The following is a 72,089-nucleotide window of genomic DNA, read 5'->3' as shown; positions in this document are numbered from 1 at the left end:
GTGTTATGATGTCTCGAGCAATCTTCACACTTCGTCTCATCCTGATGTTTCCACCATTGGTTGGGGTGTGACAGATTGGTATCAGAGCCATAACTATAGGGAATTAGGGAAAGTAGGAATGCTTTACCCTAGTCTATAGTTTTAGAGCTTTATTCTTATGTTTTACTTGAAACTACTTGCATGCTACCTTATTTGTTCTTATTTATTCTCTTTTGATCTTCTAAGCATATATGTCGCTTATGTGTTAACACTTGGCATGCTATATTTGCTTTATTATGTTCTAATACACGTTTTATTGTCCCATTCATTATGTGCTATTCTTATTATGCTTCATTGTGCATTTAAATTTGTTTGTTTATTCCTTTAACATACTCTTTCCCTCATGCATTTTGCTCGACTATTCTAAATCCGTAAACACTCGCATTATACAAATGAGACGAATTCACCAAAATAGGCGTGAAACCCACAATTTGGTGAACGACTCTCAATCTATCTATTCTTCTTTTTACACGAGATATCGCCATTAAGCTAGGAGTGAAATCCACATCTTAATGGTTAATCTCAAATTTCAAATTCTAGTGGACCCTTGTCAACATGTCGAAACTAAATTTTGACACGACGAGTACCAACCACACTTAGGATACGAAATCGTCAAGTTAGGGGTGAAACCCGCACCTTGGCGACTAGTTCCACTCCTTGATATTTTTTTTTAAAATCCCGCCAAGTCTCGAAATTTCGATTGATTTGGGACATGTAGTAACCGGAAGGGTAAATACCGTTAACCGACTTGTCGGCGAGAGTATTTTACCTATTAGGCCAAAGCATGCTCCTCAAATTCAAAAGACTTTTCGACCACTTTGGTTAGTCAAAGTTCTGTTTTGGAACCATCCAAATTTTGATCAAACATGTGTTTCTATTATTTATTTATACGATGCAATCTTTCAAACTCGAGTTTACTTTCGATTTCTCTTTTCACACACACAACATATCGAACCTTTTCCATACATTTATATATATGCATGATTTCATATAATTTAAATTCATATTCCTTGTAACGACGAGTGGAGACATATCATTAAGATTGGAGTGATTTCCTTACCTTGACGATTAACTCCACTCCCCTTTTCTTAAAAAAAACGACATCACCAACGAGTTAGGGGTGATTCCCTTACCTAGGTGATCGTTACCAAAACGCCTCTTCAAAATATCTTATTATGCAAACTCGATCATATTTTATACCCAAATTGTTTATCATTATTCAAAATACCCACTCATACCGATTTCAAAATACATTGTTTTATCAAACGTACTTCTTATTCTACAATCTATTTTCACTCAACTCATATACACGAGATTCTTAATCATGTCTTAAAACGTTTTATTACTCGAACTCTAAAACCTTACGAAATGCTACCTATCAATTAAATCGGTCCAACGAAACTCTTGCCCATGAACTTCATATTCGACTTAATCACTAAAACTTGCTCACATTATATCGTCATACTAGAGACTTCCATTCTTAATTGAAACCAAACCAACCTTTCTCAATTACTTATAGGATCTTATAGATATTATGAGATCGTTTTACCAAAGAATGTTTCCAACATCAACGAACCATTTGTCAAAACCCTTTAAAATGAACACTAAGACCTTTGATAAATCCCTTTTCCAAGGATCAACGTATTCACAAAAACTCCAAAATTTCTTGTTTTGATGAAATGAACTTACTTTTTCGAAGACCTTTTCCTACACCTATTTTCCAAAACACGTGGGCAAGAAGACTTCATGGGGACCGACCATCTTCGGATTTCGTAAACTCTTTTAAAACAAAGGTAGCATTTTCATTCATTACAAAATACGATATGCATGACCAATAAGTACTTTATATCCTCTTACATATGCAAACTATATTCTACCTTTTAAACCAAGCTCAATCTAAATTTGATTCAATAAACTCAACGTTTCGTTTAAACAACTATACATGCATATCATCATACACGTTTTTGTCGCTTCATCGCGACAATTTCACTTATATCGTTCGTATTTACATGCTCAACCTTTTGAGCACTCTTACATACGTAACTTTGTTATGTTTCAATTAATACTATATACGTAATCATTAGTATTTGTACTCACACTCTCACTCATATTCATAACAACGCATTTTATGCTTATACTTATAATCGTATTCATACTTGTACTCATGCGTTTTAGGCTTATAATTATATTTATACGTTTCATGCTTACACGTATACTCATACTACTCGTACGTTTGATACCCATACTTACGTGTATATTCATACTTAAACTTATACTTATGCTCATAATTTTGCTTATACTCATGATTCATACATTCGTACCTATACGCGAGCGTAATCCGAGGGATTCCCTTGCATGGGTCCCATACATACTTAAGTATGGAATTGCTTACATACTACATTCTTACACGTACACATTCTTAATTTTAAAATTATGTATACCCTAATTCATACACAACTAGTACAAGCTATGCGGATCAGGCGACGATCAATATAATCGCGGGTGCACACGGGATTATAGTGATAAGCGCATGAGAACCCTAGAGTGTACTATTGTGTATGGTAGAACACGGAACGTAACATGACACGAATAACGAAACGGACGTAACATGGCCAAAACATGGTGGATACGCCGCTGGTACTTCCTATATATAAGTGTTTCCACCATGTTACCAAACTTTCGTAAAACGTGCCATGAGAAATTCACTGTTTTGCAGACCCACTTAGACCTAATACGTAAACTTTAACAACTCACAAACGCATTATATCCGATTATCCACGACGAGACCTCATTCTTAACGCACTACTTTTGTCTATCCGATACGTATGCCATTCCTATACTTGTAATCGTTTATTAGATCAATCGTTCACCCTTATACCTCCATTATCCTCCGTTGCCCTTCTTACAAGCCTCAATTTTAAACAATCCTCTTCTGGTTGCCAAAACTCTTTCAAGCCTTCCTTCTGAACAAATTCGGGACGAAATTTCCTAAAGGAGGGGAGACTGTAACGCTCCGCGTTTTCATGACTTTCCTAATTTAGAAATCGCGTCTTAAAGATCTATTTTTAGTAGCTTGCCTCTTTCAAAATTATAATCCGTCGTATCGTCGGAGATCTTTACCTCTATTTTAATTCGTTATATATGTGGTTAACTTTTCATTGTTTAATTAATTAAATTAATCAATTTTACAATTTAAAAAGTTTTTTTTTTAATAATAAACTAAGTTAGTCTCGTTAAAATTTTAACGTTAGTAAACTAACCTAGTTAGTTTAATGATGAAGTTGGTTCTTTGAAATTATAACATAAATTTGGGTTAATTAAACCACAGGGACTATTGGTGCCAATTTCTAAACTACTAGTTCTATTACAACGAAGTAAATAGGTTTGCCCTAATATTTTTTGAACAGCCGCATCTCATGACTCATAAACCCACATCTTCTTCATAACCCAAAAACCCTAGCCCATTCTTAATCACCCCCACTGCCATCCTCTCCCGTTCATACTCCGGTGACCGGAGTTCGGTTCCGGCCGACCACACGCGCACCCGAGGCCCTTCTTCAGCCGCACCCACAACACCCCTCACCACCTTACACCAGTTGTGCAGCCCCCCTTCTTCCTCGTTTAACAGGGCGGCCACCACCATTGGGTGGTGGTGAGCAATGGCTGATGACGGCACACGGCAGGGAGGCAAGAGGAGTGAGAGAGGGAACCGGAGAGTGAGAGATGAGAGAGAGGGATCAGAGACGCAACGGGGTCTCAACGGTTCGACGACGGCAGTAGGGTCTCGACGGTCAGACGACGGCAGCGGCTGGGTTCTGGCAGTTCGGGTTCTGATTCAGATTACGTGTCGAACTCAGGTCAGAACCTGATTTGGGTTTTTGTTATTTAAGTTCGATTCATGTTCATTTCAGTTTTCGTTTTGTTTCAGTTCAGTTCGGTTCAGTTTCGGTTCAGTCCCGGGTGTGTCGGGCTGTTCGTGGTGTCTTGGCTCGGGTTCAGTCGAACCAAGTCAACAGTAGCTTCGGTCAGTTTTGTTTCGGGTTTTGCATCACAGTCGGCTCTGGTTAGAATCTGGTTCCATTCGATTCAAGTTTCGTTCGTTTGATTTTTCGGTTCGATGTTTTAATTTCAAGGACTTTGGTTCAGGTTCGGTTTCGTTTCAGATTTGGTCGGGTTTTGTCGGGTCAAGGCTGATTAAACAGCCAACACTGATCAGCTTTGTTGTCGAGTCAACGACTCCGGTTCAGTCAACAATAGTCAACAGTCCAGCGGATTCGGGTTGGTCAACCACGGTCAACATCACCACACGGTAGCGATTCTTTTTACTCACTTTCGTCTCGATCAATGTCTTTTGTTTGTTTCGTTTATCTTTGGTAAACTATGAAACACACATTAATTTTGCACAATAAAAGATATTGTTAATGCCAACATTTTCGTTTCAAATAATATATATATTTGTGATTATTCACGACAAAAATACGACACATATTACTTATATTGCTATTGAATAGATTGAGTTTTTGACAAACATAAAGACAACTTGGTTGTCGGGATCGTCCAAAAACAGAGGAAACTCTGCCCGTTTTTCGTAAAATTCCGTAAAACAATATGTGTTTATTTATAAAACAAAAGTTATCGAAGTTCAAGTATTTTATAAAATAATTGTAAATGTATTTTTATTTTGCCAATAATTCTCCAATATTTCCGGTAAACTTAATTTATAACCTTTGCATAAACTATATAAAGTATATGTATAGGTATATGTTTATATGCATATATATCTGCGAGTTATACTCTATATTCCCCTTCATGTCCGCCGTCATATTTCCGTTTACTCATACACCTTCGTTGCCCATCTAGGGTGACCTCGTTGTTCTATCCTTCTAATTTCATACCCTCGTCAACTTGGATAATCGGAAGACTTAGCAATTATGTGAGTATACTCGTATTTCCCCCTTTTTACTTTTACCACTTTTGGGGTGTAACATGTTTACTTATCAAAAACTTACACATGAACATTTTGCTTAAACACATGAACATTCCTATAACATGCTTGTATACGTGATGGCTTGATACTTTAAACTTGGGTGATTCTTATGTGTTGAACTTATCATTAACTTCGTACGAGCCTAACCGTGACATATGTAGCGCTATAGGATTGACGACCCGCCCGTAGACTTGAGGTTATGTCATGAGCATGTTGCGTCTCTTTTGGGTTGATATGTTAGACACATGCCATATTTAAATGTTTATCTTGAATCACATGCTTGCTATGAGGAATTGTTTAAAACTTATCTTTTGTTATGTACGTACCAAACTTGTATACTCGCCTTTGCTTTTGCATTGAATTGTATTTTAAACATGGTACAGGTTGATGGTGACGATGCTATGAAAAGAAGTAGCGTTGATGCCTAGATACACATATAGACGTTTAGGTTTAATATGTCGTATCAATTTTGCTTATGTTATCATGTATTTCCTTTGAAGTTGTTGTTACTTGAGTTTATGTAATGTTGACAATTGAAAGTTATGAAATGAAATGGGAATTATTTAATTATCGTCACAAATAGTGTTATGATGTCTCGAGCAATCTTCACACTTCGTCTCATCTCGATGTTTCCGCCATTGGTCGGGGTGTGACACTTGGTTTCATTGCAACTCATCCCTTGGCACACCACCTATCTCACACTTCATCCACCACCCACCACCACCATAACACCATCATCCACCACCATCATCCATTGTCCATCATAGAGTGTGTGATTCGTCTCGGGATTCAAGATTGATCGTAAGAGTTCTTGACAATCAAGGCCATGTTTGCCTAAGTCTCTTACATCACTTGGTGAAGACAAGTGTTTAGTATAATACTTTTTATTTTCAATCATTTGCACTTTTTATTTGGTTTTGTATTAATGACTTTAATAACTAGTTGCTTATGTTGTAGGTGATCTTTCCTTATCGTTTGTCCGTGGTGTCTTGGCATTATTTTACTGTCTATATAAAATAAAAGATTTTCACCATTCATATCTCCACGGTTTATATGGAGGTATGTTGGCTACCTGGTCGGGGGTTAAGGGAACGATTTGGTAAGTGTCTTGCCCTTGTTCAGCGTTTAGAGGTCCTGCAAGGGACCTGGGTCAATTTTAGTAGGATCTCCTTCAATGCCCATAGGTATTGGATGGCGGGGATCCAAACTCTTTGACCCCCTCATAAGTTAACTACTATTAATACTATAACCCGGCTATTTAGGACTGCATCCCTGCTGACTCAGACTACTTAGTCGAGGGTAACGTCACCGCCAAAAGCGGGGCCTACCATAATTTGCATTAATAACTTAATTCATTATCTTCCAATAATCCAACCCTTTAGGATTGTATCCTTGCTGACTCAAACTACTGGGTTGAGGGTAACGTCGCCTTCAAAAGAGGGGCCTACTACAATAACTAAGATAATCTCTTAAACAAGTGCAAAAGTGCGAAAATAATCAAAGGTTATACTAATACACGAGTCGGGTCCAAGTGATTCGTCTTGTCTATCTGTTTTTATTTTTATTTTATTTTTCAGCATTTAGTTAGTTTTTATTTCTCCTAGTTTTAAAAAAAAAATCTTTTCTAACATTTTGATTTGATTAGACGTTGAGGATAAACCGGTACTAAAAGCTCTTGTGTCCTTGGACGACCTCGGTATCTTACCAACACTATATTACGTCCACTATGGGTGCACTTGCCCATATGTGTGTTTAGTGTTAGTAAATATCGTGTTTTATAAATTTAAAACTTGGCTAAAAGTGTAAAAAGGGCTTAAAATATACATAAAAAATATATTACACTACACACGCATCAGTATCGTCTTGAGATGAATCAATGAAATCCATCTTAAGTTCTTTTAACCAATTAAGAATTAGATCTTCTAATTGAAATAGTTCATCAAGAAGCATTTCTCCTAGAAGGTCCGGTTGAGCGCATTCGAGGGAGAGATAGGGATTATTTTTACTTTCGCCCCTCTTAAGGCTACAGGAAAACAATGAGTCTATCTAATGGGGCTTATCGTTTAGAAAATAGCATGCTAATTCTTTATGAGAGCCACCACATATTTGACACCACGTACCATAAGAGTGCCGAAAGTAAAAAGTATCAGTATCACTCATGTTTGTGTCAGAAATTACCAACCGTCGGGATCTTACGGTTCTGTTTTCAGTAACTGAATCTTGGGCACGGGGCGTGTTGAGTGGGCACGGCCCCGTGTTCAGCTTACTGTCTGACTTAAAATAGGATTGCCAGTTCCAAAGATTGGGCACGGGGCGTGTTCAGCAGGCACGACCCGTGCTAAGTTCTGCAGTAGCTGAAAAATTAAGAAAAATCCTAAAAAACAGAAAATTTAGAAAAACGATTAGGCCGTTGATTCCTAACTTTCTTAAAATCCTTGTGTCCCCGGCAACGGCGCCAAAAACTTGATGTGTGCGTGGTGCTATATATTTTAGGTGTATATTTTAAGCCCTTTTACACTTTTTAGCCAAGTTTTAAATTTATAAAACACGATATTTACTAACACTAAACACACATATGGGCAAGTGCACCCATCGTGGACGTAGTATTGTTTTGGTAAGATACCGAGGTCGTCCAAGGACACAAGAGCTTTTAGTACCGGTTTATCCTCAACGTCTAATCAAATCAAAAATTAGAAAAAAAGGGTTTTTAAACTAGAAAAATAAAACTAACTAAAATGCAGAAAAATAAAATAAAAGTAAAAACAGATAGACAAGATGAATCACTTGGATCCGACTCGTGTGTAGTGTAACCTTTCATTATTTCCGCACTTTTGCACTGTTTAAGAGATTATCTTAGTTATTGTAGTAGGCCCCTCTTTTGAAGGTGACGTTACCCTCAACCCAGTAGTTTGAGTGAGCAAGGATACAATCCTAAAGGGTCGGATTATTGAAAGATAATTAATTAAGTTATTAATGCATAATGTGGTAGGCCCCTCTTTTGAAGGTGACGTTACCCTCGGCTAAGTAGTCTGAGTCAGCAGGGATACAGTCCTAAGTAGCCGGGTTAAAGTTTTAATAGTAGTTTAACTTATGAGGGGATCAAAGAGTTTGGACCCCCACCATCTGTCACACCCCAACCGATGGCGGAAACATCGGGATGAGACGAAGTGTGTATAGATTGCTAGAGACGTCATAACACTATGTGACAATATTTAATTAAATTCAAATTTCATTGCAATACTAAATGTCATACAAATTCAAAAGGAGATAACAACATTGTTTCAACAAAAATCATAACAACAAAAGATAGATAAATTTAGGTGTGTATCTAGTCCACCCTAAACTTGTTTCATCAATCATCCATACTTCAATAATCAACCTGCAACATGTATTAAAATAGAGTTTCAATGCAAAAGCAAAGAGCGAGTATACAAGTTTGTTTACATAGCATAATAGAATAAAAACTCATATCCAACATGAACATATTAAAATAGTTTCAACCATGCTAGTTTACGCAGTCCAGGTGATAGCCCAAGTTTCCAATGCGTTAAAGTACCTAACCCAAAGTTTCACGGGAGGTTAATATGTCTCCTCCTAACAATACCCCAAAGACTAACGGGGAGGTGCATTACCCCTATAGCGCTACCATTGTTAAGGCAGAACTACACACAAAGATTAAACGTTCACATAGCACAAAATAGTCTCAAGTATCACAAATTTCGTGTTTTATGTTTAAAAGGATAGAGCATGTTTCAAATAAGTTTCAAGTGTCACGTGCGTTTAATATAGAATACATGTTGCGCCCAAAGTGTTTAAAAGTAAAAATGGGTTCGAGTATACTCACGGTTTACAAGTCTTGACTTGAAGTTCCGAGAGCAAGTTTGGTGGATGAATTAGTTTGGAGCACCTTGTCCTTCTACACGAGGAAACGTAGGTGTGTGAGTTTGGCGTATAACGGAAGATTATAAATTTGGAGTTTAATATAACATAAAGTACGATATCAAAATAATCATCTTTAACTTACACCCTTGTATGACACTACGTAACCACTAGGGTTATATTGTATTTCATGGGTAGTAAGCCCATTAGAATCATACTTGGAGTGTTAAGTCTTAGATGTCATTCTACTACCTTAACATATAAACACAAGTTTATTATTGAAGGTTCGAATGTGTGTATATATATTTTAGTATTACATATTATTAAGTTCAATATTTCAAGTAGGAGGTAGAAGATTAAGATCTTCGTTTAGGCACCTCGAGTCATTCATGAATGTCATGTATGGGGTAGGAAGAACATGCTTCCATTTAGGGACCCCTTGAATGTTCACCACTTCACTTGATGTAAAGACAACCAAGGAGGGTCACGAACTAGGATTAGTACAATAATACAAACAACCTAACTAAAGAGAAATCATCAAATCATGTGAGGATTTTATGTTAGAACAACCCAAGTTGTTCCATAATCACTTCTCATCAAGAACCAAGCTTGAACATGACTTGTGGGTGAAATACCCTAATAAAACAGAAAGCATTTGAGGTTTTAACCTCTGATTTATAGTGTCTCAACCTTGTTTTTAAGCTTAACCAACCATAAGAGAGGTTGTAAGCATTAGGACATAGGCTTGAGATGTGTTAGACACAAGTTGGATGAGTTTAAACAAACTTTTGAAGAACTTGAAACAAAACAGAAAGTTTGTGGACAATTTCGGAGCAATTCCAGGTCTGATTTCTCCAAGGAGAAGTCAAGGAATCAAACCCCATGATTATCCAAGCAAGTAGGAAGAAGAATCGAGTGATTTCGTTAAGAAATGAGCAAGTTATACTCACTTTTGTGCAAGAGTATGAATCTGTCCGAAAATGCAGATTTACAGCTGAATTGAGAGTGAATTTGGAGTGATTTGTGAGTGTTGAAAGTGTAGAAATGCTTGGAGAAGGTGTATATTTATAGTGGAAGAGTTTGAGCATGATTGGAGGTGTTTAGAGGTGGATTAGAGGTGATTGGGGAGTGTTAGAACTTAGGATTTCGTGCAAAATCGCGTCAAAACGCAGCTGAATGTGTTTTCTGCGAATCTGAAGCCCATGTGGGCCGCGTAAGGAGATGGGGCAAGTTTACGCGGGCCGCGAGCCCTTTGTGGTTCCGGATTTAAGTTTTGTTTATTACAATTTGGCCCCTATAGTTGTGTAGTTGATGTTTTTAGGTGTTTTAAGGACCATTCTTGCCACAAACGCATATTTTAAGGTAAACCCAAGTACGAGGAGTATAAGCTAAGTATAATTACGCGTGTAAGTATCAAATCAAGTGTCGTTCACGTTCAAAATACGTTCCATGCATGAGTTTAGATTAATTACAAGTTTCGCACATAGTTTCCAAGAATCACGATTAAACATATATTGATTCACCAAATCGAACATACGAGTATACATAGAATGCGTTTAACATAGATGTAACAAAATATAAGCTTCATTAATGATCCAAGTCTCGGTTTGACAATGATTACAAAGAAGGGAACGATTACAAGAATACAAAGTTTCCAAAAATAGAAATACGAACAAAACCTTCTATAAATGGAAAGTACAAAAGAGTCGGGCGTTACACCATCCAATATCGGTGGGTATTGAAGGAGGGCCTATTAAATTTGACCCAGGTCCTTTGCAGGATCTATACACTGAACAATGGCAAGACTCTTACCAAACCATTCCCTTAACCCCCGACCAGGTAGCCAACATATCTCTATATAGACCGTGAAGATATGAATGGTGAAAATCTTTTATTTTATATAGACAGTAAAATAATGCCAAGACACCACGGACAAACGATAACGAATAATCACCTTCAACATAAGAAACTAGTTATTAAAGTCATTAATACATAACCAAATCAAAAGTGCAAAAAGATTAAAAATAAAAAGTATTACACTAAACACTTGTCTTCACCAAGTGATGTAAGAGACTTAGGCAAACATGACCTTTGATTGTCAAGAACTCTTACGATCAATCTTGGATCCCGAGACGACTCACACACTCTATGATGGACAATGGATGATGGTGGTGGATGATGGTGTTGTGATGGTGGTGGGTGGTGGGTGGTGGGTGAAGTGTGAGAGAGGTGGTGTGCCAAGGGATGAATTGCAAGTGATCCAAGCACTCCTATTTATAGGCTGAACAGAAGCTCGGGCACGGCCCCGTGTCCATCCTCTTCTCTTTATTCATTAAATGCAGTTTGTCTGCATTAGTTGACCACGCCCCCGTGTCCGCTGGGCACGACCCCATGTGCAGAAGCGTATCTGTACTATCAAGATTTCCCTAGATCCTGCGAATCTTAGAGTTGACCACGGCCCCGTGCCCGCTGAGCACGACCCCGTGGTGGGCGATAGAAGCTTCTACAGCTTTGTCTTTTCTGCTGACACTTGGGCACGCCCCCGTGCTCACTGAGCACGGGGCGTTTTCATCCTTCTGTTCTCTTATTTTGCTTGGGAAGATGCTGTCGGGGAGGCCGAGCATGCCACGTTTGTTCCTTTTCTTGTATTTATGTTAGATTTAGCTGTCTTTTTGCTTCTTTTGTTTATTTGAGCTCATTTAATCCTGAAAATACAATAGGAAGACAAAAGCACACTTTTTCCAACATTAGTACTAAAAAAGGGTTGATTTTATGCCACAGTTGATGTAATTTATATGTTGCATTTTGTGCACATCAGTCAGATATGGCGGGAGGGGCCGACCGACCCCCCGAATTTTTCGCTCAGTAGTGGAGAGTATATAGTTTTCGTATAGAATTTTTTGGGTATATACGTTTTCGACCCCCCGATTTTTATAAAAATTTTTGGGCATTTACGTTATCGCCCCTTTTGTCAGAAATCTCAAACTCCGCCACTAGTAAAAACTATAAGCTTCGGAAAATTAATACGCATTTCCTACACATTTTCTAGTAATTATTATTGTTAGAGTTAACTATATTATGATTGTTTTTTATTGTTTTTTTTGGAAAAAAAAAAAAAAAAACTTTTGATATTTAGGTTTTTCTTATTCTATGGCATATTTGCGACCAAATGTAGTTTTTATTTATTTGTATTTTCTTACTTTGTGACACATTTTCCACGAAAAGTCATTTTTAGTTATCAACTGGTTGATGCCCTGCCCGCGTTGCGGGGCGATGGCTAAATAATTCTCAACCAATTAAAAAAATAGTACTATATTTTATTTTGAATTGGGGGTAAAATCATAATTTTGAACCGATAGTAAAATCGTAATTTTGAACCAGGGGAAAACCATATTTTTATTTTGAACTGGGGGAGAAGACGTATTTTTGAAATGAGGGTAAAATTGTAATTTTGAGCGGGGGGTAAAAGCATATGTTTATTTTTAAGTGGGGGCAAAAACTTAATTTTAAACTGGAGGCGAAAAACGTAATTTTAAAGTGGGTGTAAAATAATAAACCTGGTGTAAAATCGTAATTTTTAGCTAGGGGAAAAACCGTAATTTTGGCTGAGGGTCAAATCGTATTTTTTTTACCTAGGGCAAAATCGTAATTTTGAGCTGTGGGCAAAAGGGTAAATATATTTTTAACTGGGGCAAAAAACGTAATTTTGAACCGACGGCAAAATCGTAATTTTAAAGCGGAGATAAAATCATAAATTAACTGGGCCAATAAGAAAGTGTCAGGCAGGTGCCTGGCACTATTCCCCTTGCCGCCCCTTTCCTCCAATCAATGGGAGACACTATTCCCGCCGACCATTGGTTTTGTTGTATTTAGGAAATATTTGTTTTGTTTACTTGCTTCACATTTTCGAAAAAAGGTCCTTTTTTTTCTTAGTTTGCCACACATTTCCTAATAAAGTATTTTAATTTTAAAAAAAAAATCCATATTTTTTTCTGCTGATAAAATGCGGAAAAAAACCAAATATAGTCATAGAGTGTTCTAGAGTGAACACCGGTGTATTCGTGAACTGAGTGAATAAATCATGGCCATTGGTTTACACACATGTATGGCTAGGATTTCGTCATCAAATTGTAAAATACACTAGTGTATTTCATCATCAAATCCTGACCATTGATTTACATACGTGTATGACCAGGATTAGTTCACTTAGTTTACAAGATACACTAGTATTCACTCTTGAACCTAATCCTATAGTAATATTCATATAAACTTATAAATACAAATACATATCAAACAAAATTATAAAATTTCACAAATACAAAATTACATCAATAAATAGGATGTAAAAATAGAATGGGTCAATTTGACCAAACACTTTAATATATATTTGTACACATGTACAAATATATAATTTGTATAATATATGCATGGATTCTGGATTTTGTACAAGAAAAATAATTGATACGAAAGGTAGGCGACAAGTGAAGCCATTGATCTCTAAAGCTAGGCAATGACATTTTTGTAAATCTCATATTCAAACAATTGAAAAAACAAATAGCATAAGGGTATTTTTATCATTTCTCACTTAAACTCCTTCCTCTCTTGATTTTCAAACGGCTATAACTTTTTTCATATGTTAAAATTTTTTAAAATAATTACACCGTATCAACGAGCATTTCATTTCTTTAATTCGAGCAGGCTATTGCTACAATTTTCATAAAAATATTACATGATTTTGAATACCCATGACTACGTGATTTTGAATACCCATTACGTGATTACGTGATTTCATTATAGTATGTGAAACCATAGTAAGTGATTATGTAATTACGTACCAATAGTTGACTACGTATTATTACGTGACCACGTAATTTTGAATATCCATTTCGTGATTACTTGATTTCGTTATAGTATTTTATGTGAAACCACACTGAGTGATTACGTAAAAACAAAAAACATGTAATAGATGATATTTCATATGGAATGCCTAATATTTCAGGCCTAATCATGTATTAAGGAAAAATTATATACAAAACATTAGCCAAATCAACATATAATACCACATAATACCATATATTAGAAATTTAATCACTTAATAAAGCATAAACAATCAAGTTCTTATTATTGAATGTATAATCACGTAATAAGAATAATTGTAATTGCATCAATTATAACAAATTATATTGAACGTGTAATCAAGTAATGAGTTTATATTGAATATGTAATCACGTAATGGTTTATGTTACATGTGTAATCACGTAATATATATTCAGAATCACATAGTAATGTGTTGGGTATTCGAACTCATGTAATCACATAATGGACTAATGTGTATTCAAAATCCTGTATTTTTTAAGAAAACTATAGCAATAAGCCGTTCGAATTAAAGATAATGAATTGCTCATTGATACAGTGTAATTTTGTTAAAATATTAATGTATGAAAAAGTTATAGCCGTTTGAAAATCAAAGGGAGAAGTTTGTTCAAGTGAAAAATGACTAAATTACCCTTCAAGCCAATGACATTTGTCCTCCTCTCCTAATCACGTATGCTTACGAAGTTTCTCTCTTGTAGAGAATCCAACCTCTATGTGCATGTGTCCTGCAACTTCTGCCCACCTTTTGATTACCCATTAAATCGTTTAATACTAAAAGAGCCTGTAGCACCACATGAAGGAAACAAATTGAAAATGATTACACGAACGAGCACACAAACACGACCTTGGTTGAAGTCCATATCATACAAATACATACTGACAATCTAAACTAATCATCTGTAGAACTTCTTCATCGGGTTTCCATAATATAAATTGTTATTAGAAACATAAAGATATTTAGATATGTTAAAATTTATAACTATACAATTAGTATTGGTATGTACTTAGACTTCATCAAACAAAACAACTTATAGTGAGGCCTAATATTGATACATTTGCAGCATCTTTAAACATCTTTGATATATAAGCATCTGTGTAAGTGATCAAAGCCGAGTAATATCAAAAGAGATTTTTTATTTACAAGTTAAAATATGAAATTGTTATTTGTATTAAAAAAAATGAAAATAACGTGGCAGCGGAAATCGCAATGGAGAGTGGAATCACACCCCCGAAATATGCATATCAATGGAAACTTGGTGAAATCTAGGGATGGGCAGTTCGGTACCATATTTCCTTATCGAATTTTTTTGGTACCCACTTGTTTGCGTTTTCAGTACGGTATTTTCGGTTCGGTTCGGTACTGATAAAATACCAAATTTTTACCTTCAAATACCGGTACCGTACCAAACATTTTCGGTACTGGTTCCCAATTTTAGCGATTTTCAGTATCAGTTCAGTAAAGTACCAATACCACGCTCGTCCCTATTGAAATCTGATGTGGCGCTGATGTGACATTTTCCATGTCTATGGTTTGTGGATCCCGACCCGTTCAACATGGGTCCGCCCTTGTTTGGGTTTTCTAATAGAGACTCAAGTTTAATTCCCACTTGTGTTATTGGAGTGGATATAGGCAATGAAGGATTTAGACTAGGCCTTGTGTGAGGTTGTCAGTTCGATTCCCGAGCCCAACCGGGTTTTCGTCCCACCGTGTGTTACGCCAGAGAGTTCTGCTCTTGTGGTGACACAACGACTGTCAAGTGGCAGCCGACGGTATGGTTTCCCGATGGAACGCCCAAAAAAACCAAACTTTGAATGGGCCATGTTAAGACAACATAGTCTAGCCAGAGTGGGGCAATATGAGGTTCTCCAATTTTAAGAGAGTATGGTAACCTTATACATGAAGTTTACCATTAAAAAAAAACGTTTGCGTAACAATTCACTTGAGGAATAATTATATTTCTATATTTATACATAGTCTTTACTTCTTAGACACGTTTAAAAGTTTTAAACCGTGTGAATGATTTAAAAGCTCACAAAGAACACAAAAGAAAAACGTTGTTTGACGACAAAGAAATGGTGAAGACCCACACCATCATCATTCACCGCCCCTTGCCCCTCTTTCTTTTAGCCTGTTTTCCCTTTTCATTTCAAGACAAGACAGACAGCATAACACTAATAAGTGTTAATAAACTTTTTTTAACGGAATCCTGCAAATGAGCTACTGGCAAATTCACCACATCAGGATACACCTGCCTCCGAATCGGGAAAAACCCTCACCTAGGGCTAAAGCCCGTGAACACTCGCCCAAAGACACGACAGTGCGGTGAGGTAAAACCCGCTCAGTTCATGGATCGAACCAGCGATCTCCGCCTATTCGTCTAGTCGTAATCTCCCATCATCACCAGGTGCCGCATAAAATAATAAGGAAAGCAGGAATTGAACTCGTGTCCTTAGAATACTGTCTCTCCCGTACCACTCCACCACCAAATCATTGGTTTTATAAGTGCTAATAATAATAATAATCAAACTGACTACCACAACAGACAACACACGAACTTTCAACTCTCTCTCTCTCTCTCTCACACATTTTTGCTGCTGCTTACCTGTGTTACAACCTGCAAAACATTACCAACACAAAGCCCTAAATCAAGAAAACCAATTACACAATTTAAAGTGTGAAAAAGCCCAGGTAATCATCCAATTTGTGATCTTTTTAAATTTCCCAATCTGGGTTTGTTGATGGCAGCTTAAAGATTCAGGGCATGTTTGGGTAAGCTTATTGAAATAACTTATTGACTTATTGGCTTTTTGGAAAAGTCAGGATTTTGTGACTTATTGACTTATTGGCTTTTCCCCCTCACATACACCCTCTTTGCCAAACATCATTTTAGAGCTTATGACTTTTCAAAAAGCCAATAAGTCAATAAGTTGTTTCCAAAAGCTTACCCAAACATGCCCTCAATCTTTTTCTCTGATTGTTAGTTATTTCATTCTTCTTGATCAAAAGAAGCCCTTTTTTGTATGATCTAATCGTCAAGATTGAATCTTTTTGTTGATCTGCCTTTTGGGTTTTCTTGTTTGATTGTTTTTCCATCTGGGATTCTTTGATTTATGTGTTTTAATCTGATTTTGTGGAATATCACATTGTAGAAGAAAGTTAAGAACTTAAGGGTTAAGAGTTAAGATCCAATTTTAGATTTTTGTAATGGTAGTCATGTGGATCACATTGTTTGTGTATAGAACTATAGATCATAGATGACAGCATGTGTTAGCAGAATTAAGTGGTCAAGAGATGTTAGACAGGAGCCTTTTTCTTTTAATCTGATTATTTAGAGGTTAAGTAATTATGTTATCTTGGTTTTAAAAGGCGCGAGGCGTGCCAAGGTGTGAGGCGAGCGCTTAGGGCATTGCTTTATGTACAACCGAATAATTAGGGGTCTATTTGTAAATCCTTAAAGCAACTTGTTAATTGATGATCACAACTTCAAACAGTTCAATCACATCCAAACACTATCTTGTGCAACCCATTCTGTTTCAACTAATTAGCGGATTCTGATTATTCCATACGGCTTTTAAAACTCAATGCCAAACACCTGTAGAACGATTTTACAGACAAGCAACTTTCAGGATACTTCTTAAACAGTTCTAAAACGGCATCTTGGATTGTTAATTTGACGTGTGCCACATCGGCATGTTTATGATCTTTGCACTTTTTGTTGTGGTTTTGCAGGCGCATGTGCCTAAAACGGTTTACCTTTTGAAATAATAAGATGCTTAGGTGGTGTTGTTGTACTTGTGAAGTCCAAGAGTCTAACCCGTCAAACGAGAATGAACCCATAAAGGATTCCACGGATTACTTAGATGGTACGTCCTTATAACTACATTTTTTATTTGTTTTATTAGTTTTCTTAGAGTTAAATGCCATTTTTGTCCCTGAGGTTTGGCCACTTTTATGACTTTCATCCAAAGGTTTGTTTTTCTGCATCTGGGTCCTCAAGGTTTTGGCAATTTATTGCAACTTTCGTCCCTCTGGGACGAAAATGATAAGATTTTGAAAACGAAAATGACAAGATTTTGAAACCTCGAAGACCCAGATGCAGAAAAACAAACCTTTGGATGAAAGTCGCAAAAGTGGCCAAACCTCAGGGACGAAAATGGCATTTTACTCTTCTTCTAATAAAGATGATAACTAAAATAATTCATGCGGATTGTGATTATGATTTTTGTAACACTTTCTATGTTCATGTAATATAGGGCACCAACAGGATCTGAAAGGACCGCCTATCAAAGCTGGAGCGCCAAAGGCGGTGCCGCCAATACAAGTGCCGGCACTTTCATTGGAAGAACTGAAAGAGAAAACCGATGATTTCGGATCAACGGCGCTAATCGGTGAAGGTTCATACGGAAGAGTCTATTTTGCAACCTTAAATAATGGAAAAAGCGTAGCTGTGAAAAAACTTGATGTTTCTACTGAGGTTGAATCAAATGACGAGTTCTTGACTCAGGTATGCTAACAACACTATAAAAATACATATTATAAGAACGGAAAATTGCTTAAAAAGGTAACCAACTTTGGTCCAATTTCTAATTTGGGTAACATACTTCGCTTGAACTCATAGAAATGCTCATAGTTTCAAAAAAAAAAGAGTAAAGTACACGGATGGTCCCTGTGGTTTACCAAAATTTTGGATTTGGTCCCTAGCTTTCCAAAAGTACACGGATGATCCCTGTTGTTTGCACTTTGTAACGCATTTAGTTTACACGTTTAAATTTACATGTGTTCGTAAATATTGAAAATCTACTCACGTGTAAAAATTTCAATAAGAGTGATTTTGAGAGGAGAAACGAATTACATTGAGGTTCGTATTTAAAAAAATGGTTTTGATTGGTTTTTTCTTTCGTTTTCACGGTTCTCGCGATATTTAGCGTTCTCAAGATAACCCTCCCCTATATATATTATTAGAGTAGTTCGTCAAGTTAACTGGATTCAATATGCCACATCAGCACCAGGTCAGTTCCACGCTAGAAAAAAGTCAACAGGGTCAAAATTACTGACCTATTAGCTGGTGCTGCCACATCATTTTGACAAAGTCGGTTACGTTTTATGCAATTACCTCTCGAAAGACTCCAAGAATAATTTTGACAGAATTTTTTATTACATTAATTAAATTAAATTAACCTTGCTATTTTTATTTCAACCAAGGTCTCCATGTTCTCGAATCTGAAGCACGAAAACCTTATCGAGTTGCTTGGTTACTATGTTGAAGGAGACGTTCGTGTTCTAGCTTATGAATTTGCAACCATGGGATCTCTACATGACATTTTGCATGGTACATAACAACTCTTGTTTCTAAAAAAACGTGTCAAATACGGAAAACATTATGAAAGTATATGTGCACGTATGCAGGTAGGAAAGGTGTGCAAGGAGCACAACCGGGGCCCGTGCTCGATTGGACGCAACGGGTGAAGATTGCTGTTGATGCAGCAAGGGGGTTGGAATACTTGCATGAGAAGGTTCAACCGTCTATAATACATAGAGATATAAGGTCTAGCAATGTGCTATTGTTTGAAGACTTAAAAGCCAAGATCGCAGATTTTAATCTTTCGAATCAGTCACCGGACATGGCTGCTCGTTTGCATTCTACTCGTGTTCTTGGCACCTTTGGCTATCATGCACCAGAGTAACACCTCTAAATCTTCTTTCTTTTTTTGTTATTTTTAGCGTATGGTATTTAAATCTTTTGAATGGGGCGCATGTGTAGATATGCAATGACGGGACAGTTAACACAGAAGAGTGATGTTTATAGCTTTGGCGTTGTTCTTCTTGAGCTTTTAACCGGCAGGAAGCCTGTTGATCACACAATGCCACGTGGACAACAAAGTCTCGTCACTTGGGTAAGATTTGACTAGCTTTATTTCATCATCGAGTGTTTGGAAATTTCTTAAATTGATCTCGATCAGTTTTACTATGCGTCTATGCCCAAACACTAGAAAATGGTTATCTGCGACTTGAATATGTATGTAACAATACTTTCGAACCGCAATGCCAAACACCCATCTCTCCTCATAAATGGCTTACACAAACTGAACCTCGCGATTTGTGATCTATGTTGCATTTCCTTACGTAGGCTACTCCAAGGCTAAGTGAAGACAAGGTTAAACAATGTGTAGATCCAAAGCTCAAGGGAGAGTATCCTCCAAAAGCGGTTGCAAAGGTCTCTCTCTCTCTCTCTTTCTCTTTATATATATAAATATATATATATATATGTGTGTGTGTGTGTTCAATATCTATTTTTCTCCCTCCATCTCTCATTTTCTGCGACAACTGTAAATTTTCTAAAAATTATATGATATGTCTAACAACTTTGTTTTGGTATGCAGTTGGCAGCTGTGGCGGCATTATGTGTGCAGTACGAGTCCGAGTTTAGGCCTAACATGAGCATTGTGGTGAAGGCCCTTCAACCACTTCTGAAGACTTCTGCACCGCCACCACCACCACCGGAAGAGGAGTAGGCGGCAATAAATTGGTCTTGGTGATCGGGTAATTGTCACGTGAAATTCTGTACTTCCACCAGCAAACAGCATGGTTGTGTTCATATGTAGATTCTGCCTCCAGCCACCTCTATACAACGCTTGCGTACGTCCACACACACATAGTGTTTTATCCATTTGATTCTTGCATTTGAGAAATACTTTTTTGCAGCTGTCTGTTTTGTTTGTTCGGTTTTTAAGAATGTGGATATGGTGGAATTTGGTTGTGGTGATTTGTTGTTATATTGCATGAGGTTTTCTGCTTCTTTTCAAGATCTTGATATTTGTAATGGTTTTGTTCATTTTTATGAAATAATTTGTGTATTCATGCTACCCTCAGGTTTCTTCATAAGGCACAAATTGTGTTCTAGATTTTCAAGTTTTATAGATTCTCTAAACAAGATGATATACTAATGAAATAATGTCTAGTTTGAATCATCATCATCATACTCAGTAAATCCCACCAATAGCAAAGCTAAGGTAGGGTCTGAGTAGGGTAAGATGTAGACAGCCTTACCTCTACCCGTTAGGAATAGAGACCCCTGACTCAATAGTAATTTTGCATCAAACTTTGGACACAAGGCACATAATACTCGGCAATTAAGACAAATGCCAGTTACTGCATGTACTCCCTTGTCTTTCGGCTATCAACACCACCACATGATGCATGATTAATCATCCCCCTCTTTTAATATTATTTTAACGAAATTAGTAAAATAACGTTAAAAATGGAATTATCAAAATAATAGAGTTTGATGACTTAAAAGTTAAAACTTTATCGGGGTAACATGTGATGCATTTAGTTAAAAGAAGAACGTGTTTGGTTTGTAAAATTTGTTAAAGAAGCTTAATTGCATTGGTAGCTGTGGAGTTGGCGTGGCAACGATGGTGATGGTGTCGACAAGTGTGATGATGGTGGTAAAGGAGGAAAGATTCCAAACCTTTGATGAGATTCTTAGGAGCGTTTGGCTCACTAATATACACTCGAGTGAAAGAATATAACTAAAGAAATTACTATCTCCACTTCCTCACCATCGTTACAACCAGCACCCTATTCGTCACCGCCACACTTTTTACAATTTAACTAAAGAAATTACAGTCTCCCACTTCCTTACCATCGTTACCACCACCACCACCAAACCTGATGATTTTTCAGTGGCGGTCTCCTCACACATTACCTAACGTTTTACTTTCAAAATCAAGATTGCTATAATCGTCTCTCATGACCGCCATTGTCACTACCACCACCACTAATATAACCACCGAAACCACAACTACCCTTGGCCACCGCAAGGGTGGGGCTACATGTACAAGTGGGGGGCGGAGCGGAACCCCTTAAAAAAGTTTAGTGTAATTTGCAAGCAAAAGTCCTGATCGGCCCCCATAAAAATTCGGTTAAACCCCGGACCCCTCATAAAATAAATCTTGGATCTGTCACTTGGCCACCGTCACCTTTGACATATTATAAAAGACAAAAATCTTGACCGCCCCCCATAAAAATTCGGTTAAACCTCCGACCCCTCATAAAATAAATCCTGGATCTGTCACTTGGCGACCGCCACCTTTGACATGTTATAAAAGAACCAAACGCTCCCTTTATTGCTAAATTCTATTTAAAGGAAATTAGGTGTTTCATTTCAAATCCAACTATTTTTTGGTTACTAGCAAATAGTTGTAGTAATTTTTTGATTACTAACATAGTCCTCATTTGTTAACTTTTGTGTAGTAGTAGGTTTGTTCAATCAAACAATGTCGTTCGTAATTTTGGTATTTGCCAAAAGATGCCATACCAAGGTATAGATGACAAACTTATTGTAAGTTGTCGAGAAATGAATTGTCATTTTGACTAACAATTTCATTATTTTAGAATTCATAAAATAATGAAATTGTTAGTTTAAATGACAATTCATTTCTCGACAACTTACAATAAGTTTGTCATCTATACCTTGGTATGGCATCTTTTGGCAAATACCAAAATTATGAACGGCATTGTTTGATTGAACAAACCTACTACTACACAAAAGTCAACAAATGAGGACTATGACAATTGTCGACACAATTCGTCGATGAATTGAATTGGAAAATGAATATTATATCCATTTTAGTAGTCATTTGTTGACTAGATTTTTTTATTACAAAAATCATTTGTTTGCGATAGTATAAATCATTTGATTTCGATATTGGCGACCGCCACCTTTAAAAATTCGGTTAAACCTCCAACCCCCTCATAAAATAAATCCTGAGTTAAACTTGGTAAATACGTAATTGTATTGTATTGAATATTGTGTGTAATCAAAGAGAATACAAGAGATATAAATAGAGTACACATTTACATAATAAACCCTCTAATATAAACTAAATATATATTTGTCTAATATTCCCCCGCAAGCTAAGGCCGAGGTTCGACCTGTAGCATGGATCTCAAAAGAAGAAATCGTTGTGACGGTAAGGCCTTAGTAAACACATCAGCGATCTGATCATGTGTGGAGATAAATTGGACATGCAGTTTTCGTTGAGCCACCTTTTCCCGAACAAAATGAAAGTCAACTTCAACATGTTTCGTTCTTGCATGGAAGACCGGATTAGCCGACAAGTAGGTAGCCCCCAAGTTATCACACCACAATGTTGGAGCAATCTTAACAGGAAAACATAATTCTCTCAAAAGCGTCTCAAGCCAAGTCAGTTCAGCAACAGTGTCTGCAAGAGCTTTGTATTCGGATTCTGTAGATGACCGAGAGACAGTTTTCTGTTTACGGGCAGCCCAAGAGACAAGATTCCTGCCTAGATATATAGCAAATCCGCCGGTGGATCGACGGTCATCCGGGCAACCAGCCCAATCTGCGTCAGAGAAGGCAGTGAGTTGAGCATCCGTATAAGCATGAAGTAACGAACCCGAATCATGACGGAGGAGAAGACCATGATTGATTGTGCCCTGAAGATACCGTAATATTCGTTTAACCGCTGACCAGTGATTAGTTGTAGGAGCCTGCATGAATTGGCAGACTTTGTTGACTGCAAAGGCAAGGTCGAGTCTAGACAATGTAACATACTGTAGTGCCCCAACCATTTGGCGATATTGAACTGGGTTGTCATGGGGAGGACTGTCACTGAGAGACAGATTAGACGAGGTGGTCATGGGAGATGGAACCGGTTTAGCAAGAGACATGTTGGCCCGGTGAAGCAAGTCTAGTATATATTTCTTTTGAGACAAAAAAATATCCCTGTCACGGTAAACAATCTCAATACCCAAAAAGGAGGACAATTTTCCCAAATCTTGTAGAGCAAAGATATGACTTAGACGACGTACGATAGTGTCAATAGCAGCCGAGTCATTTCCCGTGAGTATGATATCATCGACATAAACCAACATGTATAGCAGCGTTTTACCTGACGAGTAGATAAACAAGGAAGGATCCGTTTTGGAGCCCCTAAAACCGAGGCTGCGTAGGACAGAAGAGAGTCGATGAAACCATGCCCGGGGTGCTTGTTTGAGGCCATAGAGAGACTTGTGAAGGAGGCACACGTGATCCGGTCTCATGGGATCAACAAACCCTGGCGGTTGTTGTAGGTAAACGGTTTCCTTGAGATCCCCATGTAAAAATGCATTTTGAACGTCTAATTGGCGGAGGGGCCAACCTTTTGTAACAGCAATAGAAAGGACCGTACGGATAGTAGTAGCCTTAATGACTGGGCTAAAAGTGTCATGATAGTCAACACCCGGTTGTTGTCGAAAACCCTTAGCAACCAAACGCGCTTTGTAACGCGTGATAGCCCCAGTTTGGTCTTGTTTCATTTTGTACACCCATTTACAATCCACAACATTAGTGTTCGGACTACGTGGAACCAATGACCATGTGCCATTCCGAACTAGAGCTGAATATTCATCAGCCATGGCCTGTCGCCAGTGAGGATCTTTGTTGGCAACGCTAAAGGAGGTAGGTTCGGTAGGTGGGGAGATATAGGAGGTATTTGCGGAAGGATTATAACGGTTGGTTTTCTTTGGATTAGGTTGAGGGTCAGAGGCGGGCTGTTGGTCACGGCTGTTGGTAACGGCTGTGAAGGCTTGGGTAGGGGGGATGGATTCGGGTTTTCTAACCAGAAAATCATGGTCAGCTAAGAGTGCATATAATTCACTGAACGCTGGAGGAGATTGTCGAGCAACTATATTACCTTTGAGACCACGATATTCTTCCCGTAGTCCAGCAACAGCAAGCATAACCAAATCTTTGTCTTTGACAGGTTCACCAATATTGGCAAGTGCATCAGCATATTCTTGTGCTCGTTCAAGATAGGACGACGGTGACTCGTCGCTTTTCATGGCAATCTTCAATAGTTGTTGTTTGAGTGTAAACTCACGTGAGATAGTGTTTGGAGCATACGCTCGTTCAAGGGCTAACCACAGGTCACGTGATGTTGTGGTGTGTTGAACATGACCAAAAGCAGATTCAGATATTGTTGACAAGAGAAGCATGCGAATATGCGCATCATTGGACAGCCAAGTTGCATGGTTCGGATTATCTTGAGGTTTGGGGGCAGGCTGTTCGGTGGAAGGGGAGGCTGCTGCTGGGATGGTGGCTGCTGGACAGGGGATTGATCCATCCACATATCCATAAAGGTTGTTTGTAACCAAAAAGGGGTGTAGAATGGCTTTCCAGTAGCCATAATTCGTGGGAGACAGTTTGAATGCAAACTTGTGGGAATTGTGAGTGGTTTTGGCGGCATCAGAAAAGGATTGAAGGAGTGCCATCGGAGATGAAGGCTGATCGACTGATAGGCTGATCGGAAAATAGAGTAATTATGGCTGATCGGAAAACAGAGGAATTATGGTGGCAGCAGAATTAGGGTTCCAGAGTCAAGGCTCTGATACCAAGTTAAACTTGGTAAATACGTAATTGTATTGTATTGAATATTGTGTGTAATCAAAGAGAATACAAGAGATATAAATAGAGTACACATTTACATAATAAACCCTCTAATATAAACTAAATATATATTTGTCTAATATCCTGGATCTGTCACTTTGCGACCGCCACCTTTGACATGTTATAAAAGAACCAAACGCTCCCTTTATTGCTAAATTCTATTTAAAGGAATTTAGGTGTTTCATTTCAAATCCAACTTTTTTCATTGTACAAGCAAACATATCATGCCTCTAATTTCAAACCCCAATGAATTATGCAAACCAAACAAATATGGAATTATATCAATCCATAGAATTCCAACAAACCTTGATGTTTTGAGGTACTAAATATATATTACTGAAAATATAGACCCATTAGTATGTAATATGGATGCATGCAGTTCATAAAACACCAAAATTTACAAACTACAAACACACAAAACACCTTATTTGACAAATCCAATTTTGAATCTATAAACACAAGATCGATAACGAAATCATACGACTCAAACTTACATAAGTAGCTTCATCGTATTACAGCTTCGAGTTATACGTCTCACAGCAACACCTTTTATAATCATCATGATGGTGTTTTTTCACACACTTACCTTGAAGATGCTTGGGTCGGAGCTGACGGATTAAAGGGTTTCTGCTCAGCACACGTCAGCACCTCATGGGGCCCGCCCTCTTCACGCCCAACGCCCATCAAGTCAAGATAATACAAGTAGTGGCTAACAATGGTGTTCATGTCATCTACGTCGCCTTTTCCACATACACGATCACCGTAAAGGATGTTCATGGTGGTGCCAAAACCCGGGAATCTTTTGGCTAATGTGTCGTTCTTGGTTGGTTTCCAGGTACCCACGAACGCCTCGTGAGCTGAGGGTTGACCCTTCTTCTGTGGGGTTAACCATGTGTGGATTGCAGCCTGAAAGGCTAATGTGGCGTTTTGTTCGATGTATTCAGGGTGGTTCAATAGGTCTACTTTCAGGGCGTCGCCGATTTTCCCATAGTTGTATTGCCTGAAACAACACAAAGATGTTAAAGACAACTTTTGCCGGTTTCAACGACCTGACCACTTTCTTTTTTAGCTAATTTAGTATTCAAACTTGAATGACCCGTTTTAAAAGTATTATAACTTGGATGACCCGTTTCATAAGTATTCAAACTTGGATGACATGTTTAAAATGTATTAAACCTTGAATGACCCGTTTTAAAAGTATAGAAACTTGGATGACCCGTTTCATAAGTATTCAAACTTGGATGACCCGTTTCAAAAGTAGTAAACCTTGAATCACTCGTTTCAAAAGTAGTGAACCTTGAATGACCCGTTTCAAAAATATTCAGCCTTGGATGATTTGTTTCAAAAGTATTCAAACTTGGATGATCCGTTTCAAAAGTATTCAAACTTTAATGATCCGTTTAAAAGTACTAAACCTTGGATGACCCGTTTCAAAAGTATTAAACTTTGGATGACCCGTTTCAAAAGTATTAAGCTTTGAATGACCCGTTTCAAAAAAATTCAACCCTGAATGACCCGTTTCAAACATATATTAATTTGAACGACCCGTTTCACGCATACTCAACCTTGAACGACCCGTATTCACATCAACCGAATGATAAAAACAGACAATATCAACCAAGGGAAATGTGAATAATACCAATATATGGGCAAAGCACCACGACCATAGTATTCGGCTCCAGGGGCACAGGGGTAAGTGTACTTGTAATACTCGTCACAATACTCTTGGGTCGGGCTCAATTCTTTGTTGTAGCATAATCCCCATGCTGTCGGGCCTCCGGTCGCCACTCCATAACCACCTAACCAATTTTCATTAACCAACCATAAATGATCCAAACACTACCAAACAACATAACTAAATCATTAAACCAACAACTCACAAGAAGTTTGACTGCCAACATGACCAAGAAAAGCAGCAATCTCCTTCATCTGAGTAGTCTTATTGCCAGTAGTCCCAAATCCAAGCGGCTGGTACAACGCGGATGCGGTGATAAACGATTTATAATCCCAGAACCCGACCGCGTGCGCCACCGGAGTGTTTCTTTTCGCGAAAAGCTCCTCAAACTGATACGTATCAAAGTAGTCGGTAATCGTAAGGTTACAGCAATACTCGGACCACCCTTTACATTCCCAACCCTTGTCACACACTTTCTTCCCCTTCACTTTCTTCACCAACACTTGCGCCGACGAATCAGCGTTCGCTATTGAAACAATTACAAACAGTACACCAAGTAGCAACCAGCATAGCTTTTTCCCCTCCATTTTCATCACCTGCTACAGAAGAACATGAATTCAGTCACAAATGAAACAACAAATTAAAACAGAGTAAATTACTTTTTAACTCCCAGTGTTTCAGTGGTTTTAACCACTTGAATCCAAAATCAAAGAGTTTAACGCCGTGAGTCCCTAACCGCTCTTTTTGTAACGTTTTGAGTCCCTGTGTTTTAGTGGTTTTAACCACCAAAATCAAAAGTACAGGCGTTAAAAAACGTTATAACATGAGTGGTTAGGGACTCAGGGCGTTAAAACTTTTTTATTTTGGACTCAAGTGGTGAAAACCGCTAAAACAATGGGACTCAAAAAGTAATTTACTCATTAAAACCAGATAATAAATAATTGAGCTATATTTGGGGTTTTGCATCAAAACAGTCAGCAATTGAGGCAAAGGCCAACTACTGAATGTAGCCCTGTCTTTCTTTCGGCTATCATCGTCACCACACATGATGCATGATTAACCTTCCCCTTATTTTAACATTATTTCCCTTATTTTAACATTATTTTCACGAAATTAGTAAAATAACGTTAAAATTCGTGCGCTTTCACTTATACGCTCGAGCCCACATATACATTATACGCCCATACCGCGGGCATAGATTATGTGAAAACCGAAAAAACCAAAACATGACAGTTTCAGAACCCAAAAACCGATTTTTTTTGTTTAGCACAAAACCGACCCATACACACCACTACCAAATAACAGATACCCAGATACTAAAATGCACAAAGTTGAAATTTTTCTAGAACAAATTCAAGAATGTGAGACACCCAGATAGTAAAATCAGCAGAATACCCAGAAAAGATTATCTTTTCAATATTCTCAAGAAATTCAAAGAAGACTAGACGATGGTAAGAAGAGAGGAATTGTGTGAAATATAAAGAAGAAAACAAATATCAACTTACTGTGATCGATTGTCGGTTGGTTGATGGATCACTGGAGTTTTTGAGAAGTTTTAAGTGGCGAATTTTGGTTTGCAAGGAACGTAATAAAAGAGTGTCTATGTGTTTGGTGGTGACATCAACTGATGAGGGAATCGACGGTGGAGATTGATGGATCGGGGTTGAGGTGGGTTGGGTGTAGGAATCATGGAAGGTGCTAGATCTTTATGTGGGTCCGACTGGATTAATCATAAAGCAAACGTTTTGGTTTGCTTTGAAGAGGGTGATGACCCACCGTCACAGACTCAATGTGAAACACATCTGGTTACCGACACCTCAACAGGAATGTTTTTAGACAACAAGAAAAGTATTAGAGTAAACTGCGAAAATGCGTCCCGGTTTTGCTCACTTTTGCAACTTTAATCTAAAACTTAAACCTTTTGAATATGGATACATGTGGTTTCAATTTTATTGTCATTTTCATCCAAAAGTAAAGCATGATCAGATTTTTCAGTTAACATCCAGCTTATTTTTAACAGGTTCTGAGCATTCTCAATATGGTGTTGGTCACTGGCAAAGGTTTTGATCATTTTCAACATGTTTTGGTTACTGAAAAATCTGGATGTTAACTGACAAATCTAACTAGATTTTGCTTTTGAATGAAAATGACAACAAAATTGAAACCACAGGGACTCAGATTCAAAAGGTTTAAATTTTGGACTAAAGTGACAAAAGTGACCAAAACTCGGCGACCATTTTGAGAGTTTACTCAAAAGTATTATTTTTTGGGGGTATTTTATATGAAATGTATACATGTGTGATAAAAGTGATATTATACAACTTTTTATTCGTGTATCATCAACAAACGTATTTTAAGTGAATATAATTTAGTACATACGTAACATGGACTCACGTAAATGTGTTATATTTAGTGGTTTAAATTTAATCGGCCCCTTTTTTATGATTTTGTAACTGCATCATACGAGTGGTGGGTTGGTAAGATTAAAAATTGTCAATGATCTCTAGATCAAATGGTTGAAGACTTACATTTCTCTTGCGATATGCAAGTTCGACTCTTACTTGGTGCAGAGTAAGACACTGGTGGGCAATGATAGAAGACCGAGAGAAAATTGGGTTTGATCCTTGAGCCAAACGACTAATAATAACAATATAACCCAGACCAGGAATTGGTGGTGGACTCGAGTTACTCTCGAAGTACTCCGTTTGGTCCAGTGGATGCCCCGAGAGTGCTCGGAATTGATTCTGTTGGTCGTTCCAAAAAAAAATAAAGCGACTAATAATAACAATATAACGCGTCTACATTATTATTTGAAGTTAATGTTTATCTTGATACGGGGAAAAGAATAAATACTCATTTTAGTGAGTTTACTCTGTTAAAAGTAGGACGGTACAAACCTAGTTAAGTTTCCCTCAAAAGCCTCTTTTTCTTCTGGTAAAAGATACGATACATGCAAGCCCTTTTATGCTAGCCAAGTTGCATTATTTTGTTGAAAGCGGTCCATAAATTATTAGGCGAGAACAACTTAAGTAAAAACAAGGATACTTGACGGTGTTTCCAACGTACGGCTTAGAATGGAAGTTATTGTTGGTCCTAGATTTCCAAATGGTTCGGGCAAGATCAAAAGCACATTTATATATTCCAACTTCTAATTTTGACCAAATTCTTCAGAAAATGTGAGATCTTGTACAAATGTTCCTGAGCTTGACTACAGCATTTTGACCAAATTCATCAGCAGCAACTAAGATTGTAATGCTTTACTTTGGGATTCACTAGCAGTTCAATACAACTTCTACGAAAAACGATAATCACGAGCTAAATATATTCGTAATGTCGAAACACAATCAACGCTCTTGATCGTCTTCATGCAGACTCAGCATGTTTTCTTGCTCATCACCAACACTTGCAGCTGACATTTCCTGCAATGGTCCAATGCTACAAGATTAGGGCTTCTGTCCTTTGTTTTTACCAAACATTTTTTGTGGAAATTATGTGTTAGGTTGCATTTATTCTAGAAGAGGGTAAATAAGCATACCAAGCCTAAAGCTTCAACAAGACTTCTGCGGTTCTCTTCGGTAGACACCCCGACTAGCATTTTCAGCAAATTTACTCTTTGTTCCAGTTTCAAATGTTTCTCTAGCCCGCGAGCTACCATCTCCATTTCAGGCTGCACAAATTTAGAAGAAAGAAAATTAATTATTAACAAAGAGAATAAATCCCCAATAACTTGTTATTGACTAGAAGCGTAAACGAGCCAAGCTTCCAATGGGCCACTCGAGATCGGCTTTCTAAAACCTCGAATCAAGCCGAGCTTAAACAAGCTCGAGCTGGAGTCCAAGCCTGTATTGGAGCTCCTTTAAAAATCGAGCTCAAGCCCAAGCTTCACATATAGAGCTTGACTTGGCTCGCATGACTAAACAAGGCTATTATTTATATAATTTTATATAATATAACATGATATTAATATACATAAAAATTAGATCATGTGAGAAGCACTAAGGTAATTGAGAAACGCAAGAAACATTCTGGGCCATACATTTTTCCTTAGCAAAAATGCAAAAAAAATGCAATTTTTTTTGGAAAAATCGGAGTTTTTTCTGTCAGTTTTTTTGGATATATACATATGTGTATATTGTAAATCTTTAACTATACATATATTTATATACGTGTTTAAAAATTAAAACATCAGTATTGTACATCTATGTTTGATAATGTACATATGCGTATAAATGATTGTATATAAAGGAAGATTATGATTCTTAATATGAATTTTCTAGCGTACATATGTGTAAAATGTGCGTTGAAAGTTGAAAATAAGTATCATACATATATGTTTCATAATATACACATATGTATAGTTTAAAAATTGACAATATACATATACGTATAATTCAAAATGCACAACTCAGCTTGTTTACACCCCTATTTGTGACCAAAGAACTTACTGAGCCTTCTTCTGGTGGAAATATCCTGTGAACCAGACATAACTTTGACAATTCATCCACTGCTTCAATATGCTTACCTTGCATCTCCAGAGCCTGAAAAATAAAATGGCATCTAGAAACAATGTCAATGAATTCAAGTGGCCAAAATTAGAAAAGTTGTTCTTGTTTTCGAATATGTATTACAATTTTGTTTTGGATCATATGTAAGAAAAACAGAAAAAAAAAAAAAAAAAAAAAAGAGGTCAAGCATACTATAACTCACCCAAGCCTGTAAGAGCCATGAGCGGGTACGTGCAGCAACAGCTGCAGCCACGATTCTAGCAGCACGAGGGCGTTCAAGACCGATGTTATCAGCAAGCCCAGCAATGAATTCTCGTGTATCTTCACCGTCAATCTGAACAAATGTAGAATGGCTTGGTACCCTGCAAACAATCAGTTCTTACAAGAATGAATACATAAACAGCAAATGACAAAATTGTTGAAGTGAAGTCAACAGATGCATAGTAAAAATTATATACCTGCCACAAGTGTTTAAAGTAAAGTCAACAGATGCACGATAGATTGAATCTCGTGAATTACTGGTGTCTATGTGTACATTCACTCCGGACATCCTGCATATTCTACGCAGCTGCCATTCATCATCGTACAATCAGAACATAAATCAAATGGGTTTCAAACCAGAAACTTAGAAAAGCAGACATGAAAACATAATGATTCAGTTTCTGATAAAGATGTTTCAATGTAGGTATGTATGCAGATTCAAAGAATGAACTTACTAAGATGATGTCATCCTCTTGTATATCTTTTCCACTGGTTCTATAGTCCATGATTGCTGGAAATCAAGTTGAGGAAGATGTTACCTATGACAAATGCAATTCTATAATAAATTACAGTAACATAACCCATGCTACCAATTTACCAACAAGAAACAATTACGCATTCATCTTATATATTTATCTAGAGTTAATAGCCAAAATGGTCCCTGAGGTTTGCTCACTTTTGCCACTTTAGTCCAAAATTCAAAATTTTTAAATCTGGGTCCCTGAGGTTTGCATTTTGTTGCCATTTTAGTCCAAATTTCAAAAACCCTATTTTTTGACTGTTGCAACCAGCCTATTTTGTCCTTTTGTGCAGGGGTATTCTGGGTTCTTGATCTGAGTTTGTTATAATAACTCATAAAAATGACCAAAATATCCCTGCACAAAAGGACAAAATAGGCTGGTTGCAACAGTAAAAAAAGGGAGTTTTTGAAATTTGGACTAAAATGGCAACAAAATGCAAACCTCAGGGACCTAGATTTAAAAATTTTGGATTTTGGACTAAAGTGGCAAAAGTAAGCAAACCTCAGGGACCATTTTGGCTATTAACTCATTTATCTAACTATGATATGATCTTCTCCGTTACCATGTAAATCACGTGATGAAAGGCCAGCCAGAACATGATCAAAAAATCATATAAACATGCCAACTACATCATTTCCCTTCCATTTTGGATCAAATAACTAGAAAGTGTTCAATTAGCAAGAAAGATACATCAAGAACATCAAATGAAAGCATAGTATCATAATCAACAAGAACAAAATCATGTACTAATAAATCATGATGTATAAACAAGTCAATTACATCATTTCACAGTTTTCACTTCAACTTTCGATCACAAATTCTTATAAAGTTTTCAATTGACAACAAAGATACATCAAGAACACCAAATAAAAGCATAATATCATAACCAACAACAAAAAAATCATATGCTAATATAACATGACAACTACATCATTTCTCTCGACATTCACGACTTTTTAAAAATTAACAATTACCAGGAAATATACATCATAATCAACAAGAATAAAATCATATAACTTATAACCTTATATCAATAGCATTCTCATGTTTTTCACATTTCAAAAACCAACCTCTAATCAACCAATTCGCCTTCCGCTGATTCTCTTCCTTATCAATCCCCTCTAACGGAGCAGGCCGAGACTCCGGCCACCAATCCGGAAGCTTCTTCTTCGACTTCGCCCAATTCTTCACCATCGACCCCGAAAACCTCATCACCAAATCCTCATCAGACGACAACGGATTCACCGACTCTCCGAACTCTCTCTTAGGTTCCTTCTTAGTACTAACCACCACCTCTCTGCCACCAAGACTCCTATCTCTCCTAGTAACCACCACCTCACCATCATGCCCCCTACGCCTAAACAAATTCCGAAACCCTAACCCTAATTTCACCAAAACCTTGAAAGTGAACACCGTAACGAAACTTAATACAATCAATTGACCGAAGAAATAGACCGTTGACTTCCGGCAGGACACGACGACTCTCCGATCTCCGGCGACGGTTATCATCGTCCGGAGATCCTCAACGGCGTCGTTTCCGGACTCAACAAACTGATTAAACTTCAATTCGGCAGTTTTTAACAACCTATTTAACGATATAGATGCTCTATCCGGTATGTATTGTTCGAGATCGATTACCATATGAAGTTTGGAATCTGAATGAGTTGAGGAAGAGTCGGTGTCGTTGGTAGGGATGTAGGTGTTGTTACCGTCGGTACGGCGGCGGCGGAGGTGGCGGCGACGGCGGAGAGCGGAGAAGGTTGTAGAGCGGTGGCGGTAGGGTTTGGGATTTGGTAGGTAGAGGTGGTGGAAACGGTTACTGGAGGTGGTGAGGATGTGGTTGAGTGGTGGATGAGTGTGGTGGAGTGAGTTTAGTGATGAGTTCATTGCGTTGACCGCCGGTGGGGGTGAGGGTTTTTTGTTCACCGGCGGAGTTTGGGTTGTTGGTGGTGGTTGTTGAAGTGGCGACGGAGTAGATACGGGGAGTGCACTGCCCGGATTGTTGGTTTTTGTATTGCTTTTTTCACCATGTCTCTTTCGGATAATTAAATTTACTATATTTAACTTTTTTTAAAATTTTATTATAGTTACTTGTATATTTTTGTTTTTTTATCTTATTGTCCTTTGTTCTATATATTAATTATTAATTAATTAATTATTAATTAATTACTAATTATTATTATTATTAATAATTCAACGAAATGAAGAGTAACTAAATATAAGTTTTTATTTATTTATTTAATATTCAGAATTCATATAGAGTAAACTGTAATTTTACACCCTGTGGTTAGAGGTGATTGGCACCCTTACCCTCCCCCTAAGAAAATAATTGCAATTTTACCCCCTACTGTTTGTTGTTATGTTGCAACCTTACCCCCGGCCTCAAATTTGTTGACTAATCTGTTGACTATAACTTGAAATGACTATAATGCCCTTTCATATTACCCCCTATGTTTTGTGCACTCTGTGATATTACCCCCTGCCACCACTGCCACAGCCATTCACCACCACTGCCACCTCCAGCCACCACCACAACTTAATATCCCTTTCATATATAACGCCACCACTACTTCCGTTACCGGAAACCTGCAACTCCGGTCATGTAACGCCCTGCGTTTTCAAACATCCTACATTTAGAAACCTTACGTGAAATTCTATCTTTGGAAATCTTGTGTTCTTATAACCATTCTTTCATCGTAATCGTTGTAAAATACGGAACTTGCTTCGTAAATAAAACTTGTACATTACACTTTTTACCTAGTTAAATCATGTTTTATTTCATATTTCACCTTGTTACAAGTTAGGGGAAACATTGTTGCATATTATTACACAACTTAATTAACAAAATTACTCATTATAATGTTTTAAAAAATAAAAAAAATAAAGAAATATGGCAGCCCAATTCAACAAAATTCAGCCCCATATAGTTGGGTTTTGTGGGCTAGTTTCAAGGTGTAACCCCTTCTAAACACTTCCAAAGCCCAACCCATTGAAACCCTAATCCTTCCCCCTATAAATACCACTTATAACCAGCCTCCCTACCACTTTTGCAACCCTAAAAACTCACAAAACATCCACCAAACCGTAGCTGAAAGCAAGGGTTCGAGTAGATTGACACCCCTTCACGAAAATGAGCATAACTCACTCAATTCTTATCCGATTCACTCGATTCTTTTTCCTACTTGCTTGTATAATCATGGGGTTCGATTCCTAGACTTCTCCTTGGAGAAATCAGACCTGGAAATGCCCCGAAATAGTCCATAAACTTTCTGTTTGTTTTTATGTTCATCAAAAACTTGTTTAAACCTATGCAACTTGTGTCTAACACATCTCATACCTATGTCCTAATGCTTACAACTTATCCCATGGTTGGTTAAGCTTAAAAACAAGGTTGAGACATTTAAAATCAGAGGATTAAACCTCATAAACTTGGTGTTTTGTTTAGGGTTTTTAACCCACAAGTCATGTCAAACTTTGTCTTTGATACATGAGTGATTATGGAACAACTTGGGTTGTCCAAACATACAATCCTCACATGATTTGATGATTTCTCTTAGTTAGTGTGTATATTTCTTATTCTTTATTGTATGTTCATGACCCTCCTTGGTTGTTTTTTTACATCAAGTGTAGTGGTGAACACATAGAGGTGCCTAAATGGAAGACTTGATCTTCCTACCTCCTACATGACTTCTATGACATTTAGAGGTACCAAAATGAAGATTTTAATCTTCTACCTCATGCTTGAACTATTGGACATATATTATATAACCTAAATATATTATTCGAATAATCGAATCTTTGATGATGAACTAGTGTTCATATGTCGGGGTACTAGATTACATCATCCTAGACTATGATAACTTGTCACGATTCTAATGGAACCTTGTTCCATGAAAACATCTAAACTCCTTCGAGTTTCCTAGTGTCAAGAACAAGCATCATATGTACTAAATGATTATTTTCCATGTTATTCTCATATCTTATTTTTATGTTGTTTTAAACACCGAATCTCGACTCTAAACATACTTGAACCTTAACCCTTATACATTCGGACTCTAAATCTCTACTCGTCAACAATTGGAAAATCGGAAAACATATGCAAACTTTGTGAGTATACTCGTACTTTTCCCCTTTTTACTTTTACTACTTTTGGGGTGTAACATGTTTACCTATTGAAACTTACACATGAACTTTTGTCTAAACACATGAACATTCCTATAACATGCTTGTATATGTGATGGCTTGATACTTTAAATTTGGGTGATTCTTATGTGTTGAACTTATCATTAACTTCGTACGAGCCAAACCTTGACATATGTAGCGCTATAGGATTAACGACCCGCCTCTACTGAAACTTTGGTTATGTCATGAGCAAGTTGCGTTTTCTTGGTTTGATATGTTAGACACATGCCATGTTTAAATGTTTATCTTGAATCACATGCTTGCTATGAGGAATTGTTCAAACTTATCTTTTGCTATGTACGTATCAAACTTGTATACTCGCCTTTGCTTTTGCATTGAACTTTATTTTAAACATGTTACAGGTTGATGAGGACGATGCTAAGAAAAGAAGTAGCGTTGATGCCTAGATACACATATAGACGTTAGGGTTTAATATGTTGTATCAAATTTTGTTATGTTATCATGTTGTTATGTTAAACTTGTTGTATTTGAATTTCTTGTAATGTTGACTATTTGAAGTTATGAAATGAAATGAAATTTGGATTTTCTAAATATTGTCACAAATAGCGTTATGATGTCTCATAAACTTGGTGTTTTGTTTAGGGTTTTTAACCCACAAGTCATGTCAAACTTTGTCTTTGATACATGAGTGATTATGGAACAACTTGGGTTGTCCAAACATACAATCCTCACATGATTTGATGATTTCTCTTAGTTAGTGTGTATATTTCTTATTCTTTATTGTATGTTCATGACCCTCCTTGGTTGTTTTTTTACATCAAGTGTAGTGGTGAACACATAGAGGTGCCTAAATGGAAGACTTGATCTTCCTACCTCCTACATGACTTCTATGACATTTAGAGGTACCAAAATGAAGATTTTAATCTTCTACCTCATGCTTGAACTATTGGACAAATATTATATAACCTAAATATATTATTCGAATAATCGAATCTTTGATGATGAACTAGTGTTCATATGTCGGGGTACTAGATTACATCATCCTAGACTATGATAACTTGTCACGATTCTAATGGAACCTTGTTCCATGAAAACATCTAAACTCCTTCGAGTTTCCTAGTGTCAAGAACAAGCATCATATGTACTAAATGATTATTTTCCATGTTATTCTCATATCTTATTTTTATGTTGTTTTAAACACCGAATCTCGACTCTAAACATACTTGAACCTTAACCCTTATACATTCGGACTCTAAATATCTACTCGTCAACAATTGGAAAATCGGAAAACATATGCAAACTTTGTGAGTATACTCGTACTTTTCCCCTTTTTACTTTTACTACTTTTGGGGTGTAACATGTTTACCTATTGAAACTTACACATGAACTTTTGTCTAAACACATGAACATTCCTATAACATGCTTGTATATGTGATGGCTTGATACTTTAAATTTGGGTGATTCTTATGTGTTGAACTTATCATTAACTTCGTACGAGCCAAACCTTGACATATGTAGCGCTATAGGATTAACGACCCGCCTCTACTGAAACTTTGGTTATGTCATGAGCAAGTTGCGTTTTCTTGGTTTGATATGTTAGACACATGCCATGTTTAAATGTTTATCTTGAATCACATGCTTGCTATGAGGAATTGTTCAAACTTATCTTTTGCTATGTACGTATCAAACTTGTATACTCGCCTTTGCTTTTGCATTGAACTTTATTTTAAACATGTTACAGGTTGATGAGGACGATGCTAAGAAAAGAAGTAGCGTTGATGCCTAGATACACATATAGACGTTAGGGTTTAATATGTTGTATCAAATTTTGTTATGTTATCATGTTGTTATGTTAAACTTGTTGTATTTGAATTTCTTGTAATGTTGACTATTTGAAGTTATGAAATGAAATGAAATTTGGATTTTCTAAATATTGTCACAAATAGCGTTATGATGTCTCTAGCAATCTTCACACTTCGTCTCATCCCGATGTTTCCGCCATTGGTTGGGGTGTGACAGATTGGTATCAGAGCCATAACTATAGGGAATTAGGAAAAGTAGGAATGCTTTAGCCTAGTCTATAGTTTTAGAACCTTATTCGTATGCTTTGCTTGGACTACTACATGATACTTTATTTGTTACTTATTTATGCTCTTTTAAACATGTATGTTACTCATGTGTAATATTCGACATGTTATTCTTACGCATTAATGCTTGTTTTATTATGTGTTAACACTTGTTTCGTTGTTCGATTCTTTATGTGTTATTCTTGACATATTTCTCTATGTGTTAATACTTGTTTTATTTCATTATTTAAGTATCATCCTTGATATGCTTTCTTATGTGTTTATACTTGTTTGTGTATCTCCTTCGACATACACTTCCCTCATGCATTTTACTCGATTATTCTAAATCCGACAACACTCATATTGTACAAATGAGACGAATTCACCAAAATAGGCGTGAAACCCACAATTTGGTGAACGACTCTCAATCTACCTATTCTTTTTTTTACACGAGATATCGCGATTAAGCTAGGAGTGAAATCCACATCTTAATGGTAAATCTCAAATTTCAAGTTCTAGTGGACCCTCGTCAACACGTCGAAATTAAATTTTGACCCGACGAGTACCAACCACACTTAGGATACGAAATCGTCAAGTTAGGGGTGAAACCCGCACCTTGTCGACTAGTTCCACTCCTTGGCATTTTTTTCATAAATCCCGCCAAGTCTCGAAATTTCGATTGATTTGGGACATGTAGTAACCGGAAGGGTAAATACCGTTAACCGACTTGTCGGCGAGAGTATTTTACCTATTAGGCCAAAACATGCTCCTCAAATTCAAAAGATTTTTCGACCACTTTGGTTAGTCAAAGTTCCGTTTTGGAACACTCCAAACTTTGGTCAAACATGTGTTTCTATTGTTCATTTTATTCGATGCAATCTTTCAACCTCGAGTTTACCTTTGATTTCTCTTTTCACACGCACAACATATCGAACCTTTTCGATACACTTATATACGCATGATTTTCATATAATTTAAATTCATATTCCTTGTAACAACTAGTGGAGATGTATCATCGAGATTGGAGTGACTTCCTTACCTTGACGATTGACTCCACCCCTCTTCCCTTAAAACGACTTCACCAACGAGTTAGGGGTGATTCCCTTACTTAGGTGACCGTTACCCAAAACTTATCTTTCAAAATATTTTATTATGCAAACCCGATCATGTTTTATACCTAAATCATTTATCATTATTCAAAATACCTACTTATACCGATTTCAAAATACATTGTTTATCAAACGTACTTCTTATTCTACCATCCATTTTCACTCAAATCATTTACACGAGATTCTTAATCATGTCTTTACCGTTTTACTACACGAATTTCCAAACCTTACGAAATGCTACCTATCAATTTAATCGGTCTAACGAATCTCTTGCCCATGAACTTCACATCTGATTTATTAACTGAAACACGTTCACATTATATCATCATACTAGAGACTTCCACTCTTAATCGAAATCAAACTAACCTTTCTCAATTACTTATAAGACCTCATAGATGTTATATGACCGTTTACCAAATACTCTTTCCAACATCAATAAATCCTTTGTTAAAATTATTTTTAAACAATCACTAAGTTCTTTTACTAAACTTCTTTTCTTTTCTAAGGGTCGACGTTTTCACAAGAACTTTCAAAGTCCAAAATTTTCATGTTTTGATGCAAATGAAACAAACCCGTTATTTAAAAAAAAAAAAAAAAAAAAAAAAAAAAACCTTCTCTACAACGCTTAACTCGTCATCCAAATTTCAAAACACGTGGGCTAGAAGACTTCATGGGGACCGACAATTTTCAACATACGTGAACTCCTTTTTTTTAAACAAAAGTAGCATTTCAATCATTACAAAATACGTTAAGCATGACCAATGAGTACTTTATGTTCCTTTGCATATACAAACTATATTCTACCTTTCAAACCAAGCTCAATCTAATTTTGATTCGACAAACTCAACGTTTTGTTTAAACAACTATACATGCACATCATCATACACATTTTAGTCGATATCTCGCGATAACATCATTTATATCGTTCGTATCTACATACTTAACCTTTTTTTTTCTCTACAATGTCTCAACGTACACCATATACGCAATATTTATTTTTCATACCTACCCCTATGTTCATACGTTTTATGCTTGTACTCATACACATACTACTTATACGTTTTACGCTTCTGCTTATACACATACTACTTACACGTTTTATGTTTATGCTCATACATACATGCGTATTCATACTTAAACTTATGCTCATACTTTCATCCTTACTCATGATTCGTACATTCGTACCTATACGCGAGCGTAATCCGAGGGATTCGCTTACGTGGGTCCCATACATGCTTAAACATAAACATGCTTACATTCGACATTCTTCTACGTACACATTCTTATTTTCAAATTCATGTATACCTTGATTCATACATAACTAGTACAAGCTATGTGGATCATGCGACAATCAGTATAATCGCGGGTGCACACGGGATTATAGTGATAGGCGTATGAGAACCATAAAGTGTACTACTGTGTATGGTAAGACACGGAACGTAACATGACCCCAAGTAACGAAACGGACGTAATGTGGTTAAAACATGGTGGATACGCCGCTGGTACTTCCTATATATAAGTGTTTTCACCATGTTACCAAACTTTCGTAAAACGTGCCATGAGAAATTCAGTGTGTTGCAGACCTTTTGGACCTAATACAACTTCACGCAACTCACAAACGCATTATATCCGATTATTCATGGCGAGACTTCATCCTTAACACACTACGTTCATCTATCCAACACTTATGCTATTCACATACTTGTACTCTTTAAGAGTCATTCGTTCATTCTATACTCGTATTATTTTATACAAAACTCGTTCGCAATCCAGCTTGTTTAAACATTTGAGTCCTAACTTACCTCGTTACCTATAAAATAGCCTCCCTATTCTTGATTCTTGTGAAACTATACTTAGTATACCTCTATTGCTTTATTTAAAGTAACAAACCTTTTCGTTCCTCTCAATAAACAGGTTTTACGAAAGTATGATTTTTTTATACTATCCTTAAGAACTTCCCCTTGCAAATCTACCTTGACGTTCTCCAAAATTTGGTACTTTTCAAAACTTTCAAACTTCCCAAGTTTCAATTCTTAATGATCACCTTTATGCCAAAAACTCTTTCAAGCCTTCCTCTTGAATAAATTTCGGGACGAAATTTCCTAAAGGAGGGGAGACTGTAACGCCCTGCGTTTTCAAACATCCTACATTTAGAAACCTTACGTGAAATTCTATCTTTGGAAATCTTGTGTTCTTATAACCATTCTTTCATCGTAATCGTTGTAAAATACGGAACTTGCTTCGTAAATAAAACTTGTACATTACACTTTTTACCTAGTTAAATCATGTTTTATTTCATATTTCACCTTGTTACAAGTTAGGGGAAACATTGTTGCATATTATTACACAACTTAATTAACAAAATTACTCATTATAATGTTTTAAAAAATAAAAAAAATAAAGAAATATGGCAGCCCAATTCAACAAAATTCAGCCCCATATAGTTGGGTTTTGTGGGCTAGTTTCAAGGTGTAACCCCTTCTAAACACTTCCAAAGCCCAACCCATTGAAACCCTAATCCTTCCCCCTATAAATACCACTTATAACCAGCCTCCCTACCACTTTTGCAACCCTAAAAACTCACAAAACATCCACCAAACCGTAGCTGAAAGCAAGGGTTCGAGTAGATTGACACCCCTTCACGAAAATGAGCATAACTCACTCAATTCTTATCCGATTCACTCGATTCTTTTTCCTACTTGCTTGTATAATCATGGGGTTTGATTCCTAGACTTCTCCTTGGAGAAATCAGACCTGGAAATGCCCCGAAATAGTCCATAAACTTTCTGTTTGTTTTTATGTTCATCAAAAACTTGTTTAAACCTATGCAACTTGTGTCTAACACATCTCATACCTATGTCCTAATGCTTACAACTTATCCCATGGTTGGTTAAGCTTAAAAACAAGGTTGAGACATTTAAAATCAGAGGATTAAACCTCATAAACTTGGTGTTTTGTTTAGGGTTTTTAACCCACAAGTCATGTCAAACTTTGTCTTTGATACATGAGTGATTATGGAACAACTTGGGTTGTCCAAACATACAATCCTCACATGATTTGATGATTTCTCTTAGTTAGTGTGTATATTTCTTATTCTTTATTGTATGTTCATGACCCTCCTTGGTTGTTTTTTTACATCAAGTGTAGTGGTGAACACATAGAGGTGCCTAAATGGAAGACTTGATCTTCCTACCTCCTACATGACTTCTATGACATTTAGAGGTACCAAAATGAAGATTTTAATCTTCTACCTCATGCTTGAACTATTGGACATATATTATATAACCTAAATATATTATTCGAATAATCGAATCTTTGATGATGACCTAGTGTTCATATGTCGGGGTACTAGATTACATCATCCTAGACTATGATAACTTGTCACGATTCTAATGGAACCTTGTTCCATGAAAACATCTAAACTCCTTCGAGTTTCCTAGTGTCAAGAACAAGCATCATATGTACTAAATGATTATTTTCCATGTTATTCTCATATCTTATTTTTATGTTGTTTTAAACACCGAATCTCGACTCTAAACATACTTGAACCTTAACCCTTATACATTCGGACTCTAAATCTCTACTCGTCAACAATTGGAAAATCGGAAAACATATGCAAACTTTGTGAGTATACTCGTACTTTTCCCCTTTTTACTTTTACTACTTTTGGGGTGTAACATGTTTACCTATTGAAACTTACACATGAACTTTTGTCTAAACACATGAACATTCCTATAACATGCTTGTATATGTGATGGCTTGATACTTTAAATTTGGGTGATTCTTATGTGTTGAACTTATCATTAACTTCGTACGAGCCAAACCTTGACATATGTAGCGCTATAGGATTAACGACCCGCCTCTACTGAAACTTTGGTTATGTCATGAGCAAGTTGCGTTTTCTTGGTTTGATATGTTAGACACATGCCATGTTTAAATGTTTATCTTGAATCACATGCTTGCTATGAGGAATTGTTCAAACTTATCTTTTGCTATGTACGTATCAAACTTGTATACTCGCCTTTGCTTTTGCATTGAACTTTATTTTAAACATGTTACAGGTTGATGAGGACGATGCTAAGAAAAGAAGTAGCGTTGATGCCTAGATACACATATAGACGTTAGGGTTTAATATGTTGTATCAAATTTTGTTATGTTATCATGTTGTTATGTTAAACTTGTTGTATTTGAATTTCTTGTAATGTTGACTATTTGAAGTTATGAAATGAAATGAAATTTGGATTTTCTAAATATTGTCACAAATAGCGTTATGATGTCTCTAGCAATCTTCACACTTCGTCTCATCCCGATGTTTCCGCCATTGGTTGGGGTGTGACAGGTCATCTTCTCCAACGACTGCCACCACAAACCTCCGACGCCATGGCACCGTTAACCGTCAGTCGCCTATGAGATCACCTACTCTGCACCGACTCAGACCAGACGTGTTCGGGTCTTGCTGCTTCAAGTATTATTTGAACTAAAAGATGAAGGACATAGTACTGCTTTTGTGCGATTTGTGTCACACTCAGCATAACCAAAAAAAATTAATAGAGTAATCTTCAACAACATTTGGAGTCTACTGGAATGAACTTTGTATACGGATTTGTAAATTTCAAACCATTTCGATATTCATAGTCAATCAGCTGGTAACGCAGATGCAAACAGTGACACGGCAGCACAAGAATATCAATAAATATGTCGAATTAATTCGTTTATATGAACATCAAATAAATATACAACTATCAATAATCAAACAATTTCTGCAATATGTTAATGAAACCTTCGAATTTGACTGTACAATCCGATAAGACATCTATCATTCAAATTCATATAGAGTAAACTGTAATTTTACACCCTGTGGTTAGGGGTGATTGGCACCCTTACCCCCCCCCCCCCAAAGAAAATAATTGCAATTTTACCCCCCATTGTTTGCTGTTATGTTGCAACCTTAACCCCCGGCCTCAAATTTGTTGACTAATCTGTTGACTATAACTTGAAATGACTATAATGCCCTTTCATATTACCCTCTATGTTTTGTGCACTCTATGATATTACCCCCTGCCACCACTGCCACCGCCATTCACCACCACTGCCACCTCCAGCCACCACCACAACTTAATATCCCTTTCATATATAACACCACCACTACTTCCGTTACCGGAAACCTGCAACTCCGGTCATCTTCTCCAACGACTGCCACCACAAACCTCCGACGCCATGGCACCGTTAACCGTCAGTCGCCTATGAGATCACCTACTCTGCACCGACTCAGACCAGACGTGTTCGAGTCTTGCTGCTTCAAGTATTATTTGAACTAAAACATGAAGGACATAGTACTGCTCTTGTGCGATTTGTGTCACACTCAGCATAACCAAAAAAAAAATTAATAGAGTAATCTTCAACAACATTTGGAGTCTACTGGAATGAACTTTGTATACGAATTTGTAAATTTCAAACCATTTCGATATTCATAGTCAATCAACTGGTAACACAGATGCAAACAGTGACACGGCAGCACAAGAATATCAATAAATATGTTGAATTAATTCGTTTATATGAACATCAAATAAATATACAACTATCAATAATCAAACAATTTCTGCAATATGTTAACGAAACCTTCGAATTCGACTGTACAATCCGATAAGACATCTATCATTCAAACTATTTCAATAATCATATTCGATCGATTATATGTAAACAAAGACACATCATGACAAGAAACTCATAAGATTACAACACAGATATCGAACTAATTCGTTTAATTGAACATCAAATAGATCTATAACGATCAATAATCAAATTGATCTATAACAATCAATAATCAAACAATTTCTACAAAACGTATACGAAACCTTAGATCCAGCTGTAGAATCAGATCCTCCTTTACAAATCTTATAATACTCTTCAAGCTCGTCGTAATACACGTCCCAAACGCACCGAACACAACCGCTGCCACAACAGTCTCCCGGCAACGGTTTCTCCGGTGGTGGAGGGATCTCTGACAGCTTTTTCGTCTCCGTTGCGTCCTTAACAGTGCTCAAACCGTCATCTGACTTGATTTTATTATTAGAACCTGAATCAGCCATGGTGATGTTGAAATTTGAATCAGATCTGAGAGAAGGTTGAACTGGATTGAGATGAGATCGGTTAAAAGTGGTGGTGAGTCGGTGCAGAGTAGGTGATCTCATAGGCGACTGACGGTTAACGGTGCCATGGCGTCGGAGGTTTGTGGTGGCAGTCGTTGGAGAAGATGACCGGAGTTGCAGGTTTCCGGTGACGGAAGTAGTGGTGGTGTTATATATGAAAGTGATATTAAGTTGTGGTGGTGGCTGGAGGTGGCAGTGGTGGTTGTGGTGGTGAATGGTGGTGGCAGTGGTGGCAGGGGGTAATATCACAGAGTGCACAAAAACACAGGGGGTAATATAAAAGGGCATTATAGTCATTTCAAGTTATAGTCAACAGATTAGTCAACAAATTTGAGGCCGGGGGGTAAGGTTGCAACATAACAGCAAACAGTGGGGGGTAAATTGCAATTATTTCCTTAGGGGGGTAAGGGTGCCAATCACCCCTAACCACAGGGTGTAAAATTACAGTTTACTCATTCATATATTAGGATTATGAGGAGAGGGTGGGAGGTGGGGTCATTAAATCAGCTAATGAGGACATTATATATATATTAAAATTACAACACAATGAACAGTAACATTATCAAGGGGATGAGGAAATGGTATTGGGTACTAGTATCGGTATCAAATGTACCGAAATGGGTATATTTTCGGTACCGCCTTTTGACATTTTCGGTATCGGTTTGGCATCGGGTTTTACCCTCAAACACCGGTACCGTACCAGTACCGACCGGTACCTAACCGTACCGTAGGTATATTCGGTACCGGTACCCACTTTTGGGAAGTTTCGGTAACGGTATTTTCGGTCCCCGTTGGTGCCGAGCTCATCGAATCCTGTAGCAACGTAGCAACGCAAGTAATTGCACCGTTTATATTACTTTTCATACACAACCCAATGAATAGTAACATCATCAAGGGATGAGCAAATGGTATCGGGTACCAGTACTGGTATCAAATTTACCAAACCGGGTATATTTTCGGTACCGAATGGTACCGACTTTTGACATTTTCGGTATCGGTTCGGCACCGGTATTCACCGGTTTTTACCCTCAAATACCGGTACTGTACCAGTATTGACCGGTACCGAACCGTACCGTACCAGGTATATTCGGTACCGGTACCCACTTTTGGGGATTTTCGGTGACGGTATTTTTGGTAACGGTATTTTCGGTACCGGTTGGTACCGAGCTCATCAAATCTCGACCAACGTAGCAAGTATTGCACCGTTTAGATTACTTTTCATACACACTATAAGTTAATTGTATTTCGTTTGAATGAGGTTTTATATACACAACTTATTTTGTTTTTTTTTTTTTTGTCTTTTTCTATAATGAATGAATTGTAGCATGTAAAATTAAGTTGGATGTTTAGATTATTGATGAGCAAATCATATCAAATCCTGTAATCAAACCGGTATCGTATTGGTACCAAATTGGTACCCACCTTTTAGCGTTTTCAGAATCGTTACTTTCGGTTCGACACCGGTCTAGCACCATACTTGTATTTACTGATTTTTACCTTCAAATACCATACTGTATGGTATCGAGCATTTTTGGTGCCGGTACCTAATTTCGATGATTTTCCAGATCGGTACTTTCAGTGCCGTTACCGGTGCCGAGCTCATCTATATTTTAACGTGTTAGCACCGTAATAACTGTGACAACTGGCAAATAACTGGTAATTCCGTACAATCTAATCACTATTTATATTTCTAAATCTCATGCATTTAGCGTAATTTAATTACGTAACTGTGTCGTATACTGGATATCAATGTTAGGACAAGAAAACAAAGCTAAAACATATGTTGGTTTTCGTCGTATTGCGAAACCAAACAAACAATGTCCTAAAAGTGTTAGTAGAAAGTGCTGCGTGCACTATTCACGATTACACTATTCATACCAGCAAAACCGTGAAAACAGAACGAAACACTGAAAAACGACACACGGATAACATAACTGAGTCCATTATAATAAGAAAACACTAATACGTAAACATATCTTGCAAAAATACAAGACTTTCCGGTACGACGCCCTAATTACAAAAATGTCCGTTTCGGCTAAAAATATAACGTTTTTAACGCGTCCGAATCCGTAATATAGCATTTCCAGGACTCCGAAATTATGTCAGTTGATGAAAAACACGCTAAAACATTTTAAGGATATCAATGGGATGGCCAAAATCACAAGTTTCCGGCATTACATCGCTATGCATTAAACTAGTTTGTTAGCGAACCGACGAACTAGCAAGCGATATTTTCGCCACTATAACAACCAAACGAAGAGCCTAGTGAGCTAGTTAAGTTTAATTTGGAACTCGAAATAACTTCATACATCACTCGGATGCGAGATAACAACTTGCAGAAATATTTGTCGGTATGCCATAAAAGCACCGTTAATGAACCGACAACCGAACAAAAGGCATCCAAGATACCAAAACATGATTTTACTAGTTTAGTGAACTAGTTAACAATAATTATCATCTAGTTTATTAATTACCCTCTAATGGTGTAATTAAACCCCTAATCACTATAATTGATTTAATTACCAAAATATCTTGATTTTAATAACTTTTATATAAAAAAGGGATATAATACCCCCCCCCCTTTGTGAAAACGGTTCTAAGTGGGCTCACCCACTTGAAATTTTGTTGATAACTTGTCAAGATTTAGGGTATGGTAGGAGGCATGGTTGTTGAAATATGAACATACACCCCCATTATTACCATACTTGAAACACCTTACGTCTACCATACTTCCTTAAAGTTGAAAAAAAAAAGAAGCTTCCCTTGGACCCTTCATTTCGGCAGCCATGAGATCACCATAAAACCCACCATAAAATTTCTATTTACTTCCTATTTTTCACATAATCTAAGCCTTACAAGATCACTTATACATGGGTTAAGTATGGAGCATCATTAGGAGTCTTATTGGAGCTTAACTTTCTTCTTATTTTCTTATTTAGCTTGTGCAATATTGTAACTCTTCTAATCATCATTTTTAAGCTTCTTATTACTAGTAATTCATGGAAGTACAAGTTGATTGTCTTGAAATTAAAGTTAAACACAACACGCTTCCGCTACTAGCAAGGTGTGACAGATTGGTATCAGAGCTCCGATTGTAGTGAACCGGGGACAAACTTTTATAAAGTTTGGTCTATAATCACCAAGGGCTCTCACATGAAAACAAAGTTGATAACATTACAAAGATGATTTCAAAAAGTATGACAAAATGACAAAAGGTTTTCATTGTGTCACTATAACATGAGGATCTATCACGTGGGCTCAATCATAAGTAACTGATATGGTTCAACACATGTTTAGTCTATAAGGAATAGACTTGAAAACACTAAGGCTTACATGTGAAACATGAGAACAAAAATAACATGAGATTTAGTGATTATATATCTAATGTATTTATATATGCGTTGTACGGAATATTTGCCAAGAATGAAAACACCTTCGACTATGAATTTTATTTTTACACTTGACTCATGTGATGAGAATGATGACCTCGCGTCTATTACGAAGCTTATGGCGGTCGTGGTCCCTAAGCGAGAACCTAAAGCATTGATCCCGTGGAAGATGGTTGTTTTCCCTCGGATGGTATATGTCCGGCTACGGTAGTGACGACGAGGCAGAGGTGGCGGCCTTGGACAACAACTCTACTAGTGGGACGAGGTCCCTGAGGCTCATACTAATTGTGATTGATGACACTCTCATCCAGAAAAGGAAGATGAAGTACTCATCATAAAGCTGCCCTCCAGTTGCTATTGTTACGGATTCTCTATATTTCTATTCTGTCTTACGTTGTGCCCTTTCACGAGTAATGACAAGGGGCATTGGCACGTGGACCAACACGAAGGTCCCTTCTATGTTGAAGGTATGTAGACAATAGACTCCTCTCTCTGACTGTTCGTCTGCTTTGAACGAGAGACACTGGTATAACAACCCTCATCAAAACTATTATGTATTATTTCATCCAATAGGAAACCATAATTGAGACATCCAAGTGATTCTGCACAAACCCTAAAATTTTCAGAACAATCAGAATCAGGATCAGGGCCCCTAAAACCCAGGGGGGTAAACCCTAGTGGACGATTATCTAAATAACTTGTTGTCGAATTCAAATTTGGAGAAATCATCAACTCAGCAGGCCTAGTCCCACACGCGGCAAACCTTTGACCCTTTCGTGTCCTTTACGGACCGTAAAGGAAAAATGCTTACGGTCCGTAAGCATTTCAAAATTCGTGTATAAATAGCAGACATTGGGACTTGAATTCTGGCGATTGAACGACGTAAAAACTCGTAATACACACTGAGTTACGTTCTGTTTACTATCAAAATCACTAATTAGGATAGCGGGGTGCTGCTACGATACCGGGTATTAACTCAATCGCTGCTACGATTCAATGTCCGATCGATTGAAACTATCCAATGGATGTTTTAGTACTATCCTTTGTCATTTGTTGTGATTCCGACAGGATGTTTGAGTACCACCCGAATTCGGGGAATACTTTGTCATTCGTTATGAATCCGATGGATGTTTAAGTGATTGCACTTTGTCATTCGTTGTGAGGGTTTTAATCTTGTGAGTTGTCGTAATTGCTGTATTAAGTTACCTACCTAGTTCGTATGCACTAGGTTACAAGGTTAAATCCATAAGCTAAGTGATGTGTGTCGGTGTGTATATAATTTAGATGTATATTTAAGCCCTTTTTACACTTTTAACCAAGTTTTAAATTTATAAAACACGATATTCACTAACACTAAACACACATATGGGCAAGTGCACCCATCGTGGACGTAGTATAGTGTTGGTAAGATACCGAGGTCGTCCAAGGACACAAGAGCTTTTAATACCGGTTTATCCTCAACGTCTAACCAAATCAAAAAGTTAGAAAAATGTTTTAAACTAAGAAAAATAAAAACTAACTAAATGCTGAAAAATAAAATAAAATAAAAACAGATAGACAAGATGAATCACTTGGATCCGACACGTGTATTAGTATAACCTTTGATTATTTTCGCACTTTTGCACTTGTTTAAGAGATTATCTTAGTTATTGTAGTAGGCCCCTCTTTTGAAGGCGACGTTACCCTCAACCCAGTAGTTTGAGTCAGCAAGGATACAATCCTAAAGGGTCGGATTATTGAAAGATAATGAATTAAGTTATTAATGCAAATTATGGTAGGCCCCGCTTTTGGCGGTGACGTTACCCTCGGCTAAGTAGTCTGAGTCAGCAGGGATACAGTCCTAAATAGCCGGGTTATAGTATTAATAGTAGTTAGCTTATGAGGGGGTCAAAGAGTTTGGATCCCCGCCATCCAATACCTATGGGCATTGAAGGAGATCCTACTAAATTTGACCCAGGTCCCAAGCAGGACCTCTAAACGCTGAACAAGGGCAAGACCTTTACCAAACCGTTCCCTTAACCCCCGACCAGGTAGCCAACATACCTCCATATAGACCGTGGAGATATGAATGGTGAAAATCTTTTATTTTATATAGACAGTAAAATAATGCCAAGACACCACGGACAAACGATAAGGAAAGATCACCTTCAACATAAGTAACTAGTTATTAAAGTCATTAGTACAAAACCAAATAAAAAGTGCAAAAGATTAAAAATAAAAAGTATTATACTAAACACTTGTCTTCACCAAGTGATGTAAGAGACTTAGGCAAACATGGCCTTGATTGTCAAGAACTCTTACGATCAATCTTGGATCCCGAGACGACTCACACACTCTACGATGGACAATGGATGATGGTGGTGGATGATGGTGTTATGGTGGTGGTGGGTGGTGGATGAAGTGTGAGAGAGGTGGTGTGCCAAGGGATGAGAGAGAATGAAACCAAGCTCCTCTATTTATAGGCTGGACAGAACGCTGGACACGGCCCCGTGTCCGCTGGACACGGCCCCGTGCCCGTCTGACACTCTCTCTCTTCATTAATTGTAATTGCGAATTACAATTAATGCGCCTGCTGTACTTTCAACACGCCCCCGTGCTCGCTGGACACGGCCCCGTGCCCAGCAATAGAAGCTTCTACTGGTTTGTCTTATCTGCTGCTTCCTGGGCACGCCCCCGTGTTCGCTGGACACGGGGCGTGTTCAGACTCTGTTTTCTTCTCTTTGTCTTGGGAGGTGCCGTTGAGGGTCCGGGCAGTCCACTTTTGTTCCTTTTCTTGTTTTTATGGTAGAATTAGGGGTCTTTTTGCTTCTTTTGTGATTTTGAGCTCATTTCATCCTGAAAATACAAAAGGAAGACAAAAACACTCTTTTTCCAACATTAGTACTTAAAAAGGGTTAGTTTTATGCCTTAATTGATGTGTTTTATATGTTGCATTTTACACACATCAAATACCCCCACACTTGAACTTTTGCTTGTCCTCAAGCAAAACTCTTTTAATGTGGCTTACACTCCCAAATGGAATAGGTAGAAGAGAAGTTTTTTAGCTTGTCCTAGAGTGTCGGGAATCCAAGGTTTGTATAGGTTTTATTTTTATTTTATTTACAATCCTATTCGTCATGATTTATTTTGAACTTTTCATAAGATAAACTACTTATTTGGGCATAACATGCCTTTTTTAAAATTCCATTTATATACAAGTTCACATACCTCACGGGAGATCACTCAATCACTCGGCCGAAGGTGTATATTTAAGTGAATCGCTCGAGAGCGGCACGAACTTACGTTTTCCATAGGCTTGCCAAGCGATCAATCCTCCTCCTTTTTAACTTTTTACCTTTGTAAATATCAAGAGGACTTTTGGGGTGAAGGCTTGGGTTTAAAGGTGGGTAGTTGGTTAGTGGTTAGTAAAAAGGGCGAAAATCGTAACAAGTGTCGGTTTTCATAAAATACCTTATTTTTAGTGACATTTATTTTTGAAGTATTTCTCCAAACAAGCTTTTGTAGCTTTTGTTTGTTTTTGACTTCATTATTCATATTTTTTTTTTTCGTCACGTAAAGGGTATGTTTATGAAAAACCGAGCTTGTTACTAAAATAAGGGTGAAAAAATGAAAAAGGTTTTTGGTGGGTAAAAAAAATTGTTTTGGGGGTAATGAAATGAAAGGTTTAGGCTCAAAGGGGTTTTTCTAGGGGGATTTTGGGTAGGTAAAAGAAAATGAAAAATAATGGTTTTGAAAAAAAAAATAGTTAGTCCTAATGCCTCCATCATTTACTTACTTGGGTTTAAGTTGGTAAGGACCGGGAATGTATCGTCGTGGCAAGTTCTAGATTTGTAAAGACCGAGCGGCTATTCACACAAGAAACGAAAAATGAGCATTTAATCTAAATATGTATATTTTTATGCTCAATAAAGGCTCAAAACTCACTTTTGTGGGAATGGGTTTTTAATGTGACCAAGCATATATAATCGAATTTTTAACTAGACTTGTTATACCGTTTCATAATTTTCTTATGTTAGTTCTTTTTATCACGACGCTATCGGTTGTAAAATAAAAAAAATTATAATCCTTTTATAACTTGTTATTCCCAACTTAAACTAAGACAAGTAAATAATAAAAAAAAAATGAAAAAGTTCTTTTTTTTTTTTTTTTTTTTTTTTTTGAAAAATTTTGGGGTGTTTAGCGGTTCCAATAGAGTTTTGTGTAAGGCTTGTTTTAGGATTTTGCAAAATTTCAAGGTTTTAGCATTCCCCCCCACACTTAAATTACACATTGTCCTCAATGTGTCCAAAAATAAAGTTTTTGGTTGATTAGAATATGTAAAAGTGTGTTTAAAAACAAAGTTTTGTGTTACTGGCGCTCTGGACACGGCCCCGTGTTGACCGGGCACGGCCCCGTGGTCAAGTGCCAGTAACAAAAATTATAGAATTGAAACAGAAGCCTGGACACGGGGGCGTGTCCGCTGAACACGGCCCGTGTCCAGTTACCTGAACTGGGTGATTTCCTGCAGGGGGCTCAGCACGGGGCCGTGTTGGTTGGGCACGGCCCGTGTGGAGCCTTCTGTTATGGAGATTTTTGTCGGTTTGTTCTGTTCTTCCGCATGGTTCCATTTTTTCTCGTTCCCTTTTTCATCCATTACCACCATGAGTGTGATTTATTCTGCAAAAACTAAAAGATTAGACTAAACTAAGGATAGGTCCGCGGAATGCCTCCGTGGTGCGCCACGTTTATAAGGGTCCTTGGCTAGACCCGATTCCCGGTCACACGTCTTTTGATTGGAGTGCCTTGACTCCCAAGTTACACCGTCGGAGAGCGGCATCCAAGCTTGAATCAATAACCTTCATGTAGTGGACCGGGTCGTCATCCTCTATTCTCTTCCCAACTCCAAACTTTACCTCATCGTCCCCATATCTCAAAGTTAGTGTCCCGTCATTCATGTCCACTACTGCTTGTGCGGTGGCAAGGAAAGGCCTCCCTAGAATAAGGGGGACCTCGGTGTCTTCCTCCATGTCGAGTATGACAAAGTCAACAGGATAAACGAATCTGCTTACCCTTACCAAGACATTCTCGATGACACCTTGCGGGAATTTGACCGATCGATCAGCGAGTTGTATGCTTATTTTTGTGGGGCTTGTGGTTCCCAAGCCAAGCCTTTTGAACATTGAAGAGGGCATGAGGTTAATGCTAGCCCCTAAGTCGGCCAAGGCATTGCGAACGGGAGATTCCCCTATTGAGCATGGAATCGTGAAACTTCCGGGATCGATCTTCTTTTGGGGTAGTTTATTGAGTACGAGGGCAGAGCATTCTTCGCCTAAATTAACTAATTGCAAATTTTCAATTTTCTTTTTATGTGTAAGGAAGTCCCTCATAAATTTAGAGTATTTGGGCATTTGGGTTAGGACCTCGATAAAAGGAATATTGACATGCAATTGTTTTAGCAAACTTTCGAATTTTGCGAATTGCTCATTGGTTTTCTGACGAATTAACCTACCGGGGTACGGAACTCGAGGGGCCTTGGTAGGCTCTGTTGATGGGGGAGTGTCCTTCTCCTGCAGATGTGTTGGCGTTGATTCTTCTGTTGCTGGAGGTACTTCTGCAGGCCCTACGGTGCGGTTTCGTAGTGTGATGAGGTGAACTTGCGCCTTTGGGTTGGTTTCGGTATTGCTAGGTAATGCGCCTTGTGGTCTTTCGGAAAAATTTTGAGCTAGTTGACTTATTTGTTTTTCTATGTTTTGAATGCTAGCTTGTTGATTCCTAAAATTTGATTCTAATTGTAGGAATCTTTCCGAATTTTTCTTATCAGTGTCGGAGACAAGGCGAGATATGGTATCTTCGAGCCTCTCTCTTCCACTTTGTTGAGTGAAATTTTGCGACTCATTTCTTGATTGCTGAAAGTTTGTTCGTTGCGGTTGTTGGTTACTACTATTGCCGGGCTCCCTCCAACCAAGGTTTGGGTGGTTTCGCCATCCTTGGTTGTAGGTCCCCGTTGGAGGACCCGACGGCCTAGGTCTATTATCAATGTAGTTTACCATTTCTTGTTGATCGTCCGTTTCTTTCATGCAACTCCAATTTTCATGTGACCCACCACACCCTTCACAAGCCATGACCGAGACTGTTTTGGTCATTTCTAATTTTTTTATTTTTGAAGAAAGGGCCTCGATTTGGGCTTGTAAAGAGGTGCTTTCGTCTACCTTATGGGCGCCCGGGGCGATAGTTTTATTTCCCCGGGGAGTGTGCCACTGAAAATTGGTTTGAGCAATTTCCTCAATCTGATTATATATTTCGTGTGGGCGACGATTACCTAAAAGTCCCCCGGAGCTAGAATCAAGTGTCTGCCTAGTATGTGGCAACAACCCATTGTAGAAAGTGGATACTTGTTGCCATATTGCGAGGCCGTGATGGGGACACTTGCGTAATAGCTCCTTGAACCTTTCCCAAGTTTCATATAAGGATTCCCCGTCCTCTTGTGAGTATGTGTTAATTTCAGCCATTAATTTAGCAGTTTTAGAAGGAGGGAAATACTTATATAGAAATTTTTGGGCTAGTTCATCCCAGGTGTTTACCGATCCAGCTGGGAGGGTGTTGAGCCAAGCTTTCGCTCGGTCTTTTAGTGAGAATGGAAACATACGAAGGCGGATGGCGTCGTTTGATGCTCCATTGATCCGAAAGGTATCACATATTTCTAAGAAATTAGTTATATGTAGATGGGGATCCTCGTCCGCGAGCCCGTGAAAGGTCGCGGAGTTTTGGAGCATTTGTATCAAGTGCGGTCGAAGTTCGAAGTTATTGGCTTCGACATTCGGGGCATTGATAGCGGCGCCGAGATTACCTACGGTGGGCCGTAAGTAATCCATGAGGGTACGTTGGTCCGCCATTGGGGGTGGATCACCCGAAACCTTCTCTTGGTTTTTGGCTTTTAACCTTTTTCTGAGAAAGCGTTCGGGTTCTTCTAATGGTTCCTTTATGTCTTTATTGGAACTGGAGCTCATACACTACGTGAAGTTGGCGTCGGGTTCCAAGTCCTGCAATAAAAACAGAAAAGAATGTTGGTCAGAAGATTCACCACGGCCCCGTGTCTAGCGAACACGGCCCCGTGGTCGGAGTTACAGTGGTTGTTTTTCAGACCCCAGTTACTGGAAGTTGGACACGGCCCCGTGTTGCACCGACACGGCCCCATGGTCAGCCTTCTGTAACTTGAAAAACAAAAACTGCCAGTAACGTTGCTGAGCACGGCCCGTGTCCGACCAGGCACGGCCCCGTGCCGAGCTCTGCAGAAGCTGAAAAATCTAAAAAAAATCCTAAAAATTAAAGAAAAATAAAAAGATGATTAGGCCGTTGATTCCTAACTTTCTTAAAATCCTTGTGTCCCCGGCAGCGGCGCCAAAAACTTGATGTGTGTCGGTGTGTATATAATTTAGATGTATATTTAAGCCCTTTTTACACTTTTAACCAAGTTTTAAATTTATAAAACACGATATTCACTAACACTAAACACACATATGGGCAAGTGCACCCATCGTGGACGTAGTATAGTGTTGGTAAGATACCGAGGTCGTCCAAGGACACAAGAGCTTTTAATACCGGTTTATCCTCAACGTCTAACCAAATCAAAAAGTTAGAAAAATGTTTTAAACTAAGAAAAATAAAAACTAACTAAATGCTGAAAAATAAAATAAAATAAAAACAGATAGACAAGATGAATCACTTGGATCCGACACGTGTATTAGTATAACCTTTGATTATTTTCGCACTTTTGCACTTGTTTAAGAGATTATCTTAGTTATTGTAGTAGGCCCCTCTTTTGAAGGCGACGTTACCCTCAACCCAGTAGTTTGAGTCAGCAAGGATACAATCCTAAAGGGTCGGATTATTGAAAGATAATGAATTAAGTTATTAATGCAAATTATGGTAGGCCCCGCTTTTGGCGGTGACGTTACCCTCGGCTAAGTAGTCTGAGTCAGCAGGGATACAGTCCTAAATAGCCGGGTTATAGTATTAATAGTAGTTAGCTTATGAGGGGGTCAAAGAGTTTGGATCCCCGCCATCCAATACCTATGGGCATTGAAGGAGATCCTACTAAATTTGACCCAGGTCCCAAGCAGGACCTCTAAACGCTGAACAAGGGCAAGACCTTTACCAAACCGTTCCCTTAACCCCCGACCAGGTAGCCAACATACCTCCATATAGACCGTGGAGATATGAATGGTGAAAATCTTTTATTTTATATAGACAGTAAAATAATGCCAAGACACCACGGACAAACGATAAGGAAAGATCACCTTCAACATAAGTAACTAGTTATTAAAGTCATTAGTACAAAACCAAATAAAAAGTGCAAAAGATTAAAAATAAAAAGTATTATACTAAACACTTGTCTTCACCAAGTGATGTAAGAGACTTAGGCAAACATGGCCTTGATTGTCAAGAACTCTTACGATCAATCTTGGATCCCGAGACGACTCACACACTCTACGATGGACAATGGATGATGGTGGTGGATGATGGTGTTATGGTGGTGGTGGGTGGTGGATGAAGTGTGAGAGAGGTGGTGTGCCAAGGGATGAGAGAGAATGAAACCAAGCTCCTCTATTTATAGGCTGGACAGAACGCTGGACACGGCCCCGTGTCCGCTGGACACGGCCCCGTGCCCGTCTGACACTCTCTCTCTTCATTAATTGTAATTGCGAATTACAATTAATGCGCCTGCTGTACTTTCAACACGCCCCCGTGCTCGCTGGACACGGCCCCGTGCCCAGCAATAGAAGCTTCTACTGGTTTGTCTTATCTGCTGCTTCCTGGGCACGCCCCGTGTTCGCTGGACACGGGGCGTGTTCAGACTCTGTTTTCTTCTCTTTGTCTTGGGAGGTGCCGTTGAGGGTCCGGGCAGTCCACTTTTGTTCCTTTTCTTGTTTTTATGGTAGAATTAGGGGTCTTTTTGCTTCTTTTGTGATTTTGAGCTCATTTCATCCTGAAAATACAAAAGGAAGACAAAAACACTCTTTTTCCAACATTAGTACTTAAAAAGGGTTAGTTTTATGCCTTAATTGATGTGTTTTATATGTTGCATTTTACACACATCACTAAGCTCTGCCTGTATAAATCTGCAATATATCAAGGATTATCTGTAGACTAAACTTTGGCCATATGAATCTGCATGCTTATAATGTGAGTCATTCTCTTTTTATCAACTGTTTTACAAAACTCCAAGTTATTTTTAAAGTTATAATTACAGGGATTAAGTCTTTGTAATCACCAAATTACAGCCGGTATGTGGGGTTTTGTATACATTACTTGATAAACGTCACCATTGGACAACGGGTTAGCCAAGGGGTGATATGACCATAGTCACAGACACCATCGGGCAATGAGGCTACCGATGGCTGGTCGAGTGATAAATACTGTGGGTAGTTGGTTGATAATCAGAAACATTGTAATCGCTCTTAATACTGTAAATTATAACAAAGTTGTAATTGCAGAGTCTTTGCCAATCTTAAAGAAGCAAATGTAAAAACTCTCAATGCTGTGAATTATAACAAATATGTTTTTGTATAAAACCTGAATGAACTCACTCAGTATTTTCCGCTGACAAAACCTTTTTAAAACGCATTTCAGGTAATTACAGTAGATTGGAGTAAGAATTGGATCCGGCACTGAAGGACTTCGAGAAGTGGCTTATTTTATTAATTAAATCAACTTAAGAAATATTGTTTTTGGGTTTATTCCGTATTAAAAGCTATCTTTGTAAAACATGGAATTTATTCCATCTATTTAAATAAAATCCAGTGTTTCTAAACTCTGATATTTTTCCTAACTCACGGTCCTGATTAAATTTCCGCTGCAATATTTTTCAAAATAATCACCGGGACCACTGGGCTGTTCGCGACTCCGATTCCGTCCAGGGTGGGTCGGGGGTCGTGACAGAAGGTGGTATCAGAGCCACTGCTTTAAGCCTATAAGTGTTGTGATAATAATACTTATGCTTAAATAAAAGAGTTAGGAGGTTGCTATTAACTGGTAGCACATCTGATAGCATTTAGACTTAAACATAAGAAAAGATGTCTTAGTAAAAGCTAAGCCACTTGTTTAAGCAATTAGATGTTGTAATAATACCTAAGTATAAACGGAGATTTGGAACTTAATATTTGCTGGTAACACTCAGGATAATATTTAGACTTGAACTTAAGAATTTTGCCTTAACATAAGCTTCAAGATAAATTACTTATATAAGTATAATGTGATAAATATTGGTATGCCATAAGAATGACGATTAGCAGGCAATAGCACTTAATTGCTATTACTTAGTCTAGAATAAAGATATGTTATGGAAATACAAATTTCCTTGATTCTGGATAAAAGCCCTTGTCACACCCCAACCGATGGCGGAATCATCGGGGCGCGGCACTAGGCGAATCAGATTGCTCAAGAGAATCCATAACAACTATATTGCGATAATATTTATTACATTTGTCATCCCATACTAACAAACAATACAATCACGTAAGTCATCACAGATTTCTTGTCCTCTCGAACAATTCAAATCCGACAACCTAGATTTTAGATGAGTTTCTAGACTTCCTAGCTTGATTTGATGTAAACTTCGGCTAAACCTGCAACATACGTTAAAACTTTGTCAATACAAAAGTATTGGCGAGTATACAGGTTTGATATGTGATAGTGTGATAGATTAAAAGTGCTGCGAATTTCCACATGCATAAACGTAATACACAACATGTATACTCACAAAACTGATACTACCAGCTAAGTCCTCGATGCTCGACTCTTGATGGCATAACTAGACCCCGTCGGGCGAAATAGTACTATACTAGTCTTGGTGGGACGTCACGAGTATAAGTCCTAGCATACATGCAACTAGCATCACGTATATCTATGCAAACAGTTATTCGCAAGTGATAAATAGTCCAATTAAATCGTTCGTTTGATAAGTTTGGTTTTTATGGAACGTATGTTACACCCAAAATTCGATAAAAGGGGTCAAGTATACTCACAGCGCGTATTCGGTTAGGTTTGCGGAATCGGTGCCGGAGAATATCCTGATTTCAGATAATTTACGTGAGTGATAGGTTACTATGCGTTAAACGGTATCGATTTGCGTGAAATCGGCAAAATTGGGTTGAAATCGAACAAAATAGTGAAATTGGGCTGGCCCAGTCGAACAGGCCACTCAATCGAGTGGGCCTGGTCGGTCGGACGGATGGGCCTGATCGATCAGACGGATGGGCCTGATCGATCGGACGGCTTGATCGATCGAATGGGCCGTTCGATCGAATGGGCCACTCGATCGATTGGCCTGTTCGATCGAATGGGCCACTCGATCGACTGGTCTGTTCGATCGATTGGGCCACTCGATCGACTGGTCTGTTCGATCGATTGGGCCACTCGATCGACTGGTCTGTTCGATCGATTGGGCCACTCGATTGGCCATCCTGTTCGGCTGTTTTCGATGATTTTTCGAGCGTTTATCGGCGTTTTGGGTCGAGTCGTTATGACGAGGTGTTAAGCAACTGAAATCCCGTCAATTCCGACCTGTTTCATCGGCCGGGAATCACCCCGTTCGTCAGATTTGGTCGTTTTTGTCGGTTTTTCCGTGTTTGACCCGAAATCGATCATTTTATGTATAGATCTGATGTAAAAACCTTGATTTTACTTAGGAAAAGCCCTAGATCTGAGTTGTTCTTGATGATATGAGGTCAACACTTGAAGTTCATAAGAACTTTGTGATGAAATCTATCCGAACATCCCAAATCCGTGGCCTTTTGACTAGAAAAACATTGATTTGGGTGAGATTCATGAAGAATCGTATGGAAATCATTCGGATCTAAGTTGTTCTTCATGGGATGACATCACCTTTGAAGAACTTTATGGTGACATCACCTTAGAACACCCAAAATCCGTTGATTTCACGGTTAAAAACTGAGATTTGAAAGGTAGAAAGATGAAGGATTGCATAAGGATCAAAGAAGTACAAGATTCGGGTTGAAAACTTACACGAATTGGGAGAAATCGAGAGGTTTAGGGTCTGGAACGTCTTCGTCGAGTAGTGGCAGCAACAACAAGTGTTGGAGGGTGGATGAGGGGTATTTATAGGCAAGGAAGGAGAAAAAGGAGGAAAACAGCAACTGGATCGGCTGGCCCAGTCGATCGAACAGCCCAGTCGATCGAGCAGCCTGCTCGATCGATCGGCCTGTTCGATCGATCGGCCCAGTCGATCGATCAGCCCAGTCGATCGAGCAGCCTGCTCGATCGATCGGCCTGTTCGATCGATCGGCCCAGTCGATCGATCAGCCCAGTCGATCGATCGGACTGGCCCATCTGATTGGGCTGGTCTGATCGATTGGACTGGTCTGATTGATTGGACTGGTCCGTTCGGAAGCCTTTCGATCCCGTTTTTGGTGCGATTTCGATGGTTTGAACCATATTTTCATATATTTATATAATTATTAAATTATTTATTATTATTAATCACAAAAGGGCCGTATATACGTATTTATGTATCCAATATTCAGTGCGTTGATCGAGTTACGCGTGCCTTCGAGTGCGTTCTTCGATGTGATGTGCCACAATGATTACCGGGGCACTACTTACTCGTATTGCTATCATCGTCATGACGGCTGGAGTCATAGCACTCACCCGATAGTCCTTGTTAGCGTTGATTACTTACGTTTTGACACCTCACGCTTATCGAGAAGGGTAGATTAGGCCTTTACTCGACATCATCGTGAGTGTTTTGCAAAATAGGTTTGTACTAATGATAGAATATGCGTAATCATTCGATTATACTTCGATTTAGCGATAAAATTGGTATGATTACATTATGATCCGAATCTCCGGTGCTAGGCGTAACGAGTGTATCGAGTAGTAACAACGCACAAAGGTGCGGGTTGTTACAGTATCCCCTCCTTTAGGAAATTTCGTCCCGAAATTAATCCAGTAGTAGGGTCGTACGGGTTGATGCGATTGAGAGTAGAGATTATTAGCGTCTAGATAACGAGCGATCGATTACGATTCAACAAGCGAAGACAGAGGGAAATATACGATTCGGTTACTTAGAAGTGATAACACACATATAAAAGCAATCCCATAGCGTTTTAAACTTACCAATACTCGATTAATCTCCGAAGTAAACTAAGAAAAATCTCCTCACGGCGCGGTGTTGACCGTTTTCGATGTCCACGCCAGCGCTATGGGGAGGGTTTTGTTAATTGATAATAGGTTTTGAGTTTTACATTTTAAAAGAATCAGGTGGCAAAATAAGTTTTAAGAAAACTTTCCTACAACGTGGGTTCGAGCGGAACTCGACTGCCGAACCCTCGTTCTCGGGAAGATTCCTGTCGGTCATTGCAAAGGTTTTTAAGAAAAGAATTGGACTTACGAAATTTTCATTGGGCACGGAGCCAAACTGATTCAATGTTTTCTCCATGTTGTAAGGAATTTCATTTGTCCAACGGTTTTAGTAAAAATTTTATAAAAATAGGTTTTCCTTAATACTATGGAAAAATAACTTACATCGGGCCCCACGTGGCACCTTCCCACAAAAGTTCGTTAATATGGTTAAAACACTTATATATAGGAAGTACCAGCGGAGTATCCACCATGCTTTACCCATATTAACTCTGTTTCATGAGGCAGTGTCATGCGTGCCGATAAGACACAGATAGAATTTCGATTCCCTTGATCCTAGCGATGAGGTGCTAGACCGAGTTTTGAATAGAAATAAGTTGGATGCAAACCAAGCGTAGGCAGCGGGTGCGAGTAGTCCGGTCGCACAACGCTGATATGGTATGCTTGGTTGGGCAACGAATGACACGATTTTGATTCGGGTAAATGAGATTTCGATTTGATTCCACACGAAGTTCGCATGGCACATTTCCACAAGACTTGCTAATATGACAAACACCATGTTTCCATATTAGTTTTATCTTGTGAAGCAATGTCATGCACCCTAACATTACACCACCTGCGATGACTTCCAAGTAACATTCGAACATCGATAGACAATAGATTTCAACAGATTGATAAGCGACGATTGTTGCGTTGCGAGTGATAGACGATTGATTGAACTGATTACACCACGAATAGTACTAAGGCTAGCCCACACGGCCTTTTTCCACAAAGTCAACTAATATGGTCAAAACATCACCATGTTTCAACCTTGTTAGTTTCGTCTCGTGAAGCGAGGTCTTGTGCGCTAACATGACACGTAGAATGCGTGCATTGATAAGTAATAGCGAACCATGATAAGAGTATCGAGTTGGTGGATTAGGTGCGAGGCGCGTTAAGAGTGGAAGGCGGCGAGTGATTCTCGATACTCGTCTAGCGAATCCACAATAGACGATCCACACCAGCTGATAGAGGTTCACACAATTGACAACAACTAGCGTTAGAGATTTCTAGACAAACACATGATGCGATTGCGATTTCGAGCCACTTATCGAATGATTTGATTGCGAGATTGATCCGGCAAAACTGCGATTAAGTTGCGTTCTAGACTTTACGACCAGTCTCGCGTTGCTCCAATTGCTCTTCGGGGTGAACTTACCTAAGTTCATCGATGTGGCAATTTGTGTACGCGGACTTACGAGAAGCCTCGCAGTGATGCGGTTTAGTTTTGTTACGCCTTGTGATTGATGGTAGAGTGTCAAATTAACCATAATAGTATAATAGGTCTAATAACGTCCAACTCCACATGGCACTTTCTTCACGAAGTTTCGGTAGTATGGTAAAGCGTACCCCCGCGTCACCCCTACTACTTATGCCCCGTGCTTTGGTGTCACACTTTGTTGACACGGCCTTGACCGTGCTTTTAAACGTTATGGCACCATTAGAACTTCACTACGATCTCCGTGCACTGACCAAGATAATCCCGTGTGCACCCGTGATTAGTTGTCCCTTGCACGTATACCGTACCTCGTTCTAAGAGTGTTATAGGGATAAAATACATAATATAGTACATAGTGCTAGCGTCTAGATAGTGCTCGATTGTAAGAGAAATAGAATCCACACACGATGATATATGAAATAAGTTCCAGAAATGATAGCGATAAGTCGGATTATTACAACAACATTAGGATCAAAATAACGTTGTTGTGGATACTTGCGGAGACGGCGGTTGCTGATGACTTCCTTCCAGGTCACGGTCCTGTACGACACTGCGACGTATAATGCCCATACCAGTTGCAATTTGCGCAATAGCGACATTTTGCTTCTAGCGGGTGATGATACGTGCATGTGAAACACAGGGGATGAGATCCATTGTAAGCGCGTTGTGACTGAACTGGGACTGATCGGAGAGGTTCGGGTTGCGGCAGTCCAGTTGTTGAAGAGTCTGGGCTCACGGTCCTTCGTTTGCGGCTCGGTTGGGCTTCTTGAGTTGATGCGGCGTCGTCTTCGGATTCGCCTGACGATTTAGCGGAGGCATTGTCAGAGTAATTCTTAGAAGAATCCTCCGAGGAGCTGTCAGATGATCCATCGACCGATTCTCCAGAGGAATCGTCGGACGAGTTGATGATGATTGCTTGATGAGCTCGTTTGACAGGCTTCTTGGAGAAGAATCCGTCCACGACTCGTTTGCTGTTGAGCTCTGCGGCTAGACGGTAGGCTTCTTCGATGGCAATAGGTTTTGCAGCTTCGACAAAATCGCCCACACACTCTGGCAAGCCACGAATATACTTCGCGATAGCTTTCTTTGGAGTGTCGACCTGACTCGGGCAGATTACGCTAAGCTGTTTGAACCTTGCTGTATAGCTCGCATTGTCACCTTCGGTTTGCTTGAGTTTCCAAAATTCGTTCTCTAGCTTCTGGACTTCGTGAGGAGGACAATATTCTTCCTTCATGAGTTCCTTCAGCTCACCCCATGAGAGGGCGTAAGCTGCGGAGATCCCATGTTTGTTGCGTTCGACGGTCCACCAATCGAGTGCTCGTGATTGGAATACTCCGGTGGCGCAAGTAGTTTGAAGGTCCTCGGGGCACCCACTCTGACGAAGGGTAACCTCGATGGCATCGAACCACTGGAGTAATTGAGAAACATCTCCTTCACCCGTAAAAGGCATCGGATCACAGGCTTTGAAGTGTTTGTAGAGGAATGCAGATTCCGTCTTGACGTCTTCCGGGGCTCGAGAGTGGCTTTGAGAGTGCACTTGCGCGACAATTTGAGGAATAAGCTTGACCACTTCCTTGGTCACAATTGAGGCAATCCTCTTATCGGCGCGTCGTTGGGCTCTTCTCCTAGCTACTCGTCTCGAGATCGAGTTGTTGGAAGGCATCTAGACAGAAGGATTCGGAATGAGATTCGATCATAATGATTTCTGAACTTTTGATGCGATTTGATTCGATCAAAACTTGGTATAGAATTATTTAAACACATAGGAGCCACATAGGAAAATACTAGATTCCTAACCTCTCACATAATTGATTCGTTTTGTATATAGTACGTATAGGTATAGCTGTAGGTTACACATAGATATTGGTTCAGAATTCGCGAGGACGCGGTAAGGGAAATAGCGTGAGCGAATTCGAGTACTTAGGCGTTTGTTTTGTTGCGATCATTCGGTCTTTGTTTTAGATTGCGATGGCTGTGCAAGTTGTGCGCTTTGTAATTCGAGGTTCGTAACTCCGATAAATCGAGAAATCGGTAAATCGTAAAGCTTAAATTTGAAAACTCATAGACGTAATTGATACCATATACGTAATAGTTTAGATAGAATGCCTTGGGTGTTTAGGCGTTGACTACCCAAGTAACCCGACTATACCCAACAAGTTCGGGCATACGCGTTGACCTAGGGGACTCATGCTTCCACTGGGATGCAGCTCCTGACATTCGTCTCTCTAGTCTTCGCGTAGCCTGAGTCGTTGTTATGGTCGTGACCTTGGTGAGAGCTTTTGTAAACCATTTTATAGAGTGGAACAGTTGATTAAGGTATGGGTTTCACCCCTGGCTTAACAACTTCGTTCCCATTTGTGGTTGTGCTCATCGAATAAATCCGAGAGTTCCACCAGAATTTCGAAATGGAGACCTTTTGTCGAGATGTGGATGTCACTCCTAGCTCAACAAAGAGTTCTCGTGCTAGAAAAATACGCTGAGTGAGTGATCCTATCGAGAGTTATTGGTTTTCACACCTGGTCTCGACTAGATCACTCGGTTTTGTTATGCGAGTAGTTTTGAAAACATGTGTATTGTGTCAGCCTTAGGAAAGGCTAAGTAACCTTCTAGCCTTAGGAAAGGCTCTTTGTGTGAAGCTGTAGTATGCGGTGTTCACACAATAGTTGTAAATTTTCAACAAATTCGATCGAGAGTAGCAAGTTGGCCCAAACAAACCCTAACGAGTTCGTAAGAGTCGGCCTGTGGGTACTTAGACTATAGACTAGGTCAATTTTTCTAAGACATCGACCCGGACTAGGTCAAGTCTCAAACTTTGCCTAATTCCCTATAGTTATGGCTCTGATACCAATCTGTCACACCCCAACCGATGGCGGAATCATCGGGGCGCGGCACTAGGCGAATCAGATTGCTCAAGAGAATCCATAACAACTATATTGCGATAATATTTATTACATTTGTCATCCCATACTAACAAACAATACAATCACGTAAGTCATCACAGATTTCTTGTCCTCTCGAACAATTCAAATCCGACAACCTAGATTTTAGATGAGTTTCTAGACTTCCTAGCTTGATTTGATGTAAACTTCGGCTAAACCTGCAACATACGTTAAAACTTTGTCAATACAAAAGTATTGGCGAGTATACAGGTTTGATATGTGATAGTGTGATAGATTAAAAGTGCTGCGAATTTCCACATGCATAAACGTAATACACAACATGTATACTCACAAAACTGATACTACCAGCTAAGTCCTCGATGCTCGACTCTTGATGGCATAACTAGACCCCGTCGGGCGAAATAGTACTATACTAGTCTTGGTGGGACGTCACGAGTATAAGTCCTAGCATACATGCAACTAGCATCACGTATATCTATGCAAACAGTTATTCGCAAGTGATAAATAGTCCAATTAAATCGTTCGTTTGATAAGTTTGGTTTTTATGGAACGTATGTTACACCCAAAATTCGATAAAAGGGGTCAAGTATACTCACAGCGCGTATTCGGTTAGGTTTGCGGAATCGGTGCCGGAGAATATCCTGATTTCAGATAATTTACGTGAGTGATAGGTTACTATGCGTTAAACGGTATCGATTTGCGTGAAATCGGCAAAATTGGGTTGAAATCGAACAAAATAGTGAAATTGGGCTGGCCCAGTCGAACAGGCCACTCAATCGAGTGGGCCTGGTCGGTCGGACGGATGGGCCTGATCGATCGGACGGATGGGCCTGATCGATCGGACGGCTTGATCGATCGAATGGGCCGTTCGATCGAATGGGCCACTCGATCGATTGGCCTATTCGATCGAATGGGCCACTCGATCGACTGGTCTGTTCGATCGATTGGGCCACTCGATCGACTGGTCTGTTCGATCGATTGGGCCACTCGATCGACTGGTCTGTTCGATCGATTGGGCCACTCGATTGGCCATCCTGTTCGGCTGTTTTCGATGATTTTTCGAGCGTTTATCGGCGTTTTGGGTCGAGTCGTTATGACGAGGTGTTAAGCAACTGAAATCCCGTCAATTCCGACCTGTTTCATCGGCCGGGAATCACCCCGTTCGTCAGATTTGGTCGTTTTTGTCGGTTTTTCCGTGTTTGACCCGAAATCGATCATTTTATGTATAGATCTGATGTAAAAACCTTGATTTTACTTAGGAAAAGCCCTAGATCTGAGTTGTTCTTGATGATATGAGGTCAACACTTGAAGTTCATAAGAACTTTGTGATGAAATCTATCCGAACATCCCAAATCCGTGGCCTTTTGACTAGAAAAACATTGATTTGGGTGAGATTCATGAAGAATCGTATGGAAATCATTCGGATCTAAGTTGTTCTTCATGGGATGACATCACCTTTGAAGAACTTTATGGTGACATCACCTTAGAACACCCAAAATCCGTTGATTTCACGGTTAAAAACTGAGATTTGAAAGGTAGAAAGATGAAGGATTGCATAAGGATCAAAGAAGTACAAGATTCGGGTTGAAAACTTACACGAATTGGGAGAAATCGAGAGGTTTAGGGTCTGGAACGTCTTGGTCGAGTAGTGGCAGCAACAACAAGTGTTGGAGGGTGGATGAGGGGTATTTATAGGCAAGGAAGGAGAAAAAGGAGGAAAACAGCAACTGGATCGGCTGGCCCAGTCGATCGAACAGCCCAGTCGATCGAGCAGCCTGCTCGATCGATCGGCCTGTTCGATCGATCGGCCCAGTCGATCGATCAACCCAGTCGATCGAGCAGCCTGCTCGATCGATCGGCCTGTTCGATCGATCGGCCCAGTCGATCGATCAGCCCAGTCGATCGATCGGACTGGCCCATCTGATTGGGCTGGTCTGATCGATTGGACTGGTCTGATTGATTGGACTGGTCCGTTCGGAAGCCTTTCGATCCCGTTTTTGGTGCGATTTCGATGGTTTGAACCATATTTTCATATATTTATATAATTATTAAATTATTTATTATTATTAATCACAAAAGGGCCGTATATACGTATTTATGTATCCAATATTCAGTGCGTTGATCGAGTTACGCGTGCCTTCGAGTGCGTTCTTCGATGTGATGTGCCACAATGATTACCGGGGCACTACTTACTCGTATTGCTATCATCGTCATGACGGCTGGAGTCATAGCACTCACCCGATAGTCCTTGTTAGCGTTGATTACTTACGTTTTGACACCTCACGCTTATCGAGAAGGGTAGATTAGGCCTTTACTCGACATCATCGTGAGTGTTTTGCAAAATAGGTTTGTACTAATGATAGAATATGCGTAATCATTCGATTATACTTCGATTTAGCGATAAAATTGGTATGATTACATTATGATCCGAATCTCCGGTGCTAGGCGTAACGAGTGTATCGAGTAGTAACAACGCACAAAGGTGCGGGTTGTTACAGCCCTAAATAAAAGAGGCACTTTTAAAATCTTGAAAAGATACTATTTATGGGAAATAGAAAATTTCTCCGGCAAGACAAGGCAGCACTAACCAATATCCGCCATGATAATGACTAGTTAATTAAGTCATCATACTTATTTAGTAAATCTTAATTATATATAAAAATATTTTACTTTGTACTGTAAAGAGAAGACATATTTTCATAAAATAATATAAAAATTAGAGGGACAAATAAAACTATATAAATAATAGTCTATCACATGTTTTGTAGTAACTATGTACAGTAACGCTCTGGCAAGAAAATGACTATATAAGAATAATATGGTAGTCATCAACTATGTTGGGTTAGGGGAACATGGTAATATATAAGAATAGTCCCCGTTTTCACTTATTTACAACATTTTTAAATACATTCACAACGTTATATGATTTCAAAATGAAAATAAGTAATCACATTGAATCAACCCATTAAGTATTATATATATTTACAAAATATTTTACAAATACTTTTATACAATAAATATTTTTACACCTTTATTTACCACTTTCATTTAACGTTATAAATAAAAGTGAATTCTTTTACAAAATAATAATACTAAAATATTTTGTAATGTAATAACTTCATTGCAGTGTTTTGTAATGTATTACATAATAAATATAAGTTATTTTACATAGTATAGTAAAATACTATAATATTTATTTAACAGTAGTGACCATTTACATACAGTAAAAATGTGTAATAAATAATATATATTACATTTGCTTTACAAATATAATATAAATTGGTCATGCCAAAACAACTTGTTCTTATTATATTTCGATCTATAGGACATAGTATGAAAAAAAAATATATGGTCACTAATAGTGTACTATCACATTGTTTCATAATTAAAACAACTTGGAACTTTAAAATGAAACACTAACTCTATTTTCTTTCCGTATATCCTTACAATTCACTCATGTCAGCACATTGATTTTCTCATATTATAATTTAATATTTGACAAATCATTTTCATGCCTTTATTTCAATTGGAACCTGTCAATTCTAAAAGTCTTACTCAGTTGCCAATCCAAGTAAGCTTTCTTTTGACAAATAATTTTTATTGATTCTAAAAGTCCTTCACATTCATTCTAAATATCTATTAATCATATATCTTTTGGATTGAACCTAGTCACCTTAGAAATTATATCATTTCATCTCATTCGTTTGTCATCAATTTCTTGAACTAATTCAGTTGAATCTTTGAATCCTACTTATGGTACAACTCGTATTCACAAAATTAGATATTTTGATTCTGTGATAGCTATCTTAATATTGTTTTATTGACTAAAATATAACATAAGTCTAAAAGAAATATCATAAACCAAATCTCGAGGACGAGATTTTTATTAAGGTGGGGAGAATATAACAACCCTCATCAAAACTATTATTTATTATTTCATCCAATAGGAAACCCTAATTGAGACACCCAAGTGATTCTGTACAAACCCTAAAATTTTCAGAACAATCGGAATCAGGATCAGGCCCCCTAAAACCCAGGGGGGTAAACCCTAGCGGACGATTATCTAAATAACTTGTTGTCGAATTCAAATTTGGAGAAATCATCAACTCAGCAGGCCTAGTCCCACACGCGGCAAACCTATGACCCTTTCGTGTCCTTTACGGACCGTAAAGGAAAAAATGCTTACGGTCCGTAAGCATTTCAAAATTCGTGTATAAATAGCAGACATTGGGACTTGAATTCTGGCGATTGAACGACGTAAAAACTCGTAATACACACTGAGTTACGTTCTGTTTACTATCAAATCACTAATTAGGATAGCGGGGTGCTGCTACGATATCGGGTATTAACTCAATCGCTGCTATGATTCAATGTCCGACCGATTGAAACTATCCAATGGATGTTTTAGTACTATCCTTTGTCATTTGTTGTGATTCCGATGGATGTTTAAGTGATTGCACTTTGTCATTCGTTGTGAGGGTTTTAATCTCGTGAGTTATCGTAATTGTTGTATTAAGTTACCTACCTAGTTCGTATGCACTAGGTTACAAGGTTAAATCCATAGGCTAAGCTCTGCCTGTATAAATCTGCAATATATCAAGGATTATCTGTAGACTAAACTTTGGCCATATGAATCTGCATGCTTATAATGTGAGTCATTATCTTTTTATCAACTGTTTTACAAAACTCCAAGTTATTTTTAAAGTTATAATTACAGGGATTAAGTCTTTGTAATCACCAAATTACAGCCGGTATGTGGGGTTTTGTATACATCACTTGATAACCGTCACCATTGGACAACGGGTTAGCCAAGGGGTGATATGACCATAGTCACAGACACCATCGGGCAATGAGGCTACCGATGGCTGGTCGAGTGACAAATACTGTGGGTAGTTGGTTGATAATCAGAAACATTGTAATCGCTCTTAATACTGTAAATTATAACAAAGTTATAATTTTAGTGATTGAGTCTTTGCCAATCTTAAAGAAGCAAATGTAAAAACTCTCAATGCTGTGAATTATAACAAATATGTTTTTGTATAAAACCTGAATGAACTCACTCAGTATTTCCCGCTGACAAAACCTTTTTAAAACGCATTTCAGGTAATTACAGTAGATTGGAGTAAGAATTGGATCCGGCACTGAAGGACTTCGAGAAGTGGCTTATTTTATTAATTAAATCAACTTAAGAAATATTGTTTTTGGGTTTATTCCGTATTAAAAGCTATCTTTGTAAAACATGGAATTTATTCCATCTATTTAAATAAAATCTGGTGTTTCTAAACTCTGATATTTTTCCTAACTCACGGTCCTGATTAAATTTCCGCTGCAATATTTTTCAAAATAATCACCGGTACCACTGGGCTGTTCGCGACTCCCGATTCCGTCCAGGGTGGGTCGGGGGTCGTGACAACTGGGGTGACCATGCAAGGCAATTTATTATTACGGGGGCCCACGTAATAACAACTTGTAGTGCATGGGAATCCTGGTGGGCTCTGCGGGTCAAACCAAGAGATCACTATCC

At 38.3% G+C, this 72,089-nt stretch overlaps 3 protein-coding genes across 7 annotated transcripts; 1 reads left to right on the top strand and 2 right to left on the bottom strand.

The window, feature by feature from the left end:
- Nucleotides 1–16,310: 16,310 nt before the first annotated feature.
- On the top strand, nt 16,311–20,635 carry LOC110912874 (PTI1-like tyrosine-protein kinase 3). 2 transcript variants are annotated; one of them, XM_022157702.2, is made up of 8 exons: nt 16,311–16,469; nt 17,511–17,644; nt 18,035–18,285; nt 18,984–19,110; nt 19,188–19,461; nt 19,543–19,675; nt 19,909–19,995; nt 20,162–20,635. In XM_022157702.2, exons 2-8 carry the CDS (start codon nt 17,551–17,553, stop codon nt 20,291–20,293), a joined length of 1,098 nt encoding a protein of 365 aa, XP_022013394.1. In that variant the 5' UTR covers nt 16,311–16,469; nt 17,511–17,550; the 3' UTR covers nt 20,294–20,635. The 2 variants fall into 2 exon arrangements, with proteins under 2 accessions (XP_022013394.1, XP_022013395.1); XM_022157703.2 differs by lacking the exon at nt 16,311–16,469 and adding an exon at nt 16,694–16,799.
- Nucleotides 20,636–25,491: 4,856 nt separating this feature from the next.
- LOC110912875 (chitinase-like protein 1) lies at nt 25,492–28,583 on the bottom strand. Of its 4 annotated transcripts, none has more exons than XM_022157705.2 (4): nt 28,414–28,583; nt 27,114–27,504; nt 26,873–27,032; nt 25,492–26,233 (listed from the first exon to the last, which is right to left on the bottom strand). In XM_022157705.2, exons 2-4 carry the CDS (start codon nt 27,499–27,501, stop codon nt 25,816–25,818), a joined length of 966 nt encoding a protein of 321 aa, XP_022013397.1. In that variant the 5' UTR covers nt 27,502–27,504; nt 28,414–28,583; the 3' UTR covers nt 25,492–25,815. The 4 variants fall into 4 exon arrangements, with proteins under 4 accessions (XP_022013397.1, XP_022013396.1, XP_022013398.1 ...); XM_022157704.2 differs by having other exon boundaries at nt 27,114–27,507; nt 28,414–28,582; XM_022157706.2 differs by having other exon boundaries at nt 27,114–27,507; nt 28,304–28,420.
- Nucleotides 28,584–29,938: 1,355 nt separating this feature from the next.
- Nucleotides 29,939–45,704, bottom strand: LOC110914481. Its single transcript, XM_022159268.2, has 8 exons — nt 45,369–45,704; nt 33,266–34,259; nt 32,130–32,185; nt 31,872–31,981; nt 31,616–31,775; nt 31,354–31,446; nt 30,444–30,575; nt 29,939–30,327 (listed from the first exon to the last, which is right to left on the bottom strand). Exons 1-8 carry the CDS (start codon nt 45,702–45,704, stop codon nt 30,253–30,255), a joined length of 1,956 nt encoding a protein of 651 aa, XP_022014960.1. The 3' UTR covers nt 29,939–30,252.
- Between the last annotated feature and the right edge of the window lie 26,385 nt (nt 45,705–72,089).

Source organism: Helianthus annuus, chromosome 14 (genome assembly GCF_002127325.2).
Source record: "Helianthus annuus cultivar XRQ/B chromosome 14, HanXRQr2.0-SUNRISE, whole genome shotgun sequence".
Taxonomy (NCBI): domain Eukaryota; kingdom Viridiplantae; phylum Streptophyta; class Magnoliopsida; order Asterales; family Asteraceae; genus Helianthus; species Helianthus annuus.
The sequence above is the reverse complement of the archived record's forward strand: the minus strand, read 5'-3'. Positions and strand labels throughout refer to the sequence as shown.

Coding starts and splice junctions, on each gene's coding strand:
- LOC110914481 (XM_022159268.2), bottom strand. CDS start 45,704: ATGAGATCACCTACTCTGCACCGACTCACCACCACTTTTAACCGATCT. Junction 34,260..45,368: donor ATTCTACAGCTGGATCTAAG/GTTTCGTATACG, acceptor TTTTAAAAAAAG/TTAAATATAGTAAATTTAAT. Junction 30,328..30,443: donor TTGTTGAAGCTTTAGGCTTG/GTATGCTTATTT, acceptor GGACCATTGCAG/GAAATGTCAGCTGCAAGTGT.
- LOC110912875 (XM_022157705.2), bottom strand. CDS start 27,501: ATGAAAATGGAGGGGAAAAAGCTATGCTGGTTGCTACTTGGTGTACTG. Junction 27,033..27,113: donor TGTTGGCAGTCAAACTTCTT/GTGAGTTGTTGG, acceptor AAAATTGGTTAG/GTGGTTATGGAGTGGCGACC. Junction 26,234..26,872: donor GGTGCTTTGCCCATATATTG/GTATTATTCACA, acceptor GTGTTGTTTCAG/GCAATACAACTATGGGAAAA.
- LOC110912874 (XM_022157702.2), top strand. CDS start 17,551: ATGCTTAGGTGGTGTTGTTGTACTTGTGAAGTCCAAGAGTCTAACCCG. Junction 17,645..18,034: donor TTCCACGGATTACTTAGATG/GTACGTCCTTAT, acceptor CATGTAATATAG/GGCACCAACAGGATCTGAAA. Junction 19,996..20,161: donor CTCCAAAAGCGGTTGCAAAG/GTCTCTCTCTCT, acceptor TTTGGTATGCAG/TTGGCAGCTGTGGCGGCATT.